General features: G+C 40.4%; 1 protein-coding gene across 1 annotated transcript; it reads right to left on the bottom strand.

The window, feature by feature from the left end:
* Nucleotides 1-27458: 27458 nt before the first annotated feature.
* On the bottom strand, nt 27459-30940 carry LOC130467370 (uncharacterized). The gene is made up of 5 exons (XM_056835871.1): nt 30853-30940; nt 28056-28374; nt 27727-27957; nt 27522-27601; nt 27459-27483 (listed from the first exon to the last, which is right to left on the bottom strand). Exons 2-5 carry the CDS (start codon nt 28356-28358, stop codon nt 27459-27461), a joined length of 639 nt encoding a protein of 212 aa, XP_056691849.1. The 5' UTR covers nt 28359-28374; nt 30853-30940.
* Nucleotides 30941-72089: the final 41149 nt, after the last annotated feature.

Here is a 72089-nt window from a genome sequence, read left to right on the forward strand (position 1 = left end):
AATTCTTTTATTATGGTAATGCCTCGATTACAATAATCTCTCCAACACAAGTTCCTCTCAAACTCGTGTTCCTCACAGTAATCTACTTCGATTACAACTCCTTGACTTCTCTCTCTCAGACTTAAACTCTAAGTCTAAACAGGATAACTCTATCCTTACTAATACAAAATATAATTCGTGTTTGGATAACTCTAGATATTAATAATGCTTTTGTGTGGATATAAGGAACTTAGGAACTTTGATATTAACTAGGACACAAACTGTTTTAGAAAATCTTAGACAAAACGTTTTTAGGAAAGCAAAAACTCTCAGAATGTTTGTGTGCTTTAAACCAAAAACGATTTCCCTTTTATAGTGTTTATCCTTAGGGTTAGTTCCCTTCAAAACCTCAACTGCTAACTGCCAGCACTTTGGTCTCCACGTCCCTTGACTTGAGGAACAAGGGGAAGACCACTTCCCACGTTCAGCCACAAAGCAGTTGGTGGTTTGACTCAATCAAACCCTAAAATATTTCTTTAAAACAGATTTTATTTATCTACAAAAACTTAGGAGAATATTTAGGAAAATAAGTTTTGTTTAAATAAAATAACACGTAAATCTATTTTATATTAAATATGTAAAACTTGTTTTTATTTATGAAAATGTTTTCCATAAAAATCGCTTCCAATAAAATAAATGGCCTAATTAAATCATAAGTTCCTTGAGTACTCTATATACCATTTGCATAATTAATATTTACATAAAATTCTAAGTACAGTGGACTACCTAGACTTTATGTCTTCCCTTTGTCTGGAACTTGCAACTCAGAAGCTTCAGACGTTCCAGCTAAGGAACATTGATGAGTTCCTCTCTTGCTAACACAGGAACTCTTGGCTATGAGTCTGTAATAGTTCTTGTGGATATTCGGAACTCTTGATATGTAACTGTGTTGCTCCTCTTGTGACTTCAAACTGGAACAGATACAACTTCCAGCTCTGAAACTCCATTGACTGTTCCAAGTGTACCTCAGGAACTTCACCAGTTTATTCAAGTTCCTATCCTAATAGAAACTTGGGCATATGCCTGTTCAAAGTCATTTAGCAACCATAATCAGGAAGTTTGCAATATGTGTGTGTCATCAACCAAAACTTAGGAACAACACCTTGTAACAGTACAAACCCTGCTCTGTGACAAACAATGTCTTCTCTTGATCTTCAAGCCACAAGGGGATTTGATGAAATCCAGAATAGGCGTCCATAAAGCTCATCATGGCATGTCCTGTCGTCGAGTCGACAAGGCGATCTATCTTCGGTAATGGGAAGCTGTCCATGGGGCAGGCCTTGTTTAAGTCTGTATAATCGAAGCATATTCTCTACGTCCCATTGCGCTTGGGCACTAGCACTACATTGGCCACCCAGTCCGGGTATTGGAATGGGCGTATAAAGCCAGTGTCCATCAGTTTTTGCACCTCAGCGGCGGCGGCTAAGTTTCGGGCCTCCCCATGATTCCTTTTCTTCTGTCGCACTGGTTTCATGGCACTATCTACATTCAATTTGTGTACTTCTACTGCTGGAACAATGCCTGGCATTTCTTCCACTGTGAAAGAAAATATTTCTCTGTATTCTCTCAACAGTTGTACCAGTGTCGCTGCCATGGGATCGTCAGGCGGGATTCCAATAGGAACAGTTCGAGATGGATCTTTTAGGTCTAAGACTATATCATAGTGCGCTCCCACCGGCTCGGGTCGTCTGTCCGCACTATGAGCCATGGGCATCTCTTTGATTCTTCGTTCTTTTTTCTGAGGTTTCAACTGTTCACTCTTTTTCGGAGACGCTCCCCAAACTGCCGGTTCCAACGTAGATAGGTAGAAATCTCTAGCCAATTGTTGGTTTCCGTAGAGGGCTCCAATGCCACCATTGCTTCCCACAAATTTAACCAACAGTAAGTGAGGGACTATCACTACCTTTAGATCATTGAGGGCTGGGCGGCCTAGTATGATGTTAAAGGAGGTGAAACTTGCCACAATTGTGAATTGGACGGCACCTTCTTTAGTTATTGGAGGGGTGCCAATGGAGACGGGAAGCAGAATGGAACCGATCGGACGGACGACACTTCCCCCGAAACCTACAAGGGGCCCGGGTACCTTTTCTATCGTTCCAGGGTCATGCTTCAACATCTGTAGGTATTGCAAACTGATTATGTCGGACGAGCTCCCTGTGTCTACTAGCACTCTTTTCACCCTGAGGTTGGCCACTTTAATTTCCAAGACCAAAGGGTCATCATCATATGGTGTTGCCGCCTTGCGGTAATCGTCTTTGGAAATTTCCATGTGGGGTATATCCATTTTCTTGGTGCAGAGATGAGACGAACTGAATTTTCGTCCTTCTCTAGACGGTGCTCCTGCCGCGATCCCTCCTGATATTACTTCTGTGAACCCTTCGTCTGAATAACTGTCGCCGTTGTCAGAGATGGGAGAGGCACCCGACTCTTGGCCTGTTATCTTGCTGGATTCATTGGCATCTGTCAAACATAGATATTGATGTAGGTATCCTCTAGCCGCGTAGCCATCCAGTGAAGGAAATAATGCCCTTGGTCCAAGTATGCATTCTATGTTAAGTCTAATAAATGCGGTTCAGTATTAGTTAACAAGTTAATAATTCAGTGAGATCAAGTGAGCTGAATGCCTAGCTAGAGGCCGCTTCAGTTCAAGTGGAATTAATGATATTAATCCACAGCTTACTCTTGACTGAACCCGTAGGGTCACACAAATAGTACGTAAACGTATCAAGTATTTAATGGCATTAGATACTCCATCTATGGATTTTCGAAAACGACAGATCTTGTTTTCAGTGGGAGCTGAGATCGTCACAAGCAAGAAATGAATACTCCGGAAACGATGATATTACCGGAAACGGAAATATGGATCGTATCGGAAATATAAATATTATCCAAGTCATAGATGTTGCCGAAAACGGAAACATGGTACGTATCGGAAAATATTATCGGAAATGGAAATATTACCAGAATCGGAAATATTGCCGGAAACGGAAATATTGTCAGAATCGGAAATATTATCGGAATCGGAAAATAATTCCGGAAACGGAAATATTAAATATTTGTTCGAAACGGAAATTGATTCCGGAATCGGAAATATTAAATATTGTTCGTATCGGAAATGAATTCCGGAACCGGGAATTTAATCGGAAGCGTATCGTACGAATTAGCATCGGACGAGGCCTGCCGGACGAAGGCCCAGCACGAAGTCGGGCCATCGCCCAGCAAGCCAAACGCGCGCCACAAGCCCAGCCAAGGCAGCGCCCAGGCCTACCGCAAGGCATGCCCAGCGCGCGCCAAGGCCACGGCTGCGTGGGCCTCGCTGCGTGGGCTGCTGCTCGCACGCACGCGCATGGGCGGCCCTTGTGGCCGCCGTGTGTGTGTGAGTTTGTGTTCATGCATGATTCCTAAAACTATTAGAGTTAGTATATGATTAAATTCCTATTCCTAAAAGGGTAAATTAATTAATTAGAGTTCTTGTAGGATTCTAAGTTTAATTAATTCGTGTCCTACTAGGATTACAATTCCCTTTCCATAACTCTATAAATACGTGCCTAGGGTCACATATTTTCAGAGATTAATTCAAGTATTCAAAGTGAGTTTTGAGAGAAAAATTCAGCCACATTCCTTGCTCAATAGTGCCGAAAATTCTAGTACCTTAAGGGCGATTCTAGTTGGTCAATCTTAAGGCGGATCCGGACGTGCTGTGGATTATCTACGGAGGGACGACACTTGGAGTCCTAAAGACTTGTTCTTGTTCGGTTCGGGCGCAGCTAGGGAAGGCACGCAACAAAGAGTATGCATCTAAATTATGCTATATGATTATGTGTAAATAATATGTATTCCTGGCTTAATGGTTGTTTCCGCATGATTTATGAAATTGTCATATGTATCATAACCTAACAATGGTATCACGAGCCCCTTATTATTTTCATAATCTAAATTGCATGAACATGGTTAAATATTACAAATTTGCAAGAATTAAAAGGGGTGATTAATTTTCGTAATTGTTAATTAATTGCAAATTGCGTTTATTTAATTATACGTACGCAGTTTTTCGGCAGTTTCTTCGTTACTCATCCAAATCGAGTGATTTTTGTGTCAATTCCGCATGTAAAAGGCATTCTAAAATTTTCACAAAAATAATATTTTTCTGCCGAACGCAGAATTCTCAAATTCGAAGCCTAACTATGACTTTTCGAAGGTTTTAGTTTTTCGAATGCAAAATTTCGTAAATTTAAGATGTTAAATTAAATATTTGCGATTCTTGTTGATAAATCTTGAATTTTTGATTGACCTACTGTATATGTTTAACAAGTTTGAATGCCTAGCCTTGTTAATTATGCAATCTAATTTGTAATTATGATTAATTTGTTGAAAATTAGAATAATTTAGAATTAATTTGATTTTCATAATTAATTATAATCTAATTAGAAACCTATGATTAAAAACCACCATAAAAATTGTAAATTTATGATAAATTTTAAATTTTTATGACCTAGACTTGAATCCATGACAATCGGAAATCAATTGAATAATAAATTTTCGATTTTTCGCCCTAAAATAATGAAATTAATATTATTTATTAATTTGTCATTAATTTTAAATATAAATTTTAAATTTTTTATGCGATTCGTTCATATAACTTGCACGCACATAGCAATGGACGCTTCGTGTTACCCTTAAGGGGTGTTGTATAGTGCGGACATGCGACGACGAGCAAGGGAGCTCGTCGCCCGTGTGGCACGAATGCAATGAGCAAGGGCATGGTGCACGAGCACAAGGCAGCAGCCCTGCCTTGTGTCGTGGGCCACGAGCTATGAACAAATGGGCAAGCCATGGCAGTCGCGTGTGGGCAGCAAGCGAGCTGCGCCACGACGCGCACTGCCTCGCGCAAGCGTGCGCAGCCTCGCGCGCAGCGAGCGCAAGCTCGCGTGCCACGAGCGCTGCGCCCAGCGATTGATCGCGCGCAATTGCTCGCGCGCACAGCGAGCGATGGCTCGCGCGCACAGCGAGCAATGGCTCGCGCGCACAGCGAGCGATGGAGTGCACGCAGCGAGCGCTGGCGAGCGCGCACTGCGAGCGATGGCTCGCGAGCGACGAGCGCTGGCGCGCGCGCAGCGAGCACCACAGCGTGCGATGGCTTGCGATGGAAGATGCAGCAGCTATGCGACGAGCGCATGGGCTGCGCGCACATGGCCAGCAATGGCTGTGTGCGTGCGGCCTATGGGCGTGCGATGCGTAGGGTGTTTGCGTTGCGATTAGATCGTTTTGAATGTTTAATTTGAAATTTTTCAGTTTACGTAATTTTAATTAATTTTAAAATTAATAATTTAAATTATTTTCTTGGATTTTAATTTTGAATATTGTAATTATAATAAATTTTATTTATTCTAATTATTTTACTAAAATTAAAATCATGAATTAATTTAAATACGACTGAAATTAAATTAAACTTTTTGGATTCAATTATAAAATTATATGAGCTTTAAATTTTAATTAAATTTGTATGTTTCCGGTTAGACTTGAAATACATTTTTATGTTTAAAATTAGTAAAGCATATGAATTTATTGGTTTAAGTGGGAGCCCTTTTAGTCATAAAACTCTTGATTAGGTCTACAAATCCTTAAGGTTAAAACAACTTGATTAGAATTAATAAGGACTGAATAATTGGTAGATTATTGGTGCCCTTGATTAATTGCTGCAAATGTTTACGTGATGCATAATGTGTTTTACTAACCAGCTATGTGGGCCATTCATGATAATGAATGGGTGAATGGTATATATTGTATATGTACTGTTTTGCAGGTTATGAAGTGACTAGTATGGCCCAAATAGGATAGAAAATATGGTCTGCGTACCATTAATTTGAATGTAATTGGTCTAAAGTACCAAAGTTATTTTTCAATTCAAATATGGTCTGCGTACCATCAAATAGTTGTAATTAGTTATAGCTTATCCTATTTGAAGAAAATGGTGCCTCCCACGGAGATTTTCAAGACGGACTTTGAAGTTAAAGCTTCAAGATGAAGTCGGGCCATACTAGATCACATTTATCTTATGCATGTTTTAAGTTATTTATTGCTGTTAAATATGTCTTAAAATGCATGAGATCAAAAGCTTGATTATGTTGCATGATTAAGGATTTTAGTTCACTTAAAATCTAACCAACATAGTAAGAGCCTTAAGTTCCAAACTTAAAAATTGAGTTAAAAGGTGCCATGCCAAAATATACACTTGCTTGGATATCCTTTACATCAATCTAGTAATAGTTTTCGCTCAGCGAGGTGTTACTTATTGGTCCTAAAGGGGCAAGGTACACAAATAATTGTGAGTACATGTTAGTTTTGGTGAAACTCAACGATATAAGTAAGGAGTCCTTTTATGTCGTGGCAAAATCGATAGGTTTACCTAATAAGTTCTTAGACGTACCTATCAACCAAGAATAGTTTCTAGACTATTAGCAAAAGGCTTTTGCTTACCTAAGATGTTCTAGGATTAAGTCGACAAACTGTGCTTAGTTCTTCAATGATTTTAGGATCTTGGAATCATTTTATTCACACCTGCCGGAACAAATAACTTGAATAAAATGCTTAATAAACATTGAATTATGCATGTATGCTAGAATTTAAGTTTATTAAGAGAAACTGTGAATGGTTATTTATTTGTTTATTCTTTTCAATTGTAGTTTTTAATATGGCAAACAACAATTCATTCAACATTCGATCAATTCTCGAAAAGGAGAAGTTGAACGGGAAAAACTTCCTTGACTGGCAAAGGAACTTGCAAATAGTTCTTATGCAGGAAGAAAAGGAGTATGTCCTAGATGAGGCGATGCCCGAAGCTGCAGGCGACGGGGTCACTCAGGCAGCCCTCAATCGTTGGATTGATGCCAACAAGGATGTGAAATGTCTAATGCTCGCCACCATGAGTGCGGATCTGCAGAAAACGTTCATCAACTCAGATGCTTTCACAATCATCAGTGAGTTGAAGAACATGTTCCAGGATCTGGCTCGAGTCGAAAGATTCGAAACTCATAGGCAAATTCTTGAGACCAAGCTTAAGAAAGGCGAGCCCGTAAGTCCACATGTTCTCAAAATGATTGGACTCATTGAGAATATGAGTCGGCTGGATCAGCAATTTTCTAAGGAAATGGCTATAGACACCATCCTCCATTCTCTTCATAGCGGGTATGATCAGTTCAAACTGAACTACAGTATGAATAGTCTGGACAAAACGCTCACTGAGCTTCACGGTATGCTGAAGACCGCTGAAAAGACGCTCAAAAGTGATAAGCAGGATGTGCTTATAGTGCGTGGGGGCAAGTTCAAGAAATCTGGAAAGAAGAGGAATGCTAAGAAAGGTGGCAACAAGGCCAGCCCAACTAAGCAAACTGGCGCCAAATCTGTAAAGAGGAAGGTCAGTCAACCCACTTCTGAATCCGAATGCTTCTACTGCAAGAAGAAGGGGCATTGGAAAAGAGATTGCTTGAAGCTGAAGGAAGATCAGAAGAACGGAACAGTCGTTCCATCTTCAGGTATTTTCGTTATAGACTGTATACTTGCTAATTCAACTTCTTGGGTATTAGATACAGGTTGTGGCTCACACTTATGTTCCAATCCACAGGGACTAAGAAGAAGTAGAAAGTTAAGCAAGGGTGAAGTCGACCTACGAGTGGGAAATGGAGCACGGATTGCTGCATTAGCTGTAGGAACTTACTATTTGTCGTTGCCCTCCGCGCTAGTTTTGGAACTGGAAGAATGTTTCCATGTTCCAAGTCTTACTAAAAACATCATTTCAGTTTCTTGCTAAGATGCTAAGGGATTTTCCTTTTTAATAAAAGACAATAGTTGTTCGTTTTATTTTAAAGAGATGTTTTATGGATCTGCTAGATTAGTCAATGGACTTTATTTATTAGATCACGACAAACAAGTATATAACATAAATACCAAAAAGGCCAAAAAGGATGATTCAGATCTCACCTATCTGTGGCATTGTCGATTAGGCCATATAAACTTGAAACGCTTAGAAAGACTTCAAAAGGAAGGAATTCTAGAACCATTTGACTTAGAGGATTATGGTAAATGCGAATCATGTTTACTTGGCAAAATGACAAAGCAACCTTTCTCTAAAGTTGGAGAAAGAGCAAATGAACTATTGGGTTTGATCCATACAAATGTATGTGGACCAATGAGTACAAATGCTAGAGGTGGTTTCAGCTACTTTATCACTTTCACTGATGACTTCAGTAGGTATGGTTATGTCTACCTAATGAAGCATAAGTCTGAATCCTTTGACAAATTCAAGGAATTTCAGAGTGAAGTAGAGAATCAATTAGGCAAGAAGATTAAGGCACTGCAGTCTGATAGAGGCGGTGAATATCTGAGCTATGAATTTGATGACCATCTGAAAGAATGTGGAATTCTATCAGAATTGACTCCTCCTGGAACACCACAATGGAACGGTGTGTCGGAACGGAGGAACAGAACCTTGCTAGACATGGTCAGGTCAATGATGGGTCAGGCCGAACTTCCATTAGAATTTTGGGGACATGCACTAAATACAGCTGCACTCACTATAAATAGAGCTCCGTCTAAAGCTGTCGAAAAGACTCCATACGAATTATGGTTTGGAAAGCCTCCAAATGTGTCTTTTCTTAAGATTTGGGGATGTGAAGTATACGTCAAACGATTAATTTCAGACAAACTTCATCCAAAATCTGACAAATGTATCCTTGTGGGCTATCCAAAGGAAACAAAGGGGTATTACTTCTACAATACATCTGAGAACAAAGTGTTTGTTGCTCAAGATGGTGTCTTTTTGGAGAAAGATCACATTTCCAAAATGACAAGTGGGAGAAAAATAGACCTCGAAGAAATTCGAGTCGAACAACAAACTCTAGAGAATGCTCAAGATGACATTCAGGATGAAACTCAGAGATCTTTAGAAGAATCTGGTGAGAATCATGGTCAATCTAGAAATGTTACCCCGCGTAGATCGCAAAGATATAGATCTCAACCGGAAAGGTACTTAGGTATTTTGACGAACGAGAGCTATGACGTTCTATTACTTGAAAGTGATGAACCTGCGACTTACAAACAAGCTATGATGAGCCCTAGCTCCAAGCAATGGCAAGAAGCCATGCAATCTGAATTGGACTCCATGTCTGAAAACCAAGTATGGGATTTGGTCGATTTGCCAGATGGCTACCAAGCCATTGGAAGCAAATTGGTTTTCAAACTGAAAAAGGACAAGGATGGGAAACTTGAAGTTTTCAAAGCTAGATTGGTTGCAAAAGGTTACAGGCAAGTCCACGGTGTGGACTACGATGAAACCTTTTCACCAGTTGCAATGCTAAAGTCTATTCGGATAATGTTAGCAATCGCTGCATATTACGATTACGAAATATGGCAGATGGATGTCAAAACTGCTTTCTTAAACGGCGTTTTAACAGAAACTGTGTTTATGACACAGCCTGAAGGTTTTGAGGATCCAAAGAATGCTAAAAAGGTATGCAAGCTAAAGAAATCAATCTACGGATTGAAGCAGGCATCCAGGAGCTGGAATATACGTTTTGATGAAGCAGTCAGTGACTTTGGTTTCATCAAGAACGCAGACGAATCTTGTGTATACAAGAAGGTCAGTGGGAGCAAAATTGCTTTCCTAGTATTGTATGTCGACGACATATTACTTATCGGAAATGACATTCCTATGTTGAACTCTGTCAAGATTTGGCTTGGGAAATGTTTTTCGATGAAGGATCTAGGAGAAGCACAGTACATATTGGGCATCAAGATTTACAGAGATAGATCTAAAAGGATGATTGGACTTAGTCAAAGCACTTATATCAATAAGGTGCTTGATAGGTTCAAGATGGCGGACTCCAAGCGAGGCTACCTACCCATGTCTCATGGAATGACTCTAAGCAAGACTCAGTGCCCAAAAACACTTGATGAGCGTAGACGAATGAATGGGATTCCATATGCATCATTGATTGGTTCAATAATGTATGCTATGATATGTACACGCCCGGATGTTGCGTACGCACTCAGTGCTACGAGCAGATACCAGTCAGACCCAGGAGAGGCGCATTGGACTGCTGCCAAGAACATTCTTAAGTACCTAAAAAGGCACAAAGATGACTTCCTGGTCTATGGTGGAGATGATGAATTAATTGTAAAAGGCTATACGGACGCAAGTTTCCAAACCGACAAAGATGATTTCAGATCACAGTCTGGGTTTGTCTTCTGCCTCAACGGAGGAGCAGTAAGCTGGAAAAGTGCTAAGCAAAGCACCATTGCGGATTCTACAACTGAAGCGGAGTACATTGTTGCACATGAAGCAACAAAGGAAGCTATATGGCTAAGGAAGTTCATAGGTGAACTTGGTGTAGTCCCCTCCATTAAAGGACCAATAGCCCTGTATTGTGACAATAACGGAGCTATTGCACAGGCAAAAGAGCCTAAACACCACCAGAGAGTCAAGCATGTACTTCGTAGATTTCACCTTCTACGAGAGTTCGTTGAAAGAAAAGAAGTCGAGATAAGCAAGATTGGAACTGATGACAACATATCAGATCCATTAACTAAACCTCTGCCGCAGGCGAAGCACAACTCGCACACTGCAGCTATGGGAATCAAGCATATTGGAGAATGGTTTTGATGTCTCTGTTTAATGTTTTAAAGTTTTAGAGTTTAAATCTTTGTAAAACATTATTGGTTAATCATTCACAATAAATGAAAAGAATTCATTTTTCCATTTAATTTGTGGTTTATTAAATGATGAGTCCCTTCAATTTGACGATATATTCAAGATAGACTGTCAGGACCAGTCCTGTGACTAAGAAATGTCTATCAAGTGAACTTGAATGTCAAAGGTTGAAAATGGTCCCTAGTCGGAGTTTTCTATAAAATTGGACGCATAGAAAACGTTAGACGATTAGAATGCAAGATGACTAGTAGTTCTGTTTCTTGAACTATGTGGACATGGCAATGTCATAATCATTTGCATAGATACTTACTTTGGGAAGACTAGTATCGGAGAAGACCTATGAAACTTTACTGTAAGAGATGAAAATCTGTCATAAGTAAATTTCATTAAATTATTAGACACTAAATCCTCAATACCTGAGTGATTTGAGATTACTTGTTTGAGAACTGGTTGCTTTGACGTTGACCAACCGTCGCATCGTAAAAGGAGGCTATAAAGGCAACGCTCTGGTAATCACCTATCAAACGAAGTCTAATCTCAAGATCGCAAGATTGGGATTGTCCTCCCATAAATCGGGATGAGATGCTTAAAAGTTGTACAAGGCCACTCGGAGAGCTAGAAACTGTGAAATGCATGGCCGTGCTCGGATGAATCATAGGCTATGATTATCTGTTTATTTGATCAGTTGAACTCTGAAACCGAGGAACACCTCTGGACATAATAAGGATGACAACTCTTACCTTATGTTCAAGAGCAAGCATCGAGCGACAAAGGAATTAGGAAATGCACACTTGTCTCTAAGGACAAGTGGGAGACTGAAGGAAATAATGCCCTTGGTCCAAGTATGCATTCTATGTTAAGTCTAATAAATGCGGTTCAGTATTAGTTAACAAGTTAATAATTCAGTGAGATCAAGTGAGCTGAATGCCTAGCTAGAGGCCGCTTCAGTTCAAGTGGAATTAATGATATTAATCCACAGCTTACTCTTGACTGAACCCGTAGGGTCACACAAATAGTACGTAAACGGATCAAGTATTTAATGGCATTAGATACTCCATCTATGGATTTTCGGAAACGACGGATCTTGTTTTCAGTGGGAGCTGAGATCGTCACAGGCAAGAAATGAATACTCCGGAAACGATGATATTACCGGAAACGGAAATATGGATCGTATCGGAAATATAAATATTATCCAAGTCATAGATGTTGCCGGAAACGGAAACATGGTACGTATCGGAAAATATTATCGGAAATGGAAATATTACCAGAATCGGAAATATTGCCGGAAACGGAAATATTGTCTGAATCGAAAATATTATCGGAACCGGAAAATAATTCCGGAAACGGAAATATTAAATATTTGTTCGAAACGGAAATTGATTCCGGAATCGGAAATATTAAATATTGTTCGTATCGGAAATGAATTCCGGAACCGGGAATTTAATCGGAAGCGTATCGTACGAATTAGCATCGGACGAGGCCTGCCGGACGAAGGCCCAGCACGAAGTCGGGCCATCGCCCAGCAAGCCAAACGCGCGCCACAAGCCCAGCCAAGGCAGCGCCCAGGCCTACCGCAAGGCAGGCCCAGCGCGCGCCAAGGCCACGGCTGCGTGGGCCTCGCTGCGTGGGCTGCTGCTCGCACGCACACGCATGGGCGGCCCTTGTGGCCGCCGTGTGTGTGTGAGTTTGTGTTCATGCATGATTCCTAAAACTATTAGAGTTAGTATATGATTAAATTCCTATTCCTAAAAGGATAAATTAATTAATTAGAGTTCTTGTAGGATTCTAAGTTTAATTAATTCGTGTCCTACTAGGATTACAATTCCCTTTCCATAACTCTATAAATACGTGCCTAGGGTCACATATTTTCAGAGATTAATTCAAGTATTCAAAGTGAGTTTTGAGAGAAAAATTCAGCCACATTCCTTGCTAAATAGTGCCGAAAATTCTAGTACCTTAAGGGCGATTCTAGTTGGTCAATCTTAAGGCGGATCCGGACGTGCTGTGGACTATCTACGGAGGGACGACACTTGGAGTCCTAAAGACTTGTTCTTGTTCGGTTCGGGCGCAGCTAGGGAAGGCACGCAACAAAGAGTATGCATCTAAATTATGCTATATGATTATGTGTAAATAATATGTATTCCTGGCTTAATGGTTGTTTCCGCATGATTTATGAAATTGTCATATGTATCATAACCTAACATCCAGTATCTTCTTCAGCATCCGACAGCTTTAGGTATCATGCACGTCCTCCTTGTGAAAGACACAGAACGGGGTGTTCTGTTTTGATGCAGGCGGCCTTTTGGGAGACCACTGTTCTATTCCCAGGTTCTGTCCCTTAGCTAGGAGAATATTTTCAAGAGCCGAATTGTAGACAAACAGGTTTCCCGTTGCGGCTTCTTTCGTTTCCTTCTTACTTCATTGTCTCGGCCAGTTTATTTTCGGGGGAGGTTTGCTTGCAGCCTTCTAGAGGTCATGGTGAGCCTACTTGTGAAGTAACAACCCTGAGGCTTGTAAGCTGGCCTTCGTGGTGTCGGGCTCTTCCTCCATCCTAGACGTTCTTCTCTTACATGGCGGCTTTCTTCCTTCAGAGGCCGTCTTTTTAGGGGTTGGTCGTGTCCATCTGCAACCGACTCCACCGCCCTGCCGCTTCCTTGCACTGGGTTGGTTTTGCTGAAGGACTTGGTGATTTCTTCTTGGAGGACGTGCTGAAGTCTTCCTTGCCATTCATTCGTGATGTTCTGATGGAGACCATGCAACATGTGCCGTAGGGATCTCGCGGAGGTTGGACGGCTTGCTGATGCGTCACCATGCTTGTCAGCTTTGCCTTTAACAGGGGGCTTCTCTTTGTTGTTAGCAGACCGCGCTCCTTCTGCGCTTTCCTCAGATTTTTGTTCGGCCATGATACTATACCTCCCCACAGAGGGCGCCAAATGTTGTGGGATCTTTTAGGGTGATGACGTGTCACGCGTTCCTCGGAGGTATCAAGTATGGCTGGCACGATCTTCCTGCAACCTGCAAAACAAGAATATTCCCGTAGGAATATTCCCTCCGATGCCTAAGTAAGTATAGGCTAGAGAGAGAAGTAACTTTTAGAGAGAAGGCAGAGCAAAGATAGTTTTAGGTAGGTGGGAATGAATTGAATTCCCCTTTTACCTTGGGATCTGAACTATTTATAGGGCTAAGGTTCCTTGGGAATTGATCCCATAACCCTAGCTGTAAGATGGGATGCCTGCTGAGGATTTGGAACACGTGTCCAGGAATGAGAGTATGGAATGAAGCCTGATGGTCCCTTTGGTTTGGGCCTGGCCACAAACCAAGTTGGCTGTAACATAGAGAACATCCTTTTATTTCTTAAGGGGTGAGGCTTGGGCCATCATTCAGCCCTTGGACCCACGTGCCCTGGGCAGGTGGGCTATACTCAGGGTACCCCTGTCTTTGGCCTCCATGTGGAATTATGTCAAGCCCACATCAATAATAACCTCTTGATGATAACTATTTATAGGTAATTATTGTTGTTACCCATAGATGGTAATTACCTGGGATAACGGAAGGTAGTTACATAGGAAACATGAAGGTAAGCACCTTCAACCTTACATGGTAACTACCATGATTATAAAGTGTTCATGATATAAATACTAACTTACCACAAAATAATTCCAAACATAATTTACCTATCAACCAATTACATAAATATCGTAAGTATTGCATGATGTGGTAGAAATTTTTTGTCATTTTCAAGTAATTCCGTGGTAAGTGGAAAAGTGGTAAGTGGAAACATATAGTAATTAACATATTGCTAGGTCATTATCAATAGAATATAGAACATAAATATTTTGAAACCTTGGTCATTATCAAATATTACTTTGGTCATTTTGAACCCACTTCAACGGCTAGTATAGTATATCCGTTATTAAATTCCACAATGTTTTAAGCATGTTTTATAATATGAGTTTGTAATTTGTTTAATTTGGAGATTTGAAGTGCAAAAATGGGGGGGGGGGGGGGAGAGAATTTAAGAATCGTATATAAAAAGATAATCACGCGCAAACGTTGTCATTAACTTTGTCGTTAACTTTGCCGAAAAGGGTGGTAAAATGAATTTTTATTTATATTTTGAGGTGGTAAAATAAAAGTTTGAGAATTTTACGATTAAAAGTTTGAAAATAAAATATTTCGGATTGGGTTTAGGTGGTAAAACACAAAATTTCCTTTCCATATCCAATGCAAGAAAAATGTTGGCTAACTAAAATGCGGAATACAAAATATTTTCCATATGTAGAATTACCTATTATTCTCTTGGTACGTACCAGGAGGAAAACATGCGTATTGATTAGTTCTAAGTCCTATTCATGTTCATTTGGTAATTACCCTTCGGGGATCCGGTAGTTACCGAAAAAACAACTTCAGTTGTTCTATATGACAGTACACAAATGTAAACAACGCACAATTTCATGTTAAAAGTCTGCCCATGCAGTTGTTTTCCACAATGCATTATAAACGGAATTCAAACATTGCCCATACGGAATTAAATCTATTAACGGAATACAAACACTGAATTTTAATTGTCTTGGAATACGAAATACACACACTTACTGGGGATTCAGATTACACACACTTAATTGTTATACACAACACATAAACACACACACTTGATGGGGATACGGAATACAAACACTGAAAGGGGATACGGTAAACACACACTTATTGGCAATAGGTGCAGGGGGTGCAGCGGCTGGATCGATAGGGGGGCCAGCGGCGGCTAGTGCAGCGGCATCCTTGGCAAGGGGGGAAGCGGCATGCGGTGCCGCGACATCCTCGACAGGGGGTGCATCGGGATTTTCTCTAGCAGGTCCAACGCCATCTTCGGCAGCAGGTCCATCGCCATCTTCACCAGCAGGTCCAGCGGCGTCTTCGTCTTTAGGCACAACAAACCACCTTTCCACCCTATTCTCGTTGAAGACCCTTACATTAAATCGCCCACCCTTAGCGTAATAGAAATATATATAATTTCCATTCTTGATATCCAAATCAAGAACGAACTGTTGCCATCCAAGTCCGATAACCACGCTCCCCTTGGAACACCACAAATCCACTCGCCACCTCCTTGCTGTAGGCGCCATTCGAAGGAACCCATGATCCATGTTTCTACGAACAATGTCAAGCACCGTGTAACTGAAGTAGGACAGTACTTCCTGTAAAACACGCAAAAAAATGTTAATAGCCATCACAAACAGCAGTAACATATAAAAAAATTAAATGGAAATAATTGCATAATCACAAGCCCAAGTTAGGGGAAACTTTAGCATACCACTGTCTCTCTATTTCTCTCACTGTCAAAGAATAGTATAAAATATTGGAACTTGAACAACTCCATTGTTGTTGCTTGTTCTTTACAGGATGAAATCGTTTACACGTTTTGTTTCTTATATAGAAGTCAGAAAACGGTTTCAACCGCTTACAAAAAAGGTTATTTCAAAAACCAACAACCTTAGACATGGCAGTTATCAAATAAAAACATTGACAAAAAAGTAACCACCCCTCAGAAAATAAAACTGTGCCCCTCAGGAAATACATACATGGTTGTTCAAAAAAGATCGAACTATAATCCATTAACACGACGCCAAATGTTTACATATAAATAATGCGTCGTTCGTACCATATCAGAGCGTGGTAATAGCCAGGTGGTTTACACAACATAAAGGTAATACCATAACTTATCTTGGCCCCTACCAAGTAAATAAGTGTAGGTACCCCATGAATGACTCGAGAATTTAATTTCGGATAAGGTAGCCCACTAGTTAACAACAAAATTATTCCTAAAATATGTACCATTTTAAGTTAATTGATTCATCCGAGTTCATAACTTTGACAAAAATCACTTCGTTCCCGATATAGCTACAGATTGACCATTTTTTCACCACCCATCCTTGAAATTTTGGAAAGTTGACTAGTTTTATAAGTGACTTTACCGAAATGGGAAAGTTACAATTTGAAATGCCAACACAAAAATATTCGAACATAACATCCTAAATTCTAATCACTAATGGAACTATTATCCTAAGAATACTCGAACAACATCTTAATTCTACTTGAATAAAACCATTAATGCAACTACAATGACTACAAACATGAAGAAACCCATGAATATTAACATATGATCTTCTCCCCCTTTCCTATTCATGAACCTCATTTTCGGGTACCTCAACTCTTCAATCTCTTTGTCCATAGCATTCATCTCGATTTTCATCAACCTTTTTTCCAACAAGAGCTGGTTAATGAGATCCCTCTGCCATGTAGTGTTGTCCAGATCTAGCCACCAGAAATACGTGCATCTCCTTGTTTTCGTTTCTCGATCATAGTACTTGCAAGCAATGAATTTTCTACCTGGATTGTCATGAGTCCAAGCAACTAGCCTTGAAACAGGAGCTCCACAATAACAATAATCCCGTGGTTCATCAACCTGCAACAATTAATTGACCTTTAAACCCCAGATTAAGAATCCCCCAAATATTATAAATGAAGAACTCTAATTTAAGATTTTCAAAAAATACCTGCTTGACTGCGCGAACCATGCTGATAACAGGGGGAAGTTGCCGAATTTTGTTAGCTAAGGAATTTAATTGGCAAAATTCAAAGACAACTTGATTAAATTTGTGGAATTTGACGAATTTGTTTTTGAGCTAGGTTTGTTAATGGAACAACGGTTTAAATAGAGGTAGACGAAAGGAAAACAGGAGCCAAAACTCTTAGAACCCTATGATGTGGGCTCCACAAACGAAATTTGTGAACAGGTCGTGATTTAACGGAACTGTTTGATGCCTGGTTAGTACCATGTCATCGTTTAGTAATGGCTAGGTACACACAGTATAATGTTAATAACCTAAGGATGCAGGGTGATTACCTTCTACTAAACATGGTGACTACCAACAATGAAAAGTGTTCATGATATAATTACTAACTAACAACTAAATAATTCAAATTACAATTTCGGCTAAGGTACCCACTAACAACCAACAAAATAAGTCAAAAAATAGCTACTGACTAATCTAAAACTTAAATAACGTATAGATTTCAAGAAGTATTACAAATGTTTTGGAGGATTGATCATTACCATATAAAGGAATTAAAGATCTGAAACCAAATATTTTGAAACCTTGGTCAGTATCAAATATTCCTTTGGCCATTTCCATATAAAGGGATTAAAGATCTCACCTCCAAATATTTTGAAACCTTGGTCAGTATCAAATATTCCTTTGGTCATTTCCATATATAATGGAAGAAATATGTTGGCTAACTAAAAAAACGGACATCTACATATATGAAACAAAATATTTTTCAATAATGGTAATTAATATTCACTATCTTGGTACGAACCAGTGTAAAATAATGTGTATTGATTAGTTCTTAATTAGACCATGTTTAAATTGAACAATGCCTTTCTCGCTGCTTGTTCTTTACGTGATAAAATCCTTTATAAGTTTGGTTTCTAATATAGAATTCAGGGAAAATCGGGTTCAACTGCTTAAAAAAATTAATTACTTCACAAACCATTTTTGATAGAAGTATACAACCATTGGAAAAAGATTAACTACACCAAAGCAACTTAAACCGTGTTCATATATAACTCACCTTTCTTATGTACGATATCTAAGAGTGGTAATATCCAGGTATATTCAATAAACAAGATGAGGAAGTGAATTTTACTTGACCTGTGACACAGAACGATAATTACCTTACTTTTTGTTGGTCACGACCAAGAAAAAGAATTTTTAATGAATCGGCGAGGAAGTGAATTTCGGAAAAAAAAAACCCACTAACTAACTAGGTAACATTTCAAATTATTTGGGTTATGTACAAACTTACTAATAGATTATTAGTGACTTTACCACAATTGTTGAAATTTATTTGCCTCTTCATTTACTCTGTGTTTATTAATCAAGCTTTGATTGTTTGCGATTTATGAGTGACTTTACAGGGGTGGGGAAGTTATCATTTCAAATGATAAAGGAAAGGTAACACAATACTTATATATTTCATAAAAGAAGGACTAACACAAAAATAAATCATACGAGGTACTAGTTCAAACAATGATAATCTCCAGGAATACACATCATAGTGTTAATAGTCTTGCGGATGCATATTGATAATTACCATAACATATATTGGACAGTACATAAAATAAAGAAGTGTTCATGAATCAGTGATGAACTGAATTTCGTCTAATGTTGCCACTAACCAACAACAACACAATTCCTTTCTGATATATCTACTTAAGATAAAAGACAAGAATGGCAAAAAATAGCCACGAAAAATAAGTGCCATTGAAAAATTCTTCTCGTTCCTTACACAGTTCATTAGCTCAATTCGTGTTTCGCATAGCTCGTTCTTCATTTCTTGAACATCCTCCTCCAAATTCTCCTTCTTCACTTGCAGCTTCTTTACTTTTTCTTCCAGAAGATTTTTTTCCATCTCTAAATCAGCTATGATTTTGTCCTTCTCCAAGATCTGCATGATTTGATATTCACGCTCTTCAATACCATCGCTATTTAGAATCCACTCGAGAAAACCGCAGTCGTCCCGCTGTGAATGTAATAAAATAAAAAAATTCCAATGTCATACTAGAATGGTATGTAATTATTAAAAAAAAGGTACATCAACCTAGTTACCTAGAATAAACTTACAGGCCATTTTGAACAACCAAGAAATTTGCACCCAGAGTTTTGCCCTTTCTTTGCAACCCGGACGACTGCATCTATGTTATGCTCACACTTGATCAGTGAATTCGATATCCCCCTGACGTTTAAAGAACAACCCGATCCTAAAGAATTAGGGTTCACCCCTGCCATACTCTTTGTTTTATCTAAGTTTTTGAAAATAAAGAATTTTGAGAAATAGAGGAAGCGAATGAAGCAGAGGGTCGGCATATTTAATAGCACTTGGTGGGTGGGGTTATTCAAAGCAAGACAATAACTCGCCAACTAACACTGCCACATTAGAACTATATTTATTATTGAAGGTTCTTGGTAATAACCAAATCCTTCAGCGGTAACCACCATAAATTAACATGTACTTGGCTTCTATTAAATTGATCAGTAAGTTACTCTGTTTACATTGATTTCCAAAAGGTATCATTAATCTAACTATGGATCCAAAAGGTATCAGTTTAAGTACCATTCCAAAACGGTTACAGTATGACGTGCTACGTTGCTGTCCAAAATATGCATGTTCAGTTTAAGTACCATTCCAAAACGGTTACGATATGACATGCTACGTTGCTGTCCAAAATATACATGTACGTACGATTTTTCCTACTCACTGAAACCGAAAACTGGAAATTACTTGAAAACTTCAGAAGACAATCGTTTGACAATGGCGCGATCATTGAACTTACTTGAAACGAGCTTGGCCAAACATTTTAGTCGTTCCACCCGCATCCAGGTTGTCTGCAATTTGGTTAAATTGTACACCGATCAATGGAAATGCAGTTCGAACTTTTTTAGTTACAATGTTTCATATAGTTAAAATTTCCAAGGAATAATATCGTAAAAAGAGTTGTTACCGTATAGGATATGTTTGGTATATCATCAACGTTTCCAGCTTCGATATACTTGACTACATACATGCCACAATCATGTTTGAACAAACAAACATTAAATTATCAATCATAATCAACTAAATGATTAGTGTGAGAATATTAAATAAGATACGAATAGTGTGACATATGAATATCATAATTCATACCCGTTCGGTTGGATCTTGTATTGAGGTTTATGACAAGCAAAGTGTGGAAGATCTTGAAAAGATGCATTCAACCTATAATTCTTGAATAGTTCTGACGCCTTCCTCATCTATTAGAATATAGCATTGATTTGTTAGAAATTTTACTAGAGTATTGATTTGTTCATGGACCAACATGTAGGTTGGTAAGTTCCTAAAGTATCCCTGGTACTCACTAAGGAAACAATTTCAATTATTCTAAACCACAACAGAAAAATGTAAACAAGGGAAATATTATTTCTTACTGACCAGATCTAATGCGAGAGTGAATCGTGAACTCAAAACACCAATAGAATCCATAATCCACACCTCTTTATCATGTATTTTGACGACCAACAAAAACCAATGCTCACTGGATTTATTTTCAAAATCATATGCAGGAATGTACACCTAAAATCACCAAACAAACAAAATTATTACAATAACTAGTTACAATTTAAGGAATGGCATTAAACAATTGTACAAACCATGCTAATCTGACTCAAATCACCGGGTAGATATGAAGCGGTACGTTCCCAAGCATGTTGAATTAAGTTTTCGTTAGCCACATACACGTTACGTACATCATTTTTCAGAACAACAACCTATAAGAAACGTTTGGTTTGTTGGTCAGAAGAACTCACGCCTAAATAAAACGACCCAAATATAGTATTCTTAATACATTGTTTACAGATTTTACTATCTGGAATAAAGTCGGCAAAATAAACATCGTATTCCCTTCATGCATTGCGCGATGTTCCAGATCATACAAGTATATGTCAATAAACTGCAATTGAAAAATTGTGTTAACAAACAATTTGATACTATTAGATTATTCAACGCCAATACTAATACGTACGTGGCCTGTAACTCTTGAGTCTGGGTACACAACATGCGATTCTCCAAATGTGAGGTATATTGGGTAACTTGTGGGCCAGTATGCATGGTAGCCGGTGTTCTCTCGAGCTATATGTTGGCATATTTGTCTTTCCAATGGAGTTAGGGAACTCAAGCAGTCTAGGTAGATAGGACTTGGGTCTTCCGCTGATATATATGTTGGTGTGATCACTTCTATGAAGAACCTGGTTCACCTGCTTCATTTGTTGCAGAGTTTGAATTGGAGTTGATGCTTCATGCACATCATTGTTGTTGTCCTAACCAAAGCGTATAAAAAGAGACTGTTAAATAAAAACCACATTCTCTAGGTGATGACCAAGTATGTTCACAGTAATTACCGTATCTGGATCTCTCAAATCTACCTGGGGTGATGAGAATACTCCCCTAAGTTGTGGCCCATCCTGCACAGGTCAAAAAGAAGCACATCCAATGGCCAAACAATGTTCCTTATCTATTAGGTGGTGAACAAAATTACAAGAAAAAAAAACAGGATTCCTACAACGTTTATTGTGAAAAGCAAACAGAAGTATACCTCCTCTCTAGGCTTAATAACAGCAGGACTTTTTGGTGGTCTTCCCCTCTTTGGTTTTTCTAGAGGTAGACCTTTCTTCGTAACTGCAGGCCTTTTGGGTGGTCTTCCCCTCTTTGGTTTTTCTGGAGGTACACGTTCCATAATGACTTCATTTTCTCCTGATCGCTTTGAACCAACATTAGTCTCCTCTTCTTGTTCTCCCGCACATATCAAACGACCAAGACTCAGTTCGCTTTTACATTAATCAAGTGCCAACAATGTCATTCATAGAGAAAGTTTGGTCATATCCACCTCATAATAGGATGGCATATAAATATTCAGTGATGGCCAATACCCTGTTATAACTACAAAAGATGAACATAGTGCACAAGTGAGTAAGTTACCAGTTGTTTATCTTTGTTACCACGACGAGTTCCTCTTCTTTTTGTAATTTTTCTCTCTGGCTGATTAGCATCGTACGTTATGCCACCTGTATTGTCAGGACTCTTCTTAGTTTGAGCCTTCTCGGTTGTTTTCTTTTCCACCGGACTCTTTTTATTGACCACATCAAGAATTGAGAATTCCAGTAAAGTGTCCATCCCATCAGGGAACTGGGATGTCGTGAAGCGAATATCTCTAATGTTGATTGTTGGACCATCATCATCATCCAGGTTTACTCCCTTTTCATCCGGGTCAATAATCAACTTCCTTTTCACAGAATTCGCGACTGGAGTTAAGAACGGAGAATGTCCTCGATTACCCTTTAGGCTGTTATCGTTGATAGAGAATGGGGAATTCGGAGAACATCCTCGATTACCCTTTAGGTTGTCGTCGTTGATAAAGAATCACTAGTAGAAAAAACCCTTATTGCAGCGGGCTTTTAGACCCCTGTTGCAGCGTACATCGTATGCTGCAACTGGGGGGCCTGCAACAAGTCTGAACATGTTGCAGCGTACAATGTTCGCTGCTAAAAGGGGTTTTTTGCAGCGTACATATGTATGTACGCTGCAACAAGTGCCAAAAAATTAGCAAAAATTTGGACTTGTTGCAGCGTACATATATATGTACGCTGCAAAAGACTCAACTTTTTGCAGCGTGCATTTATTTGTACGTTGCAACAAGTCTGGAATTTTGCGAAATTTTTTTCTCTTGTTGCAGCGTACAACATATATGTACGCTGCAACAAAGCACTTTTGGCGGGAAAATTCTAATTTTTTTTAGGGATACCTAGAGTGCCTTGCACCAAATATAGAAACCTGTCAAAACAATAATAGAATAACGCAACCTGTATAACAAATATAAAAACAACAACTGGAGTTTTGTATATATCCCAAAACCAAAAGTGCACATACCGATACATTTAAATATATTTACGTTCCAATTTCAACGTACGCATACATTTTAACATAAAAGATTGTTCTATAACATCTAAACCAACACGATCAAGCGCCCTCAGGTCAATAATAAATACTTGGTGGTAAAAAACTTCGCCCATTTCTCACGAACCACATCAATTTCCTCACTAGCATAAGGCGCAGTCCTCGGAGTATAGACCTTACAAAAACAAAAATTTGATGGAGCATTAGATCGATTAAATGCAAATGAAATGTCACATTTTAACATTCAAGCAACTAATGACAATGTATTAATAGTCTAGAATACGAATCAATTAGTTACTTACCTCATCTAGCCGGCCTTCATAGTCATGTTGTAACGTGACTATCTCTAACATGAACTTCATAACGTAATAGCCACACTCAGTTCCGCCGATTTGTTGAGCACACTGATTAAGAAACATAATACTTTATCTTGCAAGGCCAATAGTTAATAAAAACAAAGCAAAAAGCTAATTAAGAAACATGTTATACCTCTATATGAATGGGTTTACACGACTTAAAACTCGTTTTATTCGGACAATTCCCACCATTGCACTTGTACACTTGGTATGCCCTAGAAAATTAACGAAACACGGGTACTCATGAATATGATTTTGGCTTAGGTTTCTTAAAGACTAATGTAATTTGTAAGCAAAAGAACTTACAAACTCAAGATTCCCCATGCATAATCTGCTCGACGTGGATCTCTAGCAGAATCGAAAATATATACATAACCTCTACGTAGGTCCATCACGTATAAATTCCAATGATTTCTGTATAATTTATAAATGATATAGTAAATATTTAATAACAATAATAATTAATATTTTATATGAAACTTATATAACACACTTACTCTTGATTATATGGGATTAAAAACCAATTAGTTAGGTTAGGATTACCCATCTTCTCCTTTTCAATTTCAACTTGGAAATTTTTTTTCAAATACATTGTTGGCGCTCCAGGGTCGGCCTTGATTCTAGTGCTTGACATAATCTCGGGACAAATGAACGAAATCCGAGACATTTCAAATGATTTGGCATGATCGTGCAATAAACACCTACAAAATAAACAAGATTACACTATTAAGATCGATAAAGAGAAAAAACTTCAAAGAAATAATAGTTATATTAACAACAATAAAACATTTAATTACAATATGTAGACTTGGATCTCTGAAATGTTTAAGCACGCCCCGTGAAGGAACTCTCCTATATCAGACGCAGTTATGTATGTTTCTTGATCAAAATCCGAGTGCCAAACTGAGGCCACCAATGAGATGGTAGTATTATCATATATATCATCAGGCGCCAAAGTCATGATAAACTGCAAGTATTTGCATGACGGGCCAAGACCTTGAATTGCATCGTGTACAAGTCCCGCTTTCTTGCTTTTGGTGGTTGATTCTTGTGTTTTACGATCACAACTACCCACGACCTCTAAGTTGGACTTAGGCTTAGAATTCGACTACTTTGGATGCGAAAATTCCTATAACAATAGTCAATTAACATTAGTCATGTAATAAGAATCAAATGAGTCCTTAGGTTCTTTAGTTCAAAGTTGGGAGCGAAAATGTCATTTTAGCTCTATATATGACCTATAACAACCCAACGAACCTTAAATGTGCATAAATAGGTTCGAATGAGATTTAGAAACTTAAAACTATGCATATTAGTCATGTAATAAGAATCAAATGAATCCTTAGGTTCTTTAGTTCAAAGTTGGGAGCGAAAATGTCATTTTAGCTCAATATATGACCTATAACGACCCAACGAGCCTTAAATGTGCATAAATAGGTTCGAATGAGTTTTAGAAACTTAAAACTATGCATATTAGTCATGTAATAAGAATCAAATGAGTCCTTAGGTTCTTTAGTTCAAAGTTGGGAGCGGAAATGTCATTTTAGGTCTATATATGACCTATAACGACCCAACGAGCCATAAATGTGCATAAATAGGTTCGAATGAGTTTTACAAACTTAAAACTATGCATATTAGTCGTGTAATAAGAATCAAATGAGTCCTTAGGTTCTTTAGTTCAAAGTTGGGAGCGGAAATGTCATTTTAGCTCTATATATGACCTATAACGACCCAACGAGCCTTAAATGTGCATAAATAGGTTGGAATGAGTTTTAGAAACTTAAAACTATGCATATTAGTCATGTAATAAGAATCAAATGAGTCCTTAGGTTCTTTAGTTCAAAGTTGGGAGCGAAAATGTCATTTTAGCTCAATATATGACCTATAACGACCAAACGAGCCTTAAATGTGCATAAATAGGTTCGAATGAGTTTTAGAAACTTAAAACTATGCATATTAGTCATGTAATAAGAATCAAATGAGTCCTTAGGTTCTTTAGTTCAAAGTTGGGAGCGAAAATGTCATTTTAGCTCAATATATGACCTATAATGACCAAACGAGCCTTAAATGTGCATAAGTAGGTTCGAATGAGTTTTAGAAACTGAAAACTATGCATATTAGTCATGTAATAAGAATCAAATGAGTCCTTAGGTTCTTTAGTTCAAAGTTGGGAGCGAAAATGTCATTTTAGCTCAATATATGACCTATAACGACCAAACGAGCCTTAAATGTGCATAAATAGGTTCGAATGAGTTTTAGAAACTTAAAACTATGCATATTAGTCATGTAATAAGAATCAAATGAGTCCTTAGGTTCTTTAGTTCAAAGTTGGGAGCGAAAATGTCATTTTAGCTCGATATATGACCTATAACGACCAAACGAGCTTTAAATGTGCATAAATAGGTTCGAATGAGTTTTAGAAACTTAAAACTATGCATATTAGTCATGTAATAAGAATCAAATGAGTCCTTAGGTTCTTTAGTTCAAAGTTGGGAGCGGAAATGTCATTTTAGGTTCGAATGAGTTTTAGAGGGTTTACCTTGGATGCTAAGTCTGTTGTCTTCTTTTGGGCCGCTAATACCGTTGTCTTTTTCTTGGAGCTACCATCCCTCCCTTTAGAAACATTAGACTTGGACTTATTTTTAGGAGGTGAAGTACAATCCTTTAAAATTCAACAAAAACAAGAGTAGGTAAGATGTCGAATGTGCTTGCGTGAACATATACATTCTAAACAATAAAACATATATACCTCGCCGTCTTCGAAAATCACTAAGTGTATGGGCCATTGCACAAAACTACCCAGAGCACCGCCTAAGTTAGTGAAACCATCTCCCGTAGGTACCGAAAGAATATCATCAACATGTCCGTCGTAAACAAAATCAACTTGGACTTTATAGTGACCAGGCTTCATCGATGTAAAATGTTGGGGCAATGCACCATCTGAGGGTTGTACCATACCATCCGCCACGACAATGTTGTTGCCTGAAACTTTATCCTCAAGGGCAAGACGACATAGAGTCCTTTCCTTCATAAACAAAGGTTTCAATGCAACTTTGTAAGTGATACAGATTATTAAGTAAATGTCAACTAAAAACATAAAAGGATCAAGCAACTATGTTAAAAAAGAGTGACTACGTCGTACCTTTAGCTCGCGTGGTTGCGGCACTAAGATGTGACGAGTGGTTCTTGTAGCACTAACATCAAGGTCAACTCTGGCAGAATCATTTAAGTGGAGGTCATCAAGTATCGGGGTAGAAATGGAGTTTAGTTGTCCTGTTTTTAACAAGGTGCTTAGTTGCTTTTGGAGGGCCTCTGCCACCCTTTTCTACCCTTTTCTCTAATTCACCTTCAAACTCCTTTTTCACAGAAGCTCTGATTGATTCGTAATTTTCTGATGAAGCTTCACCATGGTCACTTCTACTATGTCGATTACACGGACCGAAAGCCTTTTTGATACCAACCATGCCACCTGTTCCCTTGACACGCCCACGGTGATCTTTTTTCCCTATAGCTTTAGTGAGGGCATCCTCACCCTGTTCGAAAGAAAGATTTCCTTTTTCCTCTTCTGCGATGTACTCTAACTGCCAATTAGGAAAGTAAAATTACTTTATATTCTCTAATCAAAGCAAGTAAATATTAATTAATTATCACTACTTACAGCTTTTGTTGCGATTTCAACAACTTCTGTATCGTTCGGGTCAATTTCCCACTTTCCCTCTTTATTTTGTACTTGATGGGCCAAAATCCACTCCTTTGATCTGTATTTTCTAACTCTATCAACATTTGAGGTCACTGATGAGTTCACCGAGGAGCTACTCGAGATAGGTAAAGATGCATCTGGTGGAAGTCGTCCATCTTTTATCCAATCTAGTCGCTTTCTATTATAACCCTTTTGGCCGGTGCGATGTGGGTTCTTGTTGCATGATGCACTTTTCCTCGCCTTTTCACTACGAAGCTGTCAAAGACAACATAAAAAGATGGAAATAAATGTTTTTTCTGATAACTTTTTGTCCTAGAACCAATGTCAGTTTGCTACATGAAAAACTCTTTAAGGACAAGTTAAAGAAATATTATCATTACCAATGACTCTGGCAGGAAATAATGTTTAACAAAAGTCTTCCAATCATCCTCTGTGATATGGTTGTAGACATCCCAAGGCATCTTGTTTGTTTGATTTTTTGGCTTCTTTTCCTTCATAGTTATCCATCGGCGCACCAACTTGCTCTTGAAACAACTAAATCGTTTCGCCACACAAGAATGAAAATATTTCTCCCTCGAATGATTAGAATCATCAGTAATGTGGAACATAAGCTGTTAATAATTAAAAAAAGTTAGATTATAAAAATAGTATTTAAATCAAATTAAATAATCCCTAAAATATACAAATCAAGTTAATATCCAATGCTTACCTTAGTCTCCTCCCAAAACCCCTTCTTGGTTTGCTCATCTACCTTTGGATATAATGGGACGTTAATATTAATTCTAGTAGCACAACTCCCAACTTGCTTCCCGTATTCATGAGACCATTGTCCATCGGGGACATTATATACATTATACTCAAGGAACATAGGCTTAGCGACTTTAACACCTTTTGACGGACCACGGCCTTTAATGGTCTTTGTAATCGTACTAACATCTTGTGATTCGTCACCCGTTGTGGGAGTCTTGCCACCTTCTGATTCATGCCTAACAACAATTTGGTTTTCATTCATCGTACCTATGTTGTTCCTGCATCAAGTAAAACATACAGAAGGGTGGTTACAAAATGTGCGCGCAGCAGCAAATCAGTGCACTAGCATATAGAAGGATATCAGATCAGTGCAGATATCACAGATCAGATCAGCACTGATCTGTGCTGATCTGTTCTGCACTGATCTATGCTGATCTGATCAGCACTGATCTGTGCTGATCTGATCTGCACTGATCTGTGCTGATCTGATCTGCAATGTTCTTTGTCATTCTTGGTGTGTTTGTTGAGGCAATATGAGAATGCAGGGCAGCAAATCAGTGCACTAGCATACAGAAGGATATCAGATCAGTGCAGATATCACATATCAGTGCTATCAGGGTGAGGTGATCAAAAATGTACCGAACAGATACAGATCAGTGCACATCAGATCAGCACTGATCTGTGCTGATCTGATCTGCACTGATCAGATCAGCACAGATCTGTGCTGATCTGATCTGCACTGATCTGTGCAGATCAGATCAGCACTGATCTGTGCTGATCTGTTCTGCACTGATCTGTGCTGATCTGATCTGCACTGATCTGTGCTGATCTGATCTGCAATGTTCTTTGTCATTCTTGGTGTGTTTGTTGAGGCAATATGAGAATGCAGGGCAGCTAACTCATTCTATAAACAAGTTCTATTAATCTAGTATAGTACGGAGTAGTATGTAAGTTAGATCGTAAAATGAAATTACTTGATTGAGTTTCACTTAAACTCAAGCAACAATGATTAAGAAACTTAATGAGGAAATCTGACAATCTCACTTCTCTTATATCATGAAATCATATACTCATATGAGATAAGTCTAGAAAACACCATTTATGCTAAAATGAGGCATTTTCGCTCCCAGCTATGAACTAACGAACATAAGGACTCATTTTAACCTTTTAAATGATTAATATGATTAATTTTAACTTTGCAAGACTCGATCCGATCTATTTATTCACATTAGAGACTTGTTTGGTCAGTGTGGTTCATATTTATGATAAAATGAGGCATTTTTGCTCCCAACTATGAACTAAAGAACCTAAGAACTCATTTTTAGGCTAATATGACACTTTCGCTCCCAACTTTGAACTAACAAACCTAAACACTCATTTTAATCCTTTTAAATGATTAATATGATTAGTTTTAACTTTCCTAGACTCAATCCAATCAATTTATGCCATTTGAGAGTTGTTTGGTCGTTATGGTTCATATTTATGCTAAAATAAGACATTTTCGCTCCCAACTTTGAACTAAAGAACCTAAGGACTCATTTGATTCTTATTACATGACTAATATGCATAGTTTTAAGTTTCTAAAACTCATTCCAACCTATTTATGCACATTTATGGCTCGTTGGGTCGTTATATGTCATATATAGAGCTAAAATGATATTTCCGCTCCCAACTTTGAACTAAAGAACCTAAGGACTCATTTGATTCTTATTACACGACTAATATGCATAGTTTTAAGTTTCTAAAACTCATTCGAACCTATTTATGCACATTTATGGCACGTTGGGTCGTTATAGGTCATATATAGAGCTAAAATGACATTTCCGCTCCCAACTTTGAACTAAAGAACCTAAGGACTCATTTGATTCTTATTACACGACTAATATGCATAGTTTTAAGTTTCTAAAACTCATTCGAACCTATTTATGCACATTTATGGCTCGTTGGGTCGTTATAGGTCATATATAGACCTAAAATGACATTTCCGCTCCCAACTTTGAACTAAAGAACCTAAGGACTCATTTGATTCTTATTACATGACTAATATGCATAGTTTTAAGTTTCTAAAAATCATTCGAACCTATTTATGCACATTTATGGCTCGTTGGGTCGTTATAGGTCATATATAGAGCTAAAATGACATTTCCGCTCCCAACTTTGAACTAAAGAACCTAAGGACTCATTTGATTCTTATTACACGACTAATATGCATAGTTTTAAGTTTCTAAAACTCATTCGAACCTATTTATGCACATTTATGGCTCGTTGGGTCGTTATAGGTCATATATAGAGCTAAAATGACATTTTCGCTCCCAACTTTGAACTAAAGAACCTAATGACTCATTTTATTCTTATTACATGACTAATATGCATAGTTTTATGTTTCTAAAACTCATTCCAACCTATTTATGCACATTTATGGCTCGTTGGGTCGTTATATGTCATATATAGAGCTAAAATGACATTTCCGCTCCCAACTTTGAACTAAAGAACCTAAACACTCATTTTAATCCTTTTAAATGATTAATATGATTAGTTTTAACTTACCTAGATTCAATCCAATCAATTTATGCCATTTGAGACTTGTTTGGTAGTTATGGTTCATATTTATGCTAATTTAGTCAACTAAGGTCAATTTAGGTCAATTTATTCAACTAAGGTCAATTTAAGCCCGCTCGTTTTGATTTAGGTCATTCTAGCTCAAGATTAGGAGACATGTTAATTAGCGCAACACTAGGAGAAAACGCACAACTCACCAAAAGTAAATACGTGCGTTATTTTCCGATTCTGAGAACTTCTGAAAAGACACAAATCACCGAAAGCTTCTGAAAATTTCTGACTCGGAGATCTCAAGTCATCTGCACAGAAAGTTAGAAAACTTCGGTCAGGAACAAAAGTAAGATGTGGAAGTACAGGAAGAATTAAAGAAAGCTAGAAAAGTATAATCATGAACACAATGGAAGTATAAAATAAGAATTAAAGATGTGGAAGTACAAACTACACCTTCCTAAATGCTAGAAAAGATACATTTAATCTGATATTCAGTTAGCTAGAATTACCTATTCCCAGAAGCCAACTCATCTTATTCATTTACGGTTTATAACCCAAATTCCTTCCCTATGATCTGTACGCATATGATTAGTATTATTTGCATCTTGCTCCTCCGGTAACGGTTGAACAGCCGTTGGTAACAGGGGTGTTTCATCGTACTTGTCATACTCATCTTCATCCACAACATCATCAATACCCAGAATATTTCTCTTGCCTTGGGCAACTGCACGCCATATAGGATCAACATTGTCTACCACATAGAAAATTGACTCCATCTGCATGTGTTCTCTTCTATCACTTTTTCACTCTGGCTCTCATACTTCCAAAATTTCCATATACTTATAGCTATTATATAATTAAAAGGAACATTATCTTTTCATGACGTACATCCAATATTTCATGTCTATGTTTTAACACTTTAACTGATGCATTCTTTGCTTCACTCTACAAATGTATTTTTCATGTTGTTAATTAATTTGTTTTTGTTCTGTTAGGTAGTACGTACAACAGGTTTTTAAATCAAAATCTGGAGATCGGGTTGTAGGTTTTGGAGGAGGAATAAAGCTTAAAGATATAAAGAGACCACAACCCGTAAGAGTAGAACTTCAAACTAAATTGAATAGTGACAATAAAAAGGATTAAGTTCTTGCCAATTGCATGGAGGAAGTACAAGCTGGGAAAAATGAAATCAAGGAACGTGTGAGTCTGGTTGAGTCTAAAATGACAATGTTTCAAGATATGTTGGTCTTCACAAGTTGGATCAGAAATGCAAAAATAGGCTGAAGCTGCTACACGTCAGTTTAGATATTTGGTGCAAATTTTCTAATTGTTTTTTAAAGAACAAGGAATTATTTAGATTTAACTCTTAGTATTACACAAGTTATTTGATCTTATTAGTTTGGTTTTTTTGACTCACTGAAATTGTTTATTATGAATCTTTTGTGATTGATTCGTTTAATATAAATTTAGTATATTATTCTATATACTTTTTATGATTTTGAATAAATTGCAGGTAATAAATATTCTTCATATTAACGACAAAATATATCTATTTTATATAGTCAAATTAACGTCGAAATATTTTGTCGTTGTTGGACGATAATAAAAATTATTGTGCCAATTTGATTCTTTTTTTACGTCAATTTTGTTGGTCGTTATTTGTCGTTTGTTCGACGTCATTGAATATATAATAACGACGAGCAATCATTTTGTCGTTAATAAATAACGACGAACAATAATTTTGTCGTTAATAAGTAACGACAAACAATCATTTTGTCGTGTAAAATTCACGACGAACGTTGACATTAATGCTATTAACGTCGGAAGCTATTACGACAAAACTAACGACGAACTTGGTTCGTCGTTAAAGGTTTTAACGACGAAATTTTGGACTTGTAACGACGAAAAAATTCGTCGTTATAAACCCTTTTTCTAGTAGTGATCGATGCTAGAATGAATGGCTCGTCACTATCACTTAATCGATCAAAGTTAACCAATGTTAAACCAGGAAAAATTTCATCTTGTTTCACCCCATTATGGTTGTTGGCCCACTTGCACCGAAATACAGGGATCGTAAATTTGTTGTAATCAAGCTCCCATATTTCTTCGATAACACCATAATATGATTGTGTCGCATCAACCGGTCTTCTATCCTTGGCGCTTGCATAGACCCTAGATGCTGCAACATGCTTCACTCCACTATTCTGCACCACACTCTTTTCATCTTGTCTTCTAGTGTAGAATGTGAACCCATTGATATCATACCCTTCATAAGACAGAACACATAGTCGAGGACCTCGAGCTAACCACTGGACCATTTCAGAAACATCTAGATTTTTTTTCATTTCCTCGGCTACTTCCTTCTTAAACCAATCAACAAATGTGCGATTATGTTCTTGCATCAACGCTCTTTCCTTCAACTTAGGATTCTTTTGTTGCAATTCTAGCAAATGCTTATCTATGTAAGGATTGACCTCGGTAAGATGCTGCAACACACAAAGATGTGCCTTATTCTTCCTTTCAGATGGAGGCGAGATCACATTTTTACCAATTACCCCATGCCCTTCAAGCCTCCCTGCATGACGAGATTTTGGAAGACCTATTTGCTCAAGCCTTGATAAGAATTCAGCTACATATTAAGATATCTCTTCCTCAAGGACTCCCCGAATGATACTACCCTCCGGCCTTGCCCGATTCTTTGTTTTGTCCTTTAAATGCCCAAAAAATCTCTCAAAAGGATACATCCATCTTAAGAACACCGGACCACATAACTTGATTTTTCGAACTAAATGGACAATTAAGTGCACCATAATATCAAAGAAAGATGGTGGAAAGTACATTTCAAATCGACACAAAGTTTCAACAATATCATTGTGCAAAGAATCTAATTTCTCCGGATCAATCACTTTAGCACATATAGAATTGAAAAACACACAAAGTTTTGTTATAACATGTCTCACGTGTTTCGGCAATATCCCACGAAGTGCAATTGGCAAAAACACATTAATCATTACATGGCAATCATGAGACTTCATACCAACCAACCTAAGGTCCGAGAGAGATACTAGGCGCTTTACATTCGACGAATATCCCGAGGGAACCTTAATTCCATGTAAGCACTCACAAAACTGCTTCTTCTCCTTTCTTGACATAGTGTAACACGCTGGAGGCAGATAAGTCTTAGTACCACCCGCACCAGATTTTTCAACAGGCCACAAATCTGGTCGAATATTCCTCTTTTTCATATCTTTCCGCACATTCTCATTGTCCTTAGTCTTTCCAAGCATGTTTAGCAAAGTCCCAATGATAGCATCGCACACATTTTTCTCAATGTGCATTACATCGAGACAATGCCTAACCGACAAATCTCTCCAGTAGGGAAGATCCCATAATGGAGATACTTTCTTCCACAAAACACCCTTTTTAGACTTGGACTTGTAGCACTTGCCGTATTTGGTTTCAACATTTTTTATTCGTTCATAAACCTGTGATCCTGTCAAAGGCGTACGAGCTACTCTTTCCTCGGTGAACCCATTGAATTCTTTCTTCTTCTTACGATAAGGGTGATATCGACTGAGGTGCTTCCTGAAATCTGGGTAAACATTTTTCTTGAAATTATGCAACCATGTGGGCTTCATGTCCTCTTCACATATAGGGCATGCTTGTTCTCCTTTGGTTTTGTATCCAGACAAGTTTCCATATGCCGGAAAATCATTTATGGTACAAAAAACCATAGCTCGCAATATAAAGCTTGAATTGGTATGTGCATCGAACATTGAAACACCTTCATTCCACAATAATTTCAAATCATCTATGAGTGGAGCCAGGTACACATCTATGTCATTTCCAGGTTGCTTAGGCCCCAAGATGAGGAGTGATAACATGATATGCTTCCGCTTCATACACAGCCATGGAGGAAGATTATAAATTGCTAGAAGAACCGGCCATGTGCTATGTTGACTGCTTAGAGTTCCATATGGATTCACACCATCTGCACATAAAGCAAGCCTTAGATTTCTAACCTCCTTACCAAATTCAGGATATTTCTTATCAATATTTCTCCATTGAACAGAATCTGCAGGATGTCGAAGGAGTTCATCTTTCTTCCTCACTTCCGCATGCCACCTTAAGTTTTTTGCTTGTTTCTTCAATGAAAACATACGCTCAAACCTAGGTATGATTGGAAGATACCACAAAGACTTAGCAGGCGGGCCCCTCTTAGCAGAATTTGCCCCTTTGCGTTTGTAACGAGATGCGCCGCATGTTGGACACTCATCCAAATGTTCATGCTCTTTTCTGTAAAGCATACAATCATTTGGGAAAGCATCTATCTTATCGACCTCTAAGCCTAAGGGACACATCAATTTCCTGGCATAATAGGTAGAGGTGGGGATATCATTCCCTTCCGGCAAAAATTCACCTACCCACTCCAATAAGGTGTCAAAGTGTTCATCTCTCCAACAACCTTTACATTTGAGGTTGTAAAGTATTGACACACATTCCAACTTGCTGAATTTTGTACAATCGGGATACAAAGGAGTTTCAGCAGCCTTTGATACTTGTTCGAACATCTGAGGTCGTTCGTCCAAGTGATCTTTCAGCCCATCCATCATATCATTTATTTCATCATCTTCTTCCTCATCATCATCCGTCTCATTATTCTCATAAATATCATCATCACTCTCATTACTCTGAACATCAAATTCATGGACACTAGAACTTGGACGATCAGGTATTGTTTCACCATGCCAAAACCAAACATGGTAATCTTGCTTAAACCCACGGCGAAATGAATGATCCTCAATTTCATCAATGTCACCTAACCGCTTGATATTGTTACAATCACGGCAGGGACAATAGATTTTTTCGGCTTTTGTACTCCGTTGGTGTGCTAAAGCACATCTAATGAACTCTGCGACCCCACTCAAGTATTCTGCCGTAGTATGGTCACCATACATCCAACGACGACTCATTACTAATAACAACAACAAAAGGTTCCACACATAAACACATATATTAAGAAGTCACAAAATCATTAAGAAGTTCCGCAAATCTTTGATTACATCATTTAAGTTTATCAATGCTTCACTGAAGTGATATTAGAAGTCCAAAAATAATCCTAATAAGTAAAACGGAATGGATACTTAAGCATAGAATACTAATGTACACGTTTTATTATTACACTTACTGTACTTATCCAAATTTTATTTATCGTAAAAATGATATGCACTTACTGTACTATTGATTTCAACTTTCAAAAGAGGAAAAGAGAAATTTTATGAAGATAATTAGATATATCAATACCTTATGCAATTGTTGAAATTCGAACAAGCACGATGATAGATTATGCTGGCAGTACGATCATCGCCCCCCTCTTCAACCATATGCGTATCTACCCATCTTCACAATTAACTGCAAATTAAAGAAATAATTGAAAAACAGCCAAAAAAATCAAAAAAATCAAAATAAAAATAAAAGTTGAACAAACGAAAATCAAAAACGAAAATTGAAAATGAAAATCAAAACGAAAATCAAAAACGAAAATCAAAAACAATAATCCAAAAGAAAATCAAAAACGAAAATTGAACCCTAATCTGAAAACGAAAATAAAAAACGAAAATAAAAATTGAACAAACCATAGCGAAACCACCGGAACCACGACGCCGAGCAACCACCGGAACCACGACGCGACGGGGGGACGCTGAACCCCCGGCCGACCAAGAATATAACCTTTCAGTGACAGGCCGCGCGAGAACAGAACGGGATGGGGGAGATGAGGCGAGAACACAGACACACCGGCGAAGACAGCGACGCATGGCTGAGCAACGCTTGTACGGCGACGCAGGGCTGGGTTCGACGGCTGATTTCGACGGCGACGCAGGGCTGAGTTCGACGGCTTGCTTGGATATTTGTTTAAGGGAAAAAGCTTGAAGAGAGTTTGAGCGCGGTTTCAAAATATTGTTAAAGGGCAAAACTATTGACGTACGTTATTGCAGCAAAAAATTTTGAAACGCGGACTTGTTGCAGGGGGCAATAGCATGTACGCTGCGATAAAGTCGGGTTGTTCCTGCGGGCTTTTATTTTGTACGCTTCAACAAACACATTTGCTGCGAACAATTAAAATGTACGCTGCAAAAACCCTTTAAAGGGTTTGACCCGCGTTGACCGACTGGTTGTTGAAGCGTATTTATACATGTACGCTGCAACAAGGGGGCTGCAACAGGGGTTTTTTCTACTAGTGAATGGGGAATTCGGAGAACAACCATCCTCTGTTTTCATCGACTTAATTATATGGTCCTTCAGTTGATTCAATGTATAATCCAAGTTTCCAACCCTCCAATTGAGTTGATTCACATGGTTTTCTATAACACTCAATCGGTATTCAAGCAACCATGACATAAAAGAATAGAAAACAAATAAGCAATTATCCAAACCCAGAAACAAATGAAAGACTTTTGTAATTCTAAATTTAATCTACTTACATCTAAAACAATTTTAAGTGAACCTTTTCCATTAGTATCTTGTATCCCTTCGGACATGACCAATACCGTAGTTCGCCGTTACTAACCTGTATTTGGGAAGTAACCCGGATACCTCCGTCTGCATTTACAAAGAAACAAGGACCCATAATCATTATAAATTCTACAAATTATAAATTAATGTACAATTCATTTAGGGTTTAGTGCCCAATTCATCTGAGAAGGGGCCTAAATTCAAATTAAAGAGAGCGAAATTAGGTTTTAGAAGAATAGAATTTAAGATTTTAACGAACAATTCTGGGGTGGTTGAAGAGAGCGAAATTAAAAAGAATAGAATTTAGGGTTTGAATGTACACTTCTGGGAGAAAGCAAGAAAGTGTAGGGGAGAAAGCGGAAAACAGAGAAGAAGGGTTTCACTGTTGGGAGAAAAAAGGGGGAAATTACGGACACGTTGCACTAAATCATCATTTTTAAATGTGTTTGGGTACTATCCTTGATTAATGTTGGTACTTACCGTAATACCTTAAGAGAGGTAGATACCAACAATGTTTACGGATACTACCCCTGCAGATGTTAGTAATTTCTGTGTTTGGGTACTATCCTTGATTGATGTTGTTAGTTTCCGTAATACCTTAAGAGAAGTAGCTACCAACAATGTTTACGGATACTACCCCTGTAGAGGTTAGTAATTTCATAAAAACAGAAGGATGGTAATAACCACAAAACGTTTTGGATACTACCGTAAATGATATTGATAATGTCCAAAAGAACATGAGGATATTTAGCCTCGGTTCCTTCCTTCTCCCATGGCAGCGGCAGACCTGCAACTTTTGCCAAACGAATCCCAGGCATGGTAACCATCATTAAATCGACGGAAATTCCAGATTTAACACTAAAACATTATTATTATTCAGCATATTTAACACTCCAAATGAATTGTCAAACTTCCGTCGTTACTCCATTTTTTCCGGTGGCCACCAAAGTCTGTCATTTCTCGTTTCTACGACCATGGCTACCGATAATTGTTGCAAATTCTATGGAACAAGCACCGAAATTCATTGCTCTTTGCTTCACAACACCTCCCTCTTTTGATTTCCAGATCTAACAACCCAAAACCCAGAATTTCGTGGTAAGAAACAAGGACGAAACTATGAGAATATAAAAGAACTCCGGCGATACCCATGAACGATGAACGATGAACGATGAACGACGAACGATGAACTCCGGCGAGTTAAAAGAACTCCCTCTTTTGATTTTCCGGCAATTGGAACTCCGGCGAAGCAAGAGGAGAGAGAAATAAACTTAGTTGTTAATTGATAAACTTAATTGTTAATTAAGTTTTTAATTGTTAATTAAGTTTTCTAATTATTTTATTTATTAATATCAGATTATACAAAAGATTTTTTTGGGAAATTCAGAAATTACAAAATGTATTTTCATAAAAGAAATTGTGTAATTAAATTTAAAGATAAAAGAATTAAATTCATTAAAATATATTATTTTTATTAAATTTAAAGATAAAAGAAAAGAATTTTGTGTGGCCCATATTAATTCTAAACAATAGTCATTTTTATGATGACCATGATAGAACTATCCCAATAAATCTAAATCAATAATTTTAAACAAGAAGAATTTATTTAATTAATTGAACTCTTTTTAAAACAGGAAAAGGTACTGTAATTAATTAAATGATGCCTTATCAAGCTCTTTTAATAAACTCGTACTCAAATTAAAGAACTGACACAATCACGATTTTTTCCCCTAAAAAAAATCAAGATCTTTTAATAAACTCGTACTCAAATCAAAGAACTGACACAATCTGAGATTTTCTACAAATAGATGAATCCTATTTCTCTGGGGGAACATAGAGATGCCTTTATTCAAATCAAAGACTCTTTTACTCAGATTAATAACGAATGACATTGGGCCAAAAGAGATTATATATTTCAGGAATAGTTGTCACTCGTAACTCAAATTAATAACGAGTGACAACTATTCCTGAAATATATACTCTCTTTTCTTCATTTTCATTTTATTTGGTCCAATTGAACGAAAAAACTCTTCCACAAAAACTTGTTGAAACGAGGCAAGTAAAATGGGGTTATGGGACGATAATAATCCTGGATGTAGTTAATATAATGGATTTTTTTGGTTATGGTAGGTACTTTTTGCCGATACATATGTCAATTTTAGTCATAATTAAAGCATTTTTTAAAGTAAATTTTTTATTACTCTATTTATATAGAAAATGTTTGCTAAATAAAAAAAAATAAGCGGGGTGACGCGGGGACGGATATCAGATGGTGAGACGGGTGGTCGGACAAGGATGGATTTTTAATTTGTACCCATTTAGGCGGGAATTGGGATGAATTTTATACCTGCCATATATCGATGATAGGAGAATGGAGATGAATGGACCTACATCCGCATCTGCTCCACCCATTAACATCCCTCATTAAACATGTTTTGTAAAATTGGTTGTTAATTAAGTCAAAAATAAAAAGATACTACAAGTCACGTACTTACCTTTCCATTTTAGATCAAAGGCAATACAATTTAGAAATTATACGAAATATTATTATCTTTTGTGGAGCTTGATGTGATGGTATTAGATGGAATGAAAAATTATGCTAAAGAAAGTTTGCAAATAGATAATCTATATTATTAAAGTAGAATGGTGAAGAATAAGGATTGAACAAAAGGTCATCCAAGCCATCTCATGCATTAGGCATTATGGACCATTAATTTCGCTTGATAAAATTTCATCCGTTAGATTTCCCTAATAAATATCATTACATTCACTAGAAACACTTTTTTTTTTTTTTGAGGGAAGAAACACATTATTATGCAATTAAATCTTTCATTCAAACTTACATTACTAAAAAAAATTGCTTAATTATAGTCTTCATATTAATTTCCTAATTAATCACTCAATATTTATGACAAATTTTTTTCTCTATGATTTCATCTTTTAAATGCTACTCAGTAATTATATTTCTTACCTCATTACCCCTTTTAATAATTAATCTTTTATTTAAGGTCTCTTAATAATTAATCTAGCTATAATGTTGTACATGTTTTTTTATACTGACGATAGTTGGGTTGGTTGATAGATTTTCGTCGGTGGTAGATGTTGTGGGATCTTTTACGGTGTTGACGTGGCACGCGCTCCTCGGAGGTATCAAGTATGACTTGGCACGAACTTCTGGCAACCTGCAAAACAAGAATATTCCCGTAGGAATATTCCCTCCGATGCTTAAGTAAGTATAAGCTAGAGAGATAAGTAATTTGTAGAGAGAAGGCAGAGCAAAGATAGGTTTGTTGTTGGTGGGCAAGAATTGAATGCCCTTTTACCTTGGGATCTGAGCTATTTATAGTGCTAGGGTTTCTTGGGGACTGCACCCTCAACCCTAGCTGTGGGATGCGTGCCCCTTGGGGATTTAGGACACGTGGCCTTCAGCCTGCAATGATGGACCTTCCATATTTGGACCGGCTTTCAAAGAGAATGGGCTTTGCCAAATGGGGCTCTGTCTTTATTCTGGTGGAGTAGCAGGATTTTGGGCCTTCTTTCTAGGTCTGAGCCCATCTAATCAGTATGAGTCGTAGGCTGCCTCTTTGGACCTTATGGTGGAGATATTCAAGCCCACATCATTTGCCCCTCATGAGGAGTGAAAACAGACGTTAGTTTTCACTGCTCTTGGAGTGTCCAACGAGGTGATGACGCGTGGCAGGGGTAATCATTTCTTACCCCTCTATAAATAAGTGGCCAATTTGAGTGATTTTCCCCCTCATTTCCAGTGATCATTTGAGAGCAATAGGAGAAGGCGATTTCCGGCGTCTTATATCCACCGACATCCACCGTAGCACCGCCACGATCTTCAAAGTCGTGTTCTTGCAGTTCTTCCTCCAAGTTCTTTCACAAACTCTCTTTTGATTTATCAGGTAAATGCTTTCTGTGGAAAAATGTGTTTGTTGATTTTGATTCCTCCGAATTCTTTTCTTAGTCCTGCTTGGGTCTCGTCAAACTGAGGGCGTCATCTTGTCCCTTTGACGTCTTTTTTTTTCAAGTTTGTCCTTGCTTTGAGACAAGTCTTGGCTTGTTGCAGAATTTAATGGCGCGAATAGAAGACGAGGAGCAGTTCGAAGGAGAATCCTCTTCTCCTATAGAGGACGTCCCTGAAAGCACCGATGCCGCGCCGGCTAGTACGTCAGGTGGGGAGGAAGGTCACCTTCATCCCAGCGCCATCTTCCCACTTCAGACGTGGATGAACTTTCTCACCCTCGAGGGGAAGGCCTATGGGGAGTCTATGAATCTAGGTTCAGAGTACAAATTTCGTATACCGGCCGGCATGGACTGCGCCAGCTTTGGACTGGTGAAAGGAGAGTTCGCCGTTTACGGCTCGTTTCTGAAGCTGGGTATGAGATTCCCCCCTCATCCCTTTGTGGTGGAGTTGCTGGACGGCTTCAATATTGGCCTGTACCAAATGTCCCCGAACTCCTGGGCGGGTGTGTTTGGCTATATTGCTCGCTGCGAGCTTGCAGGCATCACTCCTTCCCTTCCGGCGTTCCTAAGAATCGCCTCTATGTCCCAAGTTTCGAGAGCCGCCACGGGCTGGCTGATTCTTACATACAAGGGGGCCTATCGGACGGTGATGGGGAAGGCGTCTAAGTGGCATCACTGGAGGAAGAAGTGGGTGGTTATCAAAACCACCAATCTGGAGATGTGTGAGAGGATGAGACGCTGGAACGTCAAGCCCAACTTGGTTGGGAAAGGTGCTTCTTTACCTTCCGTCTCCGCCGAGCTCTGGGAACGGATCTCGTCGCTGTTCAAGGTCAAGCCGCTCGTCATCAAGGACAAGATGGCCTACATACCCGAGGGGTGGTTGCCTCATCTGGATCAATTGAGCAATCCCATTTTCCTCTCGGCTGTGGGCTTGTGTCTGTATATGCCGAGAGGTAATGTATCTATACTTCCAACTCTTCACTGTTTAATCAAAACCGCACTAATGTCTTTATTTTGTTTCTTCAGACGAGGCCATGGGTAAGCTGGACGATGCCTCCAAAGGCCAAGTGGATATGCCGTCTTGGTTAAGGAAGGTACTCGACGCCAGTACCTTCAAAGCTTGGAAGCGTCAGCAGGCAGCCGAGCAAGCCATTTCTGAGCAAATGGCTCCCCCTCCTGCTGAGGAGAAGGTATTGATCAAATCTTCCGACGTGATTCCCTTTGTTGTTCACAACTTATGTTTTCAATTTTTTTTTTTTTTTTTTTTTTTGTAGAAGGTGAGGAAGGCGTCCACGGACGCGGCTCCTACCTCTAAACGCAGGGCTGGCGGCACAGGAAAACCCGTCTTCAAGTCAGTGACGTCGAAGACTTCTAAGGGGTTTGCCGTCCCCAAGGCTGCATCCGCTTCTCCTAGCTTGGAGAAAACTGGAGGGACAGCTGATCCTCTTGCGGGGATTCCTGAAGTCGTCCGCCGCAACATCCCTCTGAGGACGGCTGAGAGAGCTAGGAATTCTGGGGGTAAGTTTTACTCCAACATCGTAACCACCTGCCGTTCCTCATCTAGCAGTTCTCTAGTTTCCCCCAGGGATTCTAAGGCCGTTGTTTTTTCCATAGAAATTCCCGATCCTCAGAAAGACATAGATGCTGAATTGGATCAGATCCCTTCTTCAGGCGGGTTCAATTCTCATGACCGTAGGAAGATAATGACCCTGATGCGCAGTGCCATTCCTCCCCAATATGCTGAAACTCTTCCTGAGGCGGCCGAGAATATGCTTGCCGCCATGCAGTCTTCGGCGCTGGACGTAAGTTTCGTTATACCTTTATTTTTACACACTCGTTTCTTTTTGTTTGACTTACTATTTTTGCGCAGATGTTCATTCTGCTGGACTCGCTGAAAAAGTGGCGCACTGCTTTGGTGCATGAAGAAGCTCGTCACCGTCTTCTGGCCAGTCAATGTGGTGACCAGCATTTTGCTGCACTGGAGAAGCTTCGCTTCGACATGCGGGAACAGATTGACGCTGTGACTACCGCCCTGGCCTCTCAAAATGCTGAGAACACAGCTCGTCTCCTGCACATTGATTAGAACTTTTCTGAAATGGAGGATCTTTCCAAGAAGATCAAGGAGAAAGAGGCTGAGTTTTCTCGTCTGGAAACTCAGTTTAAAGAGTTGGAGGTTCAGCTGGAGGCGGCTAGCAAGGAAGTCGCTTCGTCACAGAGCGTTCTCGATCAGTCGGCCATGCTCGGTGAGAAATCGATCCGAAGGGGTATGGAGCTTGCATGGAATGCTGAATTTGCAAGTGAACGTCCCTTCAGCTGGTTTGAGAAGTTTCTCACCTATCAGATTGAGGTGGAGAAGGCTCAAAAGGAAGGACGCACCCCTCCTGAGTTCGTGCCCATCGAGGATGAGGAATGAGTTCCTACGCGTCTTTGTATTTATTAATGTTTTTTTTTTTTGCACATATTCTTTTGACACCATGCTTGGTGGCTTTGTGCATAATTCTTGTAATTATGATTAACTTTTTGGGAATGACATGATGCCCTTTTGAACGTCTTATTGCTTTTTAGCTTTCATCACACATTTTTGTATGATTACGTCCGACGCCCCCAATTTGAGACGTCACATGTCTGCCCTGGTCTTTTTGCCAAGGTCTTTTGCTACTTTATATAGCTGTGTTAGGAATGTGTAACCCCTGTGTTCTAGGTGATCACCTAGTGAGGGCGCTAATCTGGGCCACTTCTTAGGCCTTTAAACGACTAGTCTTTTGGGAGAGCATTAGTTTGCATTTCTCCGAGAGATTTGATAACATTCTTTTCATAAGGATTTCCCAGCAAGACCGGCTTGTAGTGAATTTTTCATTTAATGTTCAAAACATGCTACATGGTGCGTCTAGGCTCTAGACGTCTTTACAATACATATAATCTAGATAAGTGTCCGTCTAGATAAAGTACTTCTTGAGGTTATCCGCATTCCATGTACGCAAAATCGGACGTCCCTGCATGTCTTGGATCCGGTATGTTCCGTCTCGAACCTCCTCGTAAATCTCATACGGGCCTTCCCAAGTAGGGGTGAGTTTCCCTTGTTCATTGGCGTGTCCGACGGCTTCCATTTTCCTAAGTACAAAATCTCCAACATTAAGTATTCTTCTAGAAACCCTTTTGTTGTACTCCCTCGTCATTCGGAGTTTGTATAGCTGCTGTTGTAGAGTCGCATTCCCTCTGGTTTCTGGTAAGAAATCCAAGGCCTCTTTCATTATTTCCCAATTGGCATCTTCATTAAACAACATGACGCGCAGGGTGGGTTCGCACATTTCAATGGGTAGGACGGCTTCAGCCCCATAAGCTAACAAGAATGATGTTTCTCCTGTGGAATTTTTTTCCGTGGTCCGTATAGACCATAAAACATTGAGTAACTCGTCGGCCCATAAACCCTTTGCCTCATCAAGCTTCTTCTTCATCCCTTCAGAGATGATTTTGTTGAATGCCTCTACTTGTCCGTTAGCTTGGGGGCGTCATACTGATGCAAAACATGCTATGATACCATGGTCGGCCAACCAATCTTCTAATTTGGGCGTCTTGAATTGCAGCCCATTGTCGAAGACGATAGACTGAGGCACGCCAAATCTTGTGAATATGTTTTTCCAGATGAATGCTCTCACATCCTGTGCTTTAGTGTTCTTTAAAGCCTCAGCTTCTACCCATTTAGTGAAGTAGTCGACGGCTACTATTACGTAACGCAGTCCTCCTGGTGCCATCATATAGGGGCCTAATAAGTCCATCCCCCATTTGGCAAAAGGTATAGGGCTGGTGATTGGCGTCAGTTTCTGTGCTGGTCCTCGAATTAGGTGAGCAAATCGTTGGCATTTATCACAACGTTTGACCATATTGAGGGCGTCTTCTTTGAGAGTGGGCCAATAGTATCCGGTTCTTAAAGTTTTTTCGGCCAGGGCCCTCCCTCCTATGTGGGAGCTGCATAATCCCTGATGAAGATCTTCCAGTACCTCTTGCCCCTTCTCGGGGGTTACGCGGCGGGGAAGAGGCCGTGAGAAGGCTTTTTTGTATAGTGTTCCATTCCATATCTCAAACCATGTGCATTTGTTTTGTAATCTTTCTGCCTGCTTAGGGTCATCAGGGAGTACTCCATTCATTTTGAAGTTAACAATGTCATCCATCCAGGTGGCTGTTCGGTCCAAGATGTCTGTTCTCGAGGCGTCAATGCTTTTGGACTGTTTTACCTCCCAGAATACATGACGTGGCGTGTCGCAGGATGCTGAGCTTGCCAGTTTAGATAAAGCGTCTGCCTTGTTATTTTCAGACCGGGGTATGTGTTTTACTTCAAAATTAGACAGCTGTTGAGCTTCCTGGCGGACCTTTTTCAAATATCTTATCATGGCCTCGTCCTTGGCCTCATACTCTCCTTTGACCTGACTGACTATTAACTGCGAGTCAGACAAAACCAGGACGTCTGTTGCCCCTGCGGCTCTGCTCATCTGAATTCCACATATCAGGGCTTCGTATTCAGCCTCGTTGTTTGACGCCTGAAAGTTAAACCGCATTGCATATTCATAGATATCTCCTTCTGGTGACTCACAGATAATGCCGGCTCCTGACCCGTTCTGAGTGGCAGAGCCGTCCACATGTACTATCCACTGGGTTTTTTCATTCTTCAAATAGGGTGGCTTGGTCAGTTCCGCGATGAAGTCAGCAAATGCCTGTCCCTTTATTGCCTTCCTCGGTTCATACGAGATATCAAACGCGTGAAGCTTAATTGCCCAATTGAGCATTCTTCCGGACGCTTCAAGGTTGGTGAAAGGCCGCTTAAGCAGTTGATCCGTGTATACTACCAATCGATGAGCCAGGAAATATGGACGAAGCTTCTTACTAGCCAAGAACAGAGCAAAGCCAAACTTTTCGACTGTTGGATATTTGAGTTCAGCATTCTGCAGCATGTGACTGACAAAGTACACAGGTAGTTGCGTTCCATCCCTCTTTGTAAGCAAGACGGCGCTTAGCGCGTGTTCTGAGATGGCAAGGTACAGATACAAAACTTCCCCTAAGAGAGGGCTGACCAGCCATGGCAAAGTGTGCAGATGTTCCTTTAGGCGAAGGAAGGCAGCCTCAGCTTGCGACGTCCACTCAAACTGGGTGCCCTTTTTGATGGTACTGAAAAAGTAGTGACACTTGTCTCCAGCTCCAGATAAGAATCGTCCCAAGGCGGCGAGACACCCAGTGAGGCGTTGCACGTCTTTAACCGTCCTTGGCGACGTCATATTAATGACCGCTTGCACTTTGTCCGGATTTGCTTCAATGCCTCTTTCGTCAATCAGGAAGCCAAGGAACTTGCCAGAAGATACCCCAAATATGCACTTCTTGGGATTGAGTCTCATCTGGTATGTCCTTATGGTTTCAAAGGTTTCTCTCAAGTCGTCAAGGTGATCCTTCTTCTGCTTGCTTTTTACAATCATGTCGTCAATATAGGCTTCTATATTCCTCCCTAGCTGCTTTACGAAAACTGTGTTTACCAATCGTTGAAAGGTAGCAGGGGCATTTTTTAAACCGAATGGCATTACTTTGTAGCAGTACAATCCTTGTTCCGTGACGAAAGACGTCTTCTCCTGATCTTCGGGCCATAATGGGATCTGGTGGAATCCGGAGTAGGCGTCCATGAAGCTCATCATGGCATGTCCGGCAGTGGAGTCGACGAGTCGGTCTATCTTCCGCAGTGGGAAGTTGTCTTTAGGGCATGCTTTATTGAGATCAGTGTAATCAACACACATTCTCCACGTCCCATTGGGCTTGGGTACCAGGACTACGTTAGCTACCCAGTCTGGGTACTGGCATAGGCGTATGAAGCCTGCATCCATTAGTTTCTTAACCTCGGCAGCGGCGGCCAAATTTCTTGCTTCTCCATGATTCCTCTTCTTTTGTCGTACTGGCTTCACAGCACTGTCCACATTCAACTTATGCACGGCCACCGTCGGGTCTATACCGGGCATCTCCTCTACCGTGAAGGCAAATATCTCCTTGTATTCTTGGAGTAGTTGCACTAATGCTGCTGACATGGGATCGTCAGGGTGGACCCCAATGGGGACTGTTCGAGACGGGTCCGCTAAGTCCAGAATTATATCATAAAGTGCTCCCACTGGCTCAGGTCGTCTTTTTGCATTGTGCTCTATCGGTATTTCCCGGGGTTTACGGCGGCTTGCTGGAGGTTTAGCTTGCTCCTTTCCCTTTGGAGAAGCTCCCCAGGCCGCTGGCTCCAATGTCGATAAGTAACAATCCCTGGCCAACTGTTGATTTCCATAGAGAGATCCAACGCGTCCGTTGCTTCCAACAAATTTTACCAACAGTAAATGAGGGACGATCACAGCTTTAAGGTCGTTGAGTGCTGGACGACCAAGTATGATGTTGAATGTGGTGAGGTTTGCCACTATTATAAACCTGATGACGACTTCTTTGATTACTGGGGGAAGTCCAACAGAAGCCGGCAGCAAAATGGAGCCAATTGGACGAACGATGCTCCCTCCGAATCCTACCAAGGGCCCGTAAACTTTTTTTATGTCTTCTTGATTATGCCTTAATTTCCGCAGGCATTGCAGACTGATTATGTCGGACGAGCTCCCCGTATCCACCAGTACTCTCTTTACCTTAAGATTAGCCACCTTAACCTCTATAACCAGAGGATCATCATCATATGGCGCGGCCGCCCTTCTATAGTCGTCTTCAGAAATTTCTACAGAGGGTAGGTTCTTCTGTGCTGGGCAAAGATGAGGTGGACCTTTTTGCCGTCCCTCCTTACATGGTTCTCCTGCAGCTATTCCTCCTGATATTATCATAACTCTTTCGTTTGAATACTTAGAGGTGGGGCTCACTTCTCTATGTGTGCCCTCTAGATGGACGTACTGGCGAAGGTGCATTTCGGCCACGCGATCAGTTAATATCTTCCTCAACATCCGACAACTTTGGGTGTCATGCCCTTCGTCGTTGTGGAAAGAACAGAAAGGTACTTGCGGGCAGGAGGTGGACGATCGTCGGGGGGACGGTTCTATTCCCAGACTCGGTCCTTCAGCAAGGAGGATCTCGTCAAGAGCCGTGTTGAACCTAAAGGGACCTCTAGAGGACGTTCTCCTTCGCCCCCTTTTTTCTTCGGAGCCACCGCCATTCTTCCTCCGGGCGACGCTCTCATGCTGTCTTCTAGGAGTCTCTAGAGAAGAACGGTCCTCATTTTTCTTCTGTAAAATTCGTCTCGTCCTTCTTCCTGGACGAACCTCCTTGACATGCCGACTCGCTTCCTCCAGGGTGCGTCTTTTCATAGGTGAGTCAGAATCTTCTGACAGAAACTCTACCATCCTACCATTATCGTGCTTAAGATTGTCTTCGTGAGGACCATCCAGCAAGGGTCGAATAGAAATGACGGCAGCAGGCTGGCTAACTGCCGTGTCACATTGAGTGTTAGACCCGTCCTTAAACACTCCTTTTCTGGCTGGGAGTTCTGATTTACCCTTGGTTTTTCCGCAGTCAGTTTGAAGTTCCGCCATGACACTGTACCTCCCCACAGACAGCGCCAAATGTTGTGGGATCTTTTACGGTGCTGACGTGGCACGCGCTCCTCGGAGGTATCAAGTATGACTTGGCACGAACTTTTGGCAACCTGCAAAACAAGAATATTCCCGTAGGAATATTCCCTCCGATGCTTAAGTAAGTATAAGCTAGAGAGATAAGTAATTTGTAGAAAGAAGGCAGAGCAAAGATAGGTTTGTTGTTGGTGGGCAAGAATTGAATGCCCTTTTACCTTGGGATCTGAGCTATTTATAGTGCTATGGTTTCTTGGGGACCGCACCCTCAACCCTAGTTGTGGGATGCGTGCCCCTTGGGGATTTAGGACACGTGGCCTTCGGCCTGCAATGATGGACCTTCCATATTTGGACCGGCTTTCAAAGAGAATGGGCTTTGCCAAACGGGGCTCTGTCTTTATTCTGGTGGAGTAGCAGGATTTTGGGCCTTCTTTCTAGGTCTGAGCCCATCTAATCAGTATGAGTCGTAGGCTGCCTCTTTGGGCTTTGTGGGAGATATATTCATGCCCACATCAGTAGAAACTAGAAATAATTTTCTGGTGGTTGGGTAGAGTTTCTTGGTGGTTAAGTGCATGCGGCATGTGGTTTTGGATGGAAGATTCTAAAGTTTGTGGTCGACGTGGTCGACGTGGTTAAGTCGAGCGGTGGTGGACGGTTAAGGTTTTGGTCAATGATGGTCAAATGGGCCATGAAATAGAGGGAGCAAGGAAAAAGTGAAGTCTTCTTAGGGTAAGAGAGGGGAAAGGGAGTAAATCTAGACTAACTTATTAATCACTCAAAATATAATAATGAAAATTCATATTTTTAACAATCAATTGACACATAAATATACGAAGACATGTAGTATCAAGTAAGTTCTGCATTTTGTATCTTAAAGGTGTACAACTAACTTGGGTTAGAAGTTGAAATTTGCATAAAAAATGTAAAGGTCGTTGACCATTATCCATGTTACAAAACAAACTAAAAAAAATAGGCCTAATAGATGAAAAGGTAATTGGCTCTTCCCATGACTTCCTTTGGTCGTTAAAATTGCCTTTTAATATCGAATAACAATTTTGTTGTTGGAACATCGGAAAAAATATCAACAAACATGATGTGGGCTTGAATATCTCCACCATAAGGCCCAAAGAGGCTACAATGACCAATACAGGCCAGCTGGGTCCAAGCCTAGGAAGTAGGCCCAAACCTTGGTACCTAAACGAAATAAGAGCACAGCCCCATTTTGGAAAGCCCATCTTCTTTGAGAAGCCAGGTCCAATTTGTAAAAGGCTCATCATTGTTGGCCAAATGACACGTGTCCTAAATCCCCAAGGGGCACACACCCCACAGCTAGGGTTGAGGGATCAGTTCCCAAGAAACCCTAGCACTATAAATAGCTCAGATCCCAAGGTAAAGGCAATCAATTCATTCCCACCAACCTAAAACTATCTTTGCTCTGTCTTCTCTCTATAAATTACTTATCTCTCTAGCTTATACTTACTTAAGCATCGGAGGGAATATTCCTACGGGAATATTCTTGTTTTGTAGGTTGCCAGAAGTTCGTGCCAGGTCATACTTGATACCTCCGAGAAACGCGTGCCACGTCAGCACCGTAAAAGATCCCACAAAATTTGGCGTCGTCTGTGGGGAGGTACAGTGTCATGGCTGAACTTCAAACTGAGTGCGGAAAATCCGACGACAAAACGGGACTCCCAGTCAGAGGAGGGGTGTCTAAATATGGGTCCAACACTCATTGTGACGCGGAAACTAGCCGGCCTGCTGCCGCCATTTCTGTGCAGCACTTGTTGAATGGCGCTCACGAAGTCAATCCTAACCACAATAATGGCAGGATGGTAGAGTCTTTGTCAGAAGATCCCGACTCACCTATGAAAGGACGCACCCTGGAGAAAGAGAGTCGGCATGTCAAAAAGGAACATCCAGGAAGATGGACGAGACGAACTTCACAGAAGAAAAATGAGGCCCAGGGCCATCACTCTCTAGAGACTCCTAGAAGACAGCATGAGAGCGTCATCCGAAGAAAGAATGGCCGCGACTCTGAGGAGAAAAGAAGGCGAAGGAGGTCGTCCTCTAGGGGTTCATTTATATTCAACACGGCTCTTGAAAACATCCTCCTTGCTGAGGGACCGAGTCTGGGAATAGAACCGTCCCCCCGACGACTGACCACCTCCAGCCAACAAGCCCCTTTCTGTGCTTTCCACAACGATGAAGGACATGACACCCAAAATTGTCGGATGTTGAGGAAGATATTAAGTGACCACGCGGCTGAAGGACACCTCCGTCAGTACATCCATTTAAAGGACGCGGACAAAGAAATGAGCCCCACCTTTAAGAAGTATTCAGACGAAAGAGTTATGGTAATATCAGGGGGAATAGCTGCAGGAGAACCATGTAAGGAAGGACGGCAAAAAGGTCCATCTTATCTTCGCCCAGCACAGATGAATCTACCCTCTGTAGAAATTTCCAAAGACGATTACAGAAGGGCGGCAGCGCCATATGATGATGACCCTCTGGTTATAGAGATTAAGGTGACTAACCTCAAGGTGAAGAGAGTACTGGTGGACACGGGGAGCTCGTCCGACATAATCAGTCTGCAATGTCTGCGGAAATTAAGACACGATCCTGAAGCCATAGAAAAAGTGTACTGGCCCTTGGTAGGATTCGGAGGGAGCATCGTTCGTCCAATCGGCTCCATCTTACTCCCGGCCTCTATTGGAGTTCCCCCAGGGACCAAAGAAGGTGTCATCAGGTTTATAATTGTAGCAAATCTCGCCACATTCAACATCATACTCGGCCGTCCAACACTCAATGACCTAAAAGCTGTGATCGTTCCTCATTTACTACTGGTCAAATTTGTTGGAAGTAACGGACGCGTTGGGTCTCTCTATGCAAATCAACAGTTGGCCAGGGATTGTTACTTATCGACATTGGAGCCAACGGCCTGGGGAGCCTCTCCAAAGGGAAAAGAGCAAGCTAAACCTCTGGCAAGCCGTCGTAAAACCCGGGAGACACCAACGGAGCACAATGCAGAAAGACGACCTGAGCCAGTGGGAGCACACTATGCTATAATTCTGGACTTAGCAGACCCGTCTCGAACGGTCCCCATTGGGATTCACCCTGACGACCCCATGTCAGCAGCATTAGTGCAATTGCTCCAAGAATACAAGGAAATATTTGCCTTCACGGTAGAGGAGATGGCAGGCATTGATCCGGCGGTAGCCGTGCATAAGCTAAATGTGGATAGCGCCATAAAGCCAGTACGCCAGAAGAAGAGGAATCATGGAGAAGCAAGAAATTTGGCCGCCGCTGCCGAGGTTAAGAAACTAATGGATGCAGGCTTCATACGTCCGTGTCAGTACCCAGACTAGGTAGCTAACGTAGTACTGGTACCCAAGCCCAATGGGACATGGAGGATGTGTGTTGATTACACCGATCTCAACAAAGCTTGCCCCAAGGACAGTTTCCCACTGCCAAAGATAGACCGACTCGTCGACTCAACGGTCGGGCATGCCATGATGAGCTTCATGGACGCCTACTCCGGATTTCACCAGATCCCATTGTGGCCCGAGGATCAAGAGAAGACGTCATTTGTCACGGAACAAGGATTGTACTGCTACAAAGTAATGCCGTTTGGTTTAAAAAATGCCCCAGCCACCTTCCAACAGTTGGTGAACATGGTTTTCGCGAAGCAGTTGGGGAGGAATATAGGAGCCTATATCGACGATATGATTGTAAAAAGCAAACAAAATATGGATCACCTCGACGATTTGAGAGAAACCTTTGAGACCCTCAGGACATACCAAATGAGACTCAATCCCAAGAAGTGCATATTCGGGGTATCCTCTGGCAAGTTCCTTGGCTTCTTGTTTGACGAAAGGGGCATTGAAGAAAATCCGGACAAGGTGCAGGCGGTCATCAATATGACGTCGCCAAAGACGGTCAAAGATGTGCAACGCCTTACTGGATGTCTTGCCGCCTTGGGGCGATTTTTATCTAGAGCTGGAGATAAGTGTCATTACTTTTTCAGTACCATCAAAAAGGGCACCCAGTTTGAGTGGACGTCGCAGGCAGAGGCCGCCTTCCTTCGTCTAAAAGAACACTTGCATACTTTGCCACGACTGGTCAGCCTTCTCTCAGGAGAAGTCTTGTATCTGTACCTTGCCATCTCAGAGTACGCACTAAGTGTCGTCTTGCTTACAGAAAGGGATGGGACGCAACTACCTGTCTACTCTGTCAGCCACATGCTGCAGAATGCTGAACTTAAATATCCAACAGTTGAAAAGTTTGGCTTTGCTCTGTTCTTGGCTAGTAATAAGCTTCGTCTATATTTCCTGGCTCATCGACTGGTAGTATACACGGATCAACCGCTAAAGCGGCCGTTCACCAATCTAGAAGCGTCCGGAAGAATGCTCAACTGGGCAATTGAGCTTAACGCGTTTGATATTTCGTATGAGCCGCGGAAGGCAATAAAGGGACAGGCATTTGCTGACTTCATTGCGGAACTGACCAAGCCACCCTATTTGAAGAATGAGAAAACCCAGTGGATAGTTCATGTGGACGGCTTTGCCACCCAGAACGGGTCGGGAGCCGGCATTATCTGCGAATCACCAGAAGGGGATATCTATGAATATGAAATGCGTTTTAACTTTCGGGCGTCAAACAACGAAGCTGGATACGAAGCCCTGACATGTAGAATTTAGATGAGCAAAGCCGCGGGGGCGGCAGACGTCCTGGTTTTATCTGACTCGCAGTTAATCGTCAGTCAAGTAAAAGGAGAATATGAGACCATGGATGACGCCATGATAAAATATCAGGAAAAGGTCCGTCAAGAAGTTCAGCAGCTGTCTAACTTTGAAATACAACATATACTCCGGTCTGAAAATAACAAGGCAGACGCTTTATCCAAGCTGGCAAGCTCAGCATCCTGCGACACGCCACGTCATGTATTCTGGGAGGTAAAACAGCTTAAAAGCATTGACGCCTCGAGAACAGACATCTTAGACCGAACAGCCACCTGGATGGATGATATTGTCAACTTCAAAATGAATGGAGTACTCCCTGATGATCCCAAGCAGGCAGAAAGTTTACAAAAGAAATGCACCTGGTTCGAGATATGGAATGGGACTCTATACAAAAAAGCCTTCTCACGGCCACTTCTTCGCTGCGTAACCCCCGAGAAGGGGCATGAAGTACTAGAAGATCTTCATCAGGGATTATGCAGCTCTCACATAGGAGGGAGGGCCCTGGCAGAAAAGGCCCTAAGAACCGGATACTATTGTCCCACTCTCAAAGAAGACGCTCTCAACTTGGTCAAGCGGTGTGATAAATGCCAACGATTTGCTCACCTAATTCGACGGCCAGCGCAGAAACTGACGCCAATCACCAGCCCTATACCATTCGCCAAATGGGGGATGGACTTATTAGGTCCCTATACGACGGCACCAGGAGGATTGCGTTATGTAATAGTTGCCGTCGACTGCTTCACTAAATGGGTAGAAGCTGAAGCTTTAAAAAACACTAAGGCACAAGATGTGAGAGCATTCATCTGGAAAAACATCATCACAAGATTTGGCGTGCCTCAGTCTATTGTCTTCGACAACGGGCCACAATTCAAGACGCCCAAATTGGAAGATTGGTTGGCTGACCATGGTATCACAGCATGTTTTGCATCAGTATGACGCCCCCAAGCTAACGGACAAGTAGAAGCATTCAACAAAATCATCTCTGAAGAGATGAAGAAGAAGCTTGATGAGGCAAAGGGCTTATGGGCCGACGAGTTACCCAATGTTTTATGGTCTATACGGACCACGGCAAAAAATTCCACAGGAGAAACACCATTCTTGTTAGCTTATGGGGCTGAAGCCGTCCTACCCATTGAAATGTGTGAACCAACTCTGCGCGTCATGTTGTTTAATGAAGATGCCAATTGGGAAATGATGAAGGCGGCCTTGGATTTCTTACCAGAAACAAGAGGAAACGCGGCTCTACGACAGCAGCTATACAAACTCCGAATGACGAGGGAGTACAACAAAAGGGTTTCTAGAAGAATACTAAAAGTCGGAGATTTTGTGCTTAGAAAAATGGAAGCCGTCGGACGCCCCAATGAACAAGGGAAACTCACCCCTACTTGGGAAGGTCCATATGAGATTTACAAGGAGATTCGAGACGGAACATACTGTTGGGTTATGATACATATGACAATTCATAAATCATGCGGAAACAACCATTTAGCCAGGAATACATATTATTTACACATAATCATATAGCATAATTTAGATGCATACTCTTTGTTGCGTGCCTTCCCTAGCTGCGCCCGAACCGAACAAGAACAAGTCTTTAGGAATCCAAGTGTCGTCCCTCCGTAGATAGTCCACAGCACGTCCGGATCCGCCTTAAGATTGACCAACTAGAATCGCCCTTAAGGTACTAGAATTTTCGGCACTCTTAGGTAAGAAATATGACTGAATTTTTCTCTCAAAACTCACTTTGAATACTTGAATTAATCTCTGAAAATATGTGACCCTAGGCACGTATTTATAGAGTTATGGAAAGGGAATTGGAATCCTAGTAGGATACGAATTAATTAAACTTAGAATCCTACAAGAACTCTAATTAATTAATTTATCCTTTTAGGAATAGGAATTTAATCATATACTAATTCTAATAGCTTTAGGAATCGTGCATGAACACAAACACACACACACACACGCGGCAGCCACGAGGGCCGCCCATGCGCGTGCGTGCGAGCAGCAGCCCACGCCACGAGGCCCACGCAGCCGTGGCCTTGGCGCGCGCTGGGCCTGCCTTGCGGTGGGCCTGGGCGCTGCCTTGGCTGGGCTTGTGGCGCGCGTTTGGCTTGCTGGGCGATGGCCCGACTTCGTGCTGGGCCTTCGTCCGGCAGGCATCGTCCGATGCTAATTCGTACGATACGCTTCCGATTAAATTCCCGGTTCCGAAATTCATTTCCGATACGAACAATATTTAATATTTCCGATTCCGGAATCAATTTCCGTTTCGAACAAATATTTAATATTTCCGTTTCCGGAATTATTTTCCGATTCCGATAATATTTCCGATTCTGACAATATTTCCGTTTCCGGCAATATTTCCGATTCTGGCAATATTTCCATTTCCGATAATATTTTCCGATACGTACCATGTTTCCGTTTCCGGCAACATCTACGACTTGGATAATATTTATATTTCCGATACGATCCATATTTCCGTTTCCGGCAATATCATCGTTTCCGGAGTATTCATTTCTTGCCTGTGACGATCTCAGCTCCCACTGAAACCAAGATCCGTCGATTCCGAATATCCATAGATGGAGTATCTAATGCCATTAAATACTTGATCCGTTTACGTACTATTTGTGTGACCCTACGGGTTCAGTCAAGAGTAAGCTGTGGATTAATATCATTAATTCCACTTGAACTGAAGCGGCCTCTAGCTAGGCATTCAGCTCACTTGATCTCACTGAATTATTAACTTGTTAATTAATACTGAACCGCATTTATTAGACTTAACATAGAATGCATACTTGGACCAAGGGCATTATTTCCTTCACATACCGGATCCAAGACATGCAGGGACGTCCGATCTTGCATACATGGAATGCGGATAACCTCAAGAAGTACTTTTTCTAGATTAACAATTATCTTGATTATATGTTTTGTAAAGACGTCCATAACCTAGACGCACCATGTAGCATGCTTTAAACATTAAATGAAAAATTCCCTGCAAGCCGGCCTTGCTGGGAAATCTTTATAACAAATATGTTATCAAATTCCTTGGAGAAATGCAAACTAACGTTCTCCCAAGAAATAAAGACTAGTCGTTTAAAGGCCTAAGAAGTGGCCCAGATTAGCACCCTCACTAGGCTGATCACCTAGAACACAGGGGTCACACATTTCTAAACATAGCTATATAAAGTAGCTAAAGACCTCGGCAAAAAGACCAGGGCAGGCATCTGACGTCTCAATTCAGAGGCGTCAGACATAATCATAGAATCAATCACAAAACAGATGACAAAAGCTAAAAAGCAATAGGAAGTTCAAAAGACGCCATGTCATTCCAAAAAATTAGTCATAATTACAAAAATTATGCACAATGCCACTAAGCAAGGCGTCATGAAAACAAGTTCAAAATAAATACAAGACGCCTAGGAGCTCTCATTCCTCATCCTCGCTGGGAACAAACTCAGGAGGAGTGTGCATTTCCTAATTCCTTTGTCGCTCGATGCTTGCTCTTGAACATAAGGTAAGAGGTGTCATCCTTATTATGTCCAGAGGTGTTCCTCGGTTTCAGAGTTCAACTGATCAAATAAACAGATAATCATAGCCTATGATTCATCCGAGCACGGCCATGCATTTCACAGTTTCTAGCTCTCCGAGTGGCCTTGTACAACTTTTAAGCATCTCATCCCGATTTATGGGAGGACAATCCCAATCTTGCGATCTTGAGATTAGACTTCGTTTGATAGGTGATTACCAGAGCGTTGCCTTTATAGCCTCCTTTTACGGTGCGACGGTTGGTCAACGTCAAAGCAACCAGTTCTCAAACAAGTAATCTCAAATCACTCAGGTATTGAGGATTCAGTGTCTAATAATTTAATGAAATTTACTTATGACAGACTTTCATCTCTTACAGTAAAGTTTCATAGGTCTTGTCCGATACTAGTCTTCCCAAAGTAAGTATCTATGCAAATGATTATGACATTGCCATGTCCACATAGTTCAAGAAACAGAACTACTAGTCATCTTGCATTCTAATCGTCTAACGTTTTCTATGCGTCCAATTTTATAGAAAACTCCGACTAGGGACCATTTTCAACCTTTGACATTCAAGTTCACTTGATAGACATTTCTTAGTCACAGGACTGGTCCTGACAATCTATCTTGAATATATCGTCAAATTGAAGGGACTCATCATTTAATAAACCACAAATTAAATGGAAAAATGAATTCTTTTCATTTATTGTGAATGATTAACCAATAATGTTTTACAAAGATTTAAACTCTAAAACTTTAAAACATTAAACAGAGACATCAAAGCCATTCTCCAATATGCTTGATTCCCATAGCTGCAGTGTGCGAGTTGTGCTTCGCCTACGGCAGAGGTTTAGTCAATGGATCTGATATGTTGTCATCAGTTCCAATCTTGCTTATCTCGACTTCTTTTCTTTCAACGAACTCTCGTAGAAGGTGAAATCTACGAAGTACATGCTTGACTCTCTGGTGGTGTCTAGGCTCTTTTGCCTGTGCAATAGCTCCGTTATTGTCACAATACAGGGCTATTGGTCCTTTAATGGAGGGGACTACACCAAGTTCACCTATGAACTTCCTTAGCCATATAGCTTCCTTTGCTGCTTCATGTGCAGCAATGTACTCCGCTTCAGTTGTAGAATCCGCAATGGTGCTTTGCTTAGCACTTTTCCAGCTTACTGCTCCTCCGTTGAGGCAGAAGACAAACCCAGACTGTGATCTGAAATCATCTTTGTCGGTTTGGAAACTTGCGTCCGTATAGCCTTTAACAATTAATTCATCATCTCCACCATAGACCAGGAAGTCATCTTTGTGCCTTTTCAGGTACTTCAGAATGTTCTTGGCAGCAGTCCAATGCGCCTCTCCTGGGTCTGACTGGTATCTGCTCGTAGCACTGAGTGCGTACGCAACATCCGGGCGTGTACATATCATAGCATACATTATTGAACCAATCAATGATGCATATGGAATCCCATTCATTCGTCTACGCTCATCAAGTGTTTTTGGGCACTGAGTCTTGCTTAGAGTCATTCCATGAGACATGGGTAGGTAGCCTCGCTTGGAGTCCGCCATCTTGAACCTATCAAGCACCTTATTGATATAAGTGCTTTGGCTAAGTCCAATCATCCTTTTAGATCTATCTCTGTAAATCTTGATGCGCAATATGTACTGTGCTTCTCCTAGATCCTTCATCGAAAAACATTTCCCAAGCCAAATCTTGACAGAGTTCAACATAGGAATGTCATTTCCGATAAGCAATATGTCGTCGACATATAATACTAGGAAAGCAATTTTGCTCCCACTGACCTTCTTGTATACACAAGATTCGTCTGCGTTCTTGATGAAACCAAAGTCCTTGACTGCTTCATCAAAACGTATATTCCAGCTCCTGGATGCCTGCTTCAATCCGTAGATTGACTTCTTTAGCTTGCATACCTTTTTAGCATTCTTTGGATCCTCAAAACCTTCAGGCTGTGTCATAAACACAGTTTCTGTTAAAACGCCATTTAAGAAAGCAGTTTTGACATCCATCTGCCATATTTCGTAATCGTAATATGCAGCGATTGCTAACATTATCCGAATAGACTTTAGCATTGCAACTGGTGAAAAGGTTTCATCGTAGTCCACACCGTGGACTTGCCTGTAACCTTTTGCAACCAATCTAGCCTTGAAAACTTCAAGTTTCCCATCCTTGTCCTTTTTCAGTTTGAAAACCCATTTGCTTCCAATGGCTTGGTAGCCATCTGGCAAATCGACCAAATCCCATACTTGGTTTTCAGACATGGAGTCCAATTCAGATTGCATGGCTTCTTGCCATTGCTTGGAGCTAGGGCTTGTCATAGCTTGTTTGTAAGTCGCAGGTTCATCACTTTCAAGTAATAGAACGTCATAGCTCTCGTTCGTCAAAATACTTAAGTACCTTTCCGGTTGAGATCTATATCTTTGCGATCTACGCGGGGTAACATTTCTAGATTGACCATGATTCTCACCAGATTCTTCTAAAGATCTCTGAGTTTCATCCTGAATGTCATCTTGAGCATTCTCTAGAGTTTGTTGTTCGACTCGAATTTCTTCGAGGTCTACTTTTCTCCCACTTGTCATTTTGGAAATGTGATCTTTCTCCAAAAAGACACCATCTCGAGCAACAAACACCTTGTTCTCAGATGTATTGTAGAAGTAATACCCCTTTGTTTCCTTTGGATAGCCCACAAGGATACATTTGTCAGATTTTGGATGAAGTTTGTCTGAAATTAATCGTTTGACGTATACTTCACATCCCCAAATCTTAAGAAAAGACACATTTGGAGGCTTTCCAAAACATAATTCGTATGGAGTCTTTTCGACAGCTTTAGACGGAGCTCTATTTATAGTGAGTGCAGCTGTATTTAGTGCATGTCCCCAAAATTCTAATGGAAGTTCGGCCTGAACCATCATTGACCTGACCATGTCTAGCAAGGTTCTGTTCCTCCGTTCCGACACACCGTTCCATTGTGGTGTTCCAGGAGGAGTCAATTCTGATAGAATTCCACATTCTTTCAGATGGTCATCAAATTCATAGCTCAGATATTCACCGCCTCTATCAGACCGCAGTGCTTTAATCTTCTTGCCTAATTGATTCTCTACTTCACTCAGAAATTCCTTGAATTTGTCAAAGGATTCAGACTTATGCTTCATTAGGTAGACATAACCATATCTACTGAAGTCATCAGTGAAAGTGATAAAGTAGCTGAAACCACCCCTAGCATTTGTACTCATTGGTCCACATACATCTGTATGGATTAAACCCAATAGTTCAGTTGCTCTTTCTCCAACTTTAGAGAAAGGTTGCTTTGTCATTTTGCCAAGTAAACATGATTCGCATTTACCATAATCCTCTAAGTCAAATGGTTCTAGAATTCCTTCCTTTTGAAGTCTTTCTAAGCGTTTCAAGTTTATATGGCCTAATCGACAATGCCACAGATAGGTGAGATCTGAATCATCCTTTTTGGCCTTTTTGGTATTTATGTTATAAACTTGTTTGTCGTGATCTAATAAATAAAGTCCATTGACTAATCTAGCAGATCCATAAAACATCTCGAACAACTATTGTCTTTTATTAAAAAGGAAAATCCCTTAGCATCTAAGCAAGAAACTGAAATGATGTTTTTAGTAAGACTTGGAACATGGAAACAATCTTCCAGTTCCAAAACTAGCCCGGAGGGCAACGACAAATAGTAAGTTCCTACAGCTAATGCAGCAATCCGTGCTCCATTTCCCACTCGTAGGTCGACTTCACCCTTGCTTAACTTTCTACTTCTTCTTAGTCCCTGTGGATTGGAACATAAGTGTGAGCCACAACCTGTATCTAATACCCAAGAAGTTGAATTAGCAAGTATACAGTCTATAACGAAAATACCTGAAGATGGAACGACTGTTCCGTTCTTCTGATCTTCCTTTAGCTTCAAGCCATCTCTCTTCCAATGCCCCTTCTTCTTGCAGTAGAAGCATTCGGATTCAGAAGTGGGTTGACTGACCTTCCTCTTTACAGATTTGGCGCCAGTTTGCTTAGTTGGGCTGGCCTTGTTGCCACCTTTCTTAGCATTCCTCTTCTTTCCAGATTTCTTGAACTTGCCCCCACGCACCATAAGCACATCCTGCTTATCACTTTTGAGCGTCTTTTCAGCGGTCTTCAGCATACCGTGAAGCTCAGTGAGCGTTTTGTCCAGACTATTCATACTGTAGTTCAGTTTGAACTGATCATACCCGCTATGAAGAGAATGGAGGATGGTGTCTATAGCCATTTCCTGAGAAAATTGCTGATCCAGCCGACTCATATTCTCAATGAGTCCAATCATTTTGAGAACATGTGGACTTACGGGCTCGCCTTTCTTAAGCTTGGTCTCAAGAATTTGCCTATGAGTCTCGAATCTTTCGACTCGAGCCAGATCTTGGAACATGTTCTTCAACTCACTGATGATTGTGAAAGCATCTGAGTTGATGAACGTTTTCTGCAGATCCGCACTCATGGTGGCGAGCATTAGACATTTCACATCCTTGTTGGCATCAATCCAACGATTGAGGGCTGCCTGAGTGACCCCGTCGCCTGCGGCTTCGGGCATCGCCTCATCTAGGACATACTCCTTTTCTTCCTGCATAAGAACTATTTGCAAGTTCCTTTGCCAGTCAAGGAAGTTTTTCCCGTTCAACTTCTCCTTTTCGAGAATTGATCGAATGTTGAATGAATTGTTGTTTGCCATATTAAAAACTACAATTGAAAAGAATAAACAAATAAATAACCATTCACAGTTTCTCTTAATAAACTTAAAATCTAGCATACATGCATAATTCAATGTTTATTAAGCATTTTATTCAAGTTATGTGTTCCGGCAGGTGTGAATAAAATGATTCCAAGATCCTAAAATCATTGAAGAACTAAGCACAGTTTGTCGACTTAATCCTAGAACATCTTAGGTAAGCAAAAGCCTTTTGCTAATAGTCTAGAAACTATTCTTGGTTGATAGGTACGTCTAAGAACTTATTAGGTAAACCTATCGATTTTGCCACGACATAAAAGGACTCCTTACTTATATCGTTGAGTTTCACCAAAACTAACATGTACTCACAATTATTTGTGTACCTTGCCCCTTTAGGACCAATAAGTAACACCTCGCTGAGCGAAAACTATTAATAGATTGATGTAAAGGATATCCAAGCAAGTGTATATTTTGGCATGGCACCTTTTAACTCAATTTTTAAGTTTGGAACTTAAGGCTCTTACTATGTTGGTTAGATTTTAAGTGAACTAAAATCCTTAATCTGCAACATAATCAAGCCACAATCTTACGCATAATTAAGACATATTTAAAGCAATAAATAACTTAAAGCATGCATAAGATAAATGTGATCTAGTATGGCCCGACTTCATCTTGAAGCTTTGACTTCAAAGTCCGTCTGAAATCTCCGTGGGAGGCACCATTTTCTTCAAATAGGATAAGCTATAACTAATTACAACTATTTGATGGTACGCAGACCATATTTGAATTGAAAAATAACTTTGGTACTTTAGACCAATTACATTCAAATTAATGGTACGCAGACCATATTTTCTATCCTATTTGGGCCATACTAGTCACTTCATAACCTGCAAAACAGTACATATACAATATATACCATTCACCCATGCATTATCATGAATGGCCCACATAGCTGGTTAGTAAAACACATTATGCATCACGTAAACATTTGCAGCAATTAATCAAGGGCACCAATAATCTACCAATTATTCAGTCCTTATTAATTCTAATCAAGTTGTTTTAACCTTAAGGATTTGTAGACCTAATCAAGAGTTTTATGACTAAAAGGGCTCCCACTTAAACCAATAAATTCATATGCTTTACTAATTTTAAACATAAAAATGTATTTCAAGTCTAACCGGAAACATACAAATTTAATTAAAATTTAAAGCTCATATAAATTTATAATTGAATCCAAAAAGTTTAATTTAATTTCAGTCGTATTTAAATTAATTCATGATTTTAATTTTAGTAAAATAATTAGAATAAATAAAATTTATTATAATTACAATATTCAAAATTAAAATCCAAGAAAATAATTTAAATAATTAATTTTAAAATTAATTAAAATTACGTAAACTGAAAAATTTCAAATTAAACATTCAAAACGATCTAATCGCAACGCAAACACCCTACGCATTGCACGCTCATGGGCCGCACGCACACAGCCATCGCTGGCCATGTGCGCGCAGCCCATGCGCTCGTCGCATAGCTGCTGCATCTTCCATCGCAAGCCATCGCACGCTATGGTGCTCGCTGCGCGCGCGCCAGCGCTCGACGCACGCGAGCCATCGCTCGCTGTGCGCGCTCGCCAGCGCTCGCCAGCGCGAGCCATCGCTCGCTGTGCGCGCGAGCCATCGCTCGCTGTGCGCGCGAGCCATCGCTCGCTGTGCGCGCGAGCCATCGCTCGCTGTGCGCGCGAGCCATCGCTCGCTGTGCGCGCGAGCCATCGCTCGCTGTGCGCGCGAGCCATCGCTCGCTGTGCGCGCGAGCAATTTCGCGCGATCAATCGCTGGGCGCAGTGCTCGTGGCACGCGAGCTTGCGCTCGCTGCGCGCGAGGCTGTGCGCGCTTGGGCGAGGCAGTGCGCGTCGTGGCGCAGCTCGCTTGCTGCCCACACGCGACTGCCTTGGCTTGCCTTTCGCCCATGCCCATTTGTTCATAGCTCGTGGCCCATGCCCATTTGTTCATAGCTCGTGCACCATGCCCTTGCTCATTGCATTCGTGCCGCACGGGCGACGAGCTCCCTTGCTCGTCGTCGCATGCCCGCACTATACAACACCCCTTAAGGGTAACACGAAGCGTCCATTGCTTTGTGCGTGCAAGTTATATGAACGAATCGCATAAAAATTTAAAATTTATATTTAAAATTAATGACAAATTAATAAATAATATTAATTTCATAATTTTAGGGCGAAAAATCGAAAATTTATTATTCAATTGATTTCCGATTGTCATGGATTCAAGTCTAGGTCATAAAAATTTAAAATTTATCATAAATTTACAATTTTATGGTGGTTTTTAATCATAGGTTTCTAATTAAATTATAATTAATTATGAAAATCAAATTAATTCTAAATTATTCTAATTTTCAACAAATTAATCATAATTACAAATTAGATTGCATAATTAACAAGGCTAGGCATTCAAACTTGTTAAACATATACAGTAGGTCAATCAAAAATTCAAGATTTATCAACAAGAATCGCAAATATTTAATTTAACATCTTAAATTTACGAAATTTTGCATTCGAAAAACTAAAACCTTCGAAAAGTCATAGTTAGGCTTCGAATTTGAGAATTCTGGGTTCGGCAGAAAAATACTAATTTTGTCAAAATTTTAGAATGCCTTTTACATGCGGAATTGACACAAAAATCACTCGATTTGGATGAGTAACGAAGAAACTGCCGAAAAACTGCGTACGTATAATTAAATAAACGCAATTTGCAATTAATTAACAATTACGAAAATTAATCACCCCTTTTAATTCTTGCAAATTTGTAATATTTAACCATGTTCATGCAATTTAGATTATGAAAATAATAAGGGGCTCGTGATACCACTGTTAGGTTATGATACATATGACAATTCATAAATCATGCGGAAACAACCATTTAGCCAGGAATACATATTATTTACACATAATCATATAGCATAATTTAGATGCATACTCTTTGTTGCGTGCCTTCCCTAGCTGCGCCCGAACCGAACAAGAACAAGTCTTTAGGAATCCAAGTGTCGTCCCTCCGTAGATAGTCCACAGCACGTCCGGATCCGCCTTAAGATTGACCAACTAGAATCGCCCTTAAGGTACTAGAATTTTCGGCACTCTTAGGTAAGAAATATGACTGAATTTTTCTCTCAAAACTCACTTTGAATACTTGAATTAATCTCTGAAAATATGTGACCCTAGGCACGTATTATAGAGTTATGGAAAGGAAATTGGAATCCTAGTAGGATACGAATTAATTAAACTTAGAATCCTACAAGAACTCTAATTAATTAATTTATCCTTTTAGGAATAGGAATTTAATCATATACTAATTCTAATAGCTTTAGGAATCGTGCATGAACACAAACACACACACACACACGCGGCAGCCACGAGGGCCGCCCATGCGCGTGCGTGCGAGCAGCAGCCCACGCCACGAGGCCCACGCAGCCGTGGCCTTGGCGCGCGCTGGGCCTGCCTTGCGGTGGGCCTGGGCGCTGCCTTGGCTGGGCTTGTGGCGCGCGTTTGGCTTGCTGGGCGATGGCCCGACTTCGTGCTGGGCCTTCGTCCGGCAGGCCTCGTCCGATGCTAATTCGTACGATACGCTTCCGATTAAATTCCCGGTTCCGAAATTCATTTCCGATACGTACAATATTTAATATTTCCGATTCCGGAATCAATTTCCGTTTCGAACAAATATTTAATATTTCCGTTTCCGAAATTATTTTCCGATTCCGATAATATTTCCGATTCTGACAATATTTCCGTTTCCGGCAATATTTCCGATTCTGGCAATATTTCCATTTCCGATAATATTTTCCGATACGTACCATGTTTCCGTTTCCGGCAACATCTACGACTTGGATAATATTTATATTTCCGATACGATCCATATTTCCGTTTCCGGCAATATCATCGTTTCCGGAGTATTCATTTCTTGCCTGTGACGATCTCAGCTCCCACTGAAACCAAGATCCGTCGATTCCGAATATCCATAGATGGAGTATCTAATGCCATTAAATACTTGATCCGTTTACGTACTATTTGTGTGACCCTACGGGTTCAGTCAAGAGTAAGCTGTGGATTAATATCATTAATTCCACTTGAACTGAAGCGGTCTCTAGCTAGGCATTCAGCTCACTTGATCTCACTGAATTATTAACTTGTTAATTAATACTGAACCGCATTTATTAGACTTAACATAGAATGCATACTTGGACCAAGGGCATTATTTCCTTCACATACCGGATCCAAGACATGCAGGGACGTCCGATCTTGCATACATGGAATGCGGATAACCTCAAGAAGTACTTTTTCTAGATTAACAATTATCTTGATTATATGTTTTGTAAAGACGTCCATAACCTAGACGCACCATGTAGCATGCTTTAAACATTAAATGAAAAATTCCCTGCAAGCCGGCCGTGCTGGGAAATCTTTATAACAAATATGTTATCAAATTCCTTGGAGAAATGCAAACTAACGTTCTCCCAAGAAATAAAGACTAGTCGTTTAAAGGCCTAAGAAGTGGCCCAGATTAGCACCCTCACTAGGCTGATCACCTAGAACAGAGGGGTCACACATTTCTAAACATAGCTATATAAAGTAGCTAAAGACCTCGGCAAAAAGACCAGGGCAAGCATCTGACGTCTCAATTCAGAGGCGTCAGACATAATCATAGAATCAATCACAAAACAGATGACAAAAGCTAAAAAGCAATAGGAAGTTCAAAAGACGCCATGTCATTCCAAAAAATTAGTCATAATTACAAAAATTATGCACAATGCCACTAAGCAAGGCGTCATGAAAACAAGTTCAAAATAAATACAAGACGCCTAGGAGCTCTCATTCCTCATCCTCGCTGGGAACAAACTCAGGAGGAGTGCGTCCTTCCTTCTGAGCCTTATCCACCTCAATCTGATAGGTGAGGAACTTCTCGAACCAGCTGAAGGGACGTTCACTGGCAAATTCGGCATTCCATGCAAGCTCCAAACCCCTTCGGGTTGATTTCTCACCTAGCATGGCCGACTGGTCGAGAACACTCTTTGACGAAGCAACCTCCTTGCGAGCCGCCTCCAGCTGGACCTCCAACTCCTTAAACTGAGTCTCAAGACGAGAAAACTCAGCTTCTTTCTCCTTGATTTTCTTAGAAAGTTCCTCCATTTCAGAAAAGTTCTGATCAATTTGCAGGAGACGAGTCGCGTTCTCAGCATTTTGTGAAGCCAGGGCGGTGGTCACAGCGTCAACCTCCTCCCGCCTGTCAAAGCGAAGTTTCTCCAGCTCAGCAAAATGCTGATCGCCACACTGACTGGCCAGAAGACGGTGTCGAGCCTCTTCATGCACCAAAGCAGTGCGCCACTTCTTCAGCGAGTCCAGCAGAATGAACATCTGCACAAAAACAGCAAGAGTAAAACACAAGAGAAACAAGAATATGTAAAAAATAAAGGCATAATGAAACTCACATCTAGTGCCGAGGACTGCATAGCGGCAAGCATATTCTCGGCCGCCTCGGGAAGAGTCTCAGCATACTTGGGAGGAATGGCATTGCGCATCAACGTCATTATCTTCCTGCGGTCATGAGAGTTGAACCCGCCTGAAGAAGGGATCTGATCCAATTCAGCATCAATGTCTTTCTGAGGGTCGGGAATTTCTATGGGAAAAACAACGGCCTTAGAATCCCTGGGAGAGACTATAGAACTGCTAGACAAGGAACGGCAGGTGGTTACGATGTTGGAGTAAAACTTACCCCCAGAATTCCTACTCTTTCCGCCGCCTTCAGAGGAATATTCCGGCGGACGGCTTCAGGAATCCCCGCAAGAGGATCGGCCGTCGCTCCAGCTTTCTGGAAGCTAGGAGAAGCGGATGCAGCCTTGGGGACGGCAAACACCTTAGGAGCCTTCGAAGCCGTTGACTTGAAGACGGGTTTCCCTGTGCCGCCAGCCCTGCGCTTAGAAGAAGGTGCCGCGTCCGTGGCCGCCTTCCTCGCCTTCTGAAGAAATGAGAACATATAAGTTGCAACCAATAAAGGGAATTACATAGGAAGGCTTGATCAATACCTTCTCCTCAGCAGGAGGGGGAGCCATCTGCTCTGGGACAGCTTGCTCGGCCGCCTGCTGACGCTGCCAAGCCTTATAGGTGCTGGCGTCAAGTACCTTTGCCAGCCAGGACGGCATATCCACTTGGCCTTTGGAGGCATCGTCCATGGCCTCGTCTGAAAAAACAAATAAAGAAATTAGTATAGTTTTGATGAAACAATGAAGGATTGGAAGTGTAGATACATTACCTCTCGGCATATACGGACACAAGCCCACAGCCGAGAGGAAAACGGGATCGCCCAGTTGATCCAGATGAGGCAACCACCCCTCGGGTATGTAGGTCGTCTTGTCCTTAATTATGAGCGTCTTGGCCTTGAACAAAGACGAGATCCGTTCCCAGAGAGCGGCGGAGACCGGAGGGAAAGATCTTCCCTTTCCAACCAAGTTGGGCTTGACGTTCCAACGTCTCATCCGCTCGCACATCTCCAAATTTGTGGTTTTGATAACCACCCACTTTTTCCTCCAGTGATGCCATTTGGACGCCTTCCCCATCACCGTCCGATAAGCTCCCTTGTACGTAAGAATTAGCCAACCCGCGGCGGCTTTTGAAACTTGGGACACGGAGGCGATCCTTAGGAACGCCGGGAAGGAGGGAGTGATACCTTCGAGCTCACAACGAGCGATATAGCCGAACACACCCGCCCAAGAGTTGGGGGAAATTTGGTTCAGGCCAATGTTGAAGCCGTCCAGCAACTCCACCGCAAAGGGGTGAGGGGGGAATCTCATACCAAGCTTCAGAAAAGAGCCGTACACGGCGAATTCCCCTTCCACCAGTCCAAAGCTGGTGCAGTCCATACCAGCCGGCATACGAAACTTATATTCCGAGCCTAGATTCAGAGACCTCCCATAGTCCTTCCCCTTGAGGGTGAGGAAGTTCAGCCACGGCTGAAGTGGAAAGATTTCGCTGGGGTGAAGGTGACCTTCCTCCCCACCTGACGTGCTAGTCGGCGCGACATCGGCGCGCTCGGGGACGTCCTCTTCTATGGGAGAAGAAGATTCTCCTTCGAATTTCTCTTCGTCCTCTATTTGCGCCATGAAATCCTGCACAGGCTGAAGACTTGGCTTAAGACACGGGGCATTACTTGAAAAGAGAAGGCGCCAAAAGGACAGGTTGACGCCCTCAGTTTGACGTACCCCTTGCATAGTTAAGAAAAGAGAAGTGGGAAGGATCAAAATCAACAAACAAATTTTCCCCAAAAGAAAGCATTACCTGATAGATCAAAGAGAGTTTGTGAAGAACTTTGATGAAGAACTGCAAGAACAAGGCTTTGAAGATTGTGGCGGCGCTACAGTGAACTTCGGTGGATGTAAAGACGCCGGAAATCGCCTCCTCTTATAGCTCTAAAATAATCGCTAGAAATAAGGGGGAAAGTCACTCTAAATGGCCACTTATTTATAGAGGGGTAAGAAATGACTACCCCTGCCACGCGTCGTCATCCCATTGAACACTCCAAGAGCAGTGAAAACTAACGTCTGTTTTCACTCCTCATGAGGGGAAAATGATGTGGGCTTGAATATCTCCACCATAAGGCCCAAAGAGGCTACAATGACCAATATAGGCCAGCTGGGCCCAAGCCTAGGAAGTAGGCCCAAACCTTGGTACCTAAACGAAATAAGAGCACAGCCCCATTTTGGAAAGGCCGTCTTCTCTAAGAAGCCAGGTCCAATTTGTAAAAGGCTCATCATTGTTGGCCAAATGACACGTGTCCTAAATCACCAAGGGGCACACACCCCACAGCTAGGGTTGAGGGATCAGTTCCCAAGAAACCCTAGCACTATAAATAGCTCAGATCCCAAGGTAAAGGCAATCAATTCATTCCCACCAACCTAAAACTATCTTTGCTCTGCCTTCTCTCTACAAATTACTTATCTCTCTAGCTTATACTTACTTAAGCATCGGAGGGAATATTCCTACGGGAATATTCTTGTTTTGTAGGTTGCCAGAAGTTCGTGTCAGGTCATACTTGATACCTCCGAGGAACGCGTGCCACGTCAGCACCGTAAAAGATCCCACAACAAAACACACGATGGAGGTTATTCAGCCTAATAAAGTCCAATGAGGATATCCACAATGCTACAATTTCTATTATTATTTAGACATGATGTTGAAATTAATTACCAGCTCGATCTCTGGTTAAGTATAAAAATCTTACATCAAACATGTAAGTTTACCGTACACGGTTGAATTTGATTTTTTTTTATCACAAAAATGTAGTAATCATAATATTTTATGCACAGTTACACACGTACATTTTTGAAGTAATATTTAACTTAGTGTCTAATTAAGTCATTTTTCTTAAACCATATATGCTGAGAATGGAGAAATAAGACTAGACGAAACTTTTTACTTATTATTATTTCCAACAAGACGTCGGCAGATTTAGACATTCAGTCATTTTATTACATTGATTTGTACGTCCATCGTGATTTTTGTTGAATATTACTGATTAGATCTATATTATGGGTACTAAATATACTACAAGGTTGAATATGGTATTCAGATCATGTCCAATTTGATGTCTATAAGTAAATATTGTGATTTTTTATATTGCTTTATCAACTTTATTCTTTTATATATAGCCCGTGCATTAGCACGGGCACATAGAAATATTACTTTTGTAAAACTCGACTAGCACACCAATACAATCATACAATACCCATAAGATTATTTCAAGTTAGCTATGACAAAACAAAATTGAAAAAAAAAAAAACCAAGCTACATTTAAATGATAGGAAAATTTGGTAATATTAATCCAACATTTGACCGATTTTCTTTTATTAATCTCACCTACGACATATTTTTTAATAATCCCACCTTTACTACCCAACGACTTTTATTAAGCTTAAGTGACCGGTAAACGGTGAAAAAGTCAACGAGATGAAGATGATGAATGAATATATTGAGGGAGAAGAGGGAGATTCTTACTTCCAAGTAGGGAATATTACCGCCTATAATAGGTTTAGGACCTGTTTGGCCCAATAAAAGTCGTTAGGTAGTAAAGGTGGGATTATTAAAAAATATGTCATAGGTGAGCTTAATAAAAGAAAATCGAGCAAAGGTTGGATTAATATTACCAAATTTTCCTAAATGATATTTTACCTTAAACATCTACCAATGTTTTTATTGTCTAACACCATTTAAAATGTTATCTATTATCTACCATCCATTTTTACTAGATGTCTAATTTTGTAGAAATCCCGTGCATTAGCACAAACATATACTAGTTTCCATTAAAATTATATGGAGTATATAATTTCTTTCAAAATTATATTACGTACTCATTTATTATCTATCAAACCTATACTTAAAACGTGAGGTATTATATGGATATTAACGGGCGCCGTTGATAAAATATTGAAAGAGTAATATTCAAAAAATCTCTAATCAAATTTCATCTACACCATCATGACTCTTTCGGCACACAAAAAAAAAAAAAGCATGGGTATTCTTAATTTATTAGTTTGCATTTGTAATAATTCTTTCTTAATCAAGAAAGACGTTCAAGGGGTATTCTTGACATTTTTTCATGTCAGTGACGCACCTGATGACGCACTTCCCGACCACCAGACTAACAACACGGAAAGGTAGCTGGAAGTCCACCGCAAGCGGCAAGTCCACTCTAGTCATACGGATTACGGAGTATCGCTTAAAGATTTAAGCTTTTAATCTTTTATAACAAATCTTATCCATTGCTTAAAATGTTATTGAAATTACTGCTGTTGATTAAGGTTAAGTAGTGATAGACTTTAATTAATGTGGTAAGACTTTAATTAATGAATTTGCTAAACAATAGCCTAATACTCATTGATTCATTCTATTCACTCGATTACTACTTATTGAATTTATTTTTTCCTATACTTAATAACTATTTTATCAAAATACAATTTAGGTAAAGCTTTATTTTTAACGAACTTGTTTTCCTTTACACTTTATTATAACTTACTTTCCATGAATTAAGATGTGGATTAAACTTAACTGAATTTATCTGAACTTGTTAAACTTAACTGAACTAGTTGTTGGCCGACGCGCTAACGCGCGCCGTTCCCCAAGGTAGAAAAAATCAATTGTGCAATTATTTTTCTTGAATTATCTCAATTATAGTTAATAAAATAAAACTTTGTATTTGAAAGAAGAAATATATTTCTTACAGATTTCTACAACATAGTTCTTACATGTTACATGTATAACATTTCATTTGTAAATAATGAACTGAAATAGATTGTATATGCTATCATGTTGCGACACTCACATTCTGACCCTGTAACATGT

This window comes from Spinacia oleracea, chromosome 2 (genome assembly GCF_020520425.1).
Source record: "Spinacia oleracea cultivar Varoflay chromosome 2, BTI_SOV_V1, whole genome shotgun sequence".
Lineage (NCBI taxonomy): Eukaryota > Viridiplantae > Streptophyta > Magnoliopsida > Caryophyllales > Amaranthaceae > Spinacia > Spinacia oleracea.

Coding starts and splice junctions, on each gene's coding strand:
- LOC130467370 (XM_056835871.1), bottom strand. CDS start 28,358: ATGAATGAAAACCAAATTGTTGTTAGGCATGAATCAGAAGGTGGCAAG. Junction 27,958..28,055: donor GGTTTTGGGAGGAGACTAAG/GTAAGCATTGGA, acceptor AATTATTAACAG/CTTATGTTCCACATTACTGA. Junction 27,602..27,726: donor ATTTCCTGCCAGAGTCATTG/GTAATGATAATA, acceptor TGTCTTTGACAG/CTTCGTAGTGAAAAGGCGAG.